Source organism: Lathyrus oleraceus, chromosome 3, assembly GCF_024323335.1.
Source record: "Lathyrus oleraceus cultivar Zhongwan6 chromosome 3, CAAS_Psat_ZW6_1.0, whole genome shotgun sequence".
NCBI lineage: Eukaryota > Viridiplantae > Streptophyta > Magnoliopsida > Fabales > Fabaceae > Lathyrus > Lathyrus oleraceus.
In genome coordinates, this window is record NC_066581.1 from 344,808,487 (window position 1) to 344,880,575 (window position 72,089).

The 72,089-nt window shown below is 36.0% G+C and overlaps 2 protein-coding genes across 2 annotated transcripts; both read left to right on the forward strand.

The window, feature by feature from the left end:
- The first annotated feature begins 39,462 nt into the window (after positions 1-39,462).
- LOC127131213 (uncharacterized) lies at positions 39,463-40,161 on the forward strand. Its single transcript, XM_051060146.1, has one exon. It carries the CDS (start codon positions 39,463-39,465, stop codon positions 40,159-40,161), a length of 699 nt encoding a protein of 232 aa, XP_050916103.1.
- An 8,400-nt stretch (positions 40,162-48,561) lies between these two features.
- Positions 48,562-50,137, forward strand: LOC127131214 (uncharacterized). The gene is made up of 4 exons (XM_051060147.1): positions 48,562-49,194; positions 49,289-49,453; positions 49,712-49,948; positions 50,039-50,137. The coding sequence occupies exons 1-4, from the start codon at positions 48,562-48,564 to the stop codon at positions 50,135-50,137; spliced, it is 1,134 nt and encodes a 377-aa protein (XP_050916104.1).
- Positions 50,138-72,089: the final 21,952 nt, after the last annotated feature.

The window sequence follows — 72,089 nt, forward strand, 5'->3', positions numbered from 1 at the left end:
CAAATGCACTTTGAAGCATAATTGAGTTGAAATGGTTGTGGATTTGGCAATGCACAAGCTTGTATAATGAGTTTCAACATGTTATGCATAATCATGCCTAAAACTTCTCCTCTTCGAAAATGCCATTTGCCAAATCCAAACATGAGCATGTGAGTAATGGTTGGAAAGGTTTTGATGTAAGGAAAAATTGTTATGTTGGGCAAAAATCCATTTGAAGTGTGGAAATTGGTGGAATTTGAGTTTAAAGTATAAGGTGCAAAACATGAAAAGGCAAAGTTTCCAAATTTGGCCAATGTTCAAGCCCCTCTGTTTTGATGATGAAAGCCCCAAATGAAAAAACATCCAACATCAAAGTTGTAGATATTTTCAAGAAAATCAAAATGGACTTAAATTTTGCATCATTTGGGTTTTTGATGAAAGATTTATGGGCACTTAAAGTTGGACTTTTTTGCCTTTCAATGCATTTGGTCCAAAGTGACATATATAGTTTTGCATTATCACATGTATTTCCTTTGAGATTTTGAAATTTTGTTAAACATAACATTTGAAGTAGAAATATTAATATTTCCAATTAATTTGATCCCACCTTAAAATCATGAAAAATGAATGAGTTATGTTCTTGGGATGTTGACCTAAAATTAGGGTTTCAGTCAAAATCACCTATAATGTCTTGGAATGGGAGATGACCTTACAAGATTCCAATCAATTTTTTATGAACATGAAAGTTGTTCATATTGTCCTTAAGAACATATTTTCTCTTGGGACCATCTCCATTTGACCAACACATAAAAAGTTAGGTCTCAGTGCATTTCAAAATAGTCAGATGAATTGACTGATCAACTTCTCAAGTCCATAACTCATATCTTGATGAATTGATGATTTAGGACACTCAAATAAGTCCAAATATGCATGAAATGATGAATTAAAGAACTTCCCTTTATTGCATTTGATCATGGGCTGAGGTTGCTTCAAGAGCAAGGCATTGTGGATGATCAGATGAACTAGGGTTTCCTTGGGGAACAAACCTCAAACCCTTTGACTTACTTTGATCAAAATGATGAATTGAGGTTCTAGGGAGGCATATTTGATGGATGAGAGCTTTGGGAACCATTACCATGCTTTCTTTCCTCTTCTCTTGGCCATATCTTTGCACTTATGATCTCCTAGAGGCTTTTGACCTTGTGATTGCTCAAGCTACAAACAAAAGATGTTAGTGAAATATTTTTGTGCTTTTGGTTAATAAACAAAAATGAGAAAAGCAATGATATACAATTCAAGCCTGCTTGGTGATCTCAAACCACTCACAAGAAGAGATCCCACCCAAAGGTAAGGAGCCAAGATGCTTATGATCCTTGAGGCTTTGCAAATGCAATGTTATGATGCCATGAGGGATCTTAGGATCAAAATTGGGGTCTTACAAAGCCCACTTAAGTGTATGTGACCCATATCTTATAATATGCCAAAATCACTTAAGCACATGGTACCTTATCATATTTCGTATTCTACTTAAGTACACCGTACATTACGATGTTCTACAATTCACTTAAGTGCACTGTACCTTACGATGTTCCTTAGTTACCCTATCTCTCATCAATCTATCCTTTTGTGTGTGACCCTGTAGGTTTTCGCGGCATTGGCAATTATATTAAATCACGTATTTAACATAATAAACAGTAAGAGGTATCTAGCAACACATCACTGCTATCCAAGACACGAAAATGTCATGTGATCTGACAAATCCTTTTGTGATAATACTTATGTGTATAATTACCCTTTTGACCTTATGTCTATATTGAACACAAGGCATAGACCGTGTCATCCTTGTCCAGTTCAATATTGGGCCCGTAGACATTTATCTTGTTACGCAGGATGGGAAAATTCTATCTAGGTCACTCATGTCCCTCATCATGCTTCGTGGAGTACCCATCAATTGTGTTTATGGTCATCTAGTTACGGACAATGTTTGATCAACAATAAGGCACTCGACTCTACATCTAGGGTACATAGTGGTTTCAGGTCAAAGGGTGGTATACACCATTATCACCATGAGAATAACTTATGACACTTAGCATAACATTCTATATAGTATTCTCATAGCGGGTCAATCCAATATAAATATTACTCTCAATATTCATACTTATGTTTAAGACTTGATAACTCCTTATCCATGATCCATGAGATGTGATCATCAGTCTATATACATAATAGTCTTAATGCTTTAATGTTATCCCACTTTACAATAAAGCTCGACTACAGATACTTTAAGAATAGTGTCCTTATGTTTAATGGAATCTCATGATTAAGTCACACTTGATACATTAAACAAACTAGTTATTCTAGGGACTTTATTAAACAAACATAATAAAGAAAAAGCCTTTTATTATTAATAAATAATTCTACACAAGTACCAAAAGTATTGGCCTTTAGGGCTTACACCAACAATCTCCCACTAGCACTAGAGCCAATTAGGCATACACCTAATGCCCATAGATCTAGTATGACTATCATGCTTCTGCTGCGCAAGAGGCTTTGTCAGTGGGTCAGCAATGTTGTCAAGTGTAAGTACTCTGCATATTTTCACATCTCCTCTATCTATTATCTCTCGAATGAGGTGATAACGCCTAAGTATTGTTTGGATTGTTGGTGAGATCTAGGCTCCTTAGCTTGTGCAATAGCATCATTGTTATCACAATAGAGACCAATGGGATCCACAATGCTAGGAACTATGCCAAGTTCACTAATGAACTTTTTGATCCAAACAACTTCCTTTGATGCACTTGAGGCAGCAATATACTCGACCTCAGTTGTAGAATCAACAACTGTATCTTGCTTTGAACTTTTCCAGCTCACAGGGCCACCGTTTAAGCAAAACACATAACCAGATTGTGATCTAAAGTCATCCTTATCTGTCTGGAAGCTAGCATCGGTGTATCCAATTACAGCAAGCTCTTCCTGACCTTCATATATCAAGAATGAGTCCTTAGTCCTTCTCAAATACTTAAGGATATTCTTGACAACTACCCATTGAGCATCACCGAGATCAGATTGGTACCTACTCGTTGCACTTAAAGTATACGAGACATCTGGTCGAGTACATGACATGGAATACATGATAGATCCTATTGCAGATGCATATGGAATCTTATTCATGCGATCCCTTTCTTCCTTAGTTGAAGGGGATTATGTTTTGATAGACACAAGCCATGTTGCATAGGTATGAATCCTTTCTTGGAATCATGCATATTAAAGCATCTCAGCACTTTGTCTATGTATGTACTCTGACTTAGGCCAAGCAGTTTTTATGATCTATCTCTATAGATCCTGATTCCTAATATATAAGCTGCTTCACCTAGGCCCTTCATAGAAAAACATTTCCCCAACCAAGACTTTACTTATTGCAGGGTAGGGACATCGTTTCCAATGAGTAATATGTCATCTACATATAATACCAGGAAAACGATCATGCTCCCACTAACCTTCTTGTAGACACAAGGCTCATCTTCATTTTTTATGAATCCATATTGTTTTACTGTTTCATTAAAACGAAGATTTCATCTTCTGGAAGCTTGCTTCAATCCATAGATTGATCTTTGTAACTTACATATACTTTGTGCTTCTTCTGGTATGTCAAATCCTTCAGGCTATGTCATGTACACATCCTCAAGAAGATTCCCATTAAGGAAAAACAGTTTTGACATCCATCTGCCATATTTCATAATCATGATATGCAGCGATAGCAAGTAAAACCCGAACAGATTGAAGCATTGCAACTGGTGAAAAGGTTTCATCATAGTCAACCCCATGAATTTGTTTATATCCTTTTGCAACCAGTCTTGCCTTATAGGTATGTACCTTACCATCAATGTCAGTCTTCTTTTTGAAGACCCACTTGCATCCTATAGGGTTAACTCCTACAGAAGGCTTTACCAAGGTCCAAACTTGGTTTGTGTACATGGAATCCATTTTAGATTTCATGGATTCTATCCACTTCTCAGACTCGGGACCAGTTATGGCCTCTTGGTAGGTCACAGGCTCATCTTGATCCATGAGTAATACATCACCTTGATCAGTTATGAGATATCCATATCTCTCAGGTAGGTGACGTATCCTGCTTGACCTACGCTGGTCTTGTTCTACTTGAGAAAGTTGCTCTTCCATAACTACTTGTGTTTCCTGCTCTAATTCCTCCATAGGTGTATCAATGCTTTGTGATTCTTGAATTTCTTCAAGCTCTACTTTCCTCCCACGGATTCCTTTGGAAATAAAATCCTTTTCTAGGAAAACTCTAGTTCGAGCGACAAACACCTTTCCCTCAGAAGGATTGTAGAAGTAATACCCTCTTGTTTATTTAGGATACCCCACAAATAAGCATTTGTCAGACTTAGGCTCAAGCTTAGTTGAAATATGTCGTTTCACATAAACTTCGCAACCCCAAATCTTCATGTAAGACATATGTGGTTTCTTACCACTCCATATCTCATATGGTGTCTTCTCAACCTTTTTGGATGGAACACGGTTAAGTGTGTAATCTGCTGTCAATAGTGCATGTCCCCAAAAGGAGTTTGGAAGATCGGCGTGACTCATCATGGATCGGACCATGTCTAACAAGGTTCGATTTCTTCTCTCAGATACACCGTTCCATTGGGGTGTTCCAGGAGGAGTAAGTTGGGATAGGATCCCACACTCTTTCAGATGGTCATCAAACTCTAGGCTTAAATACTCACCACCTCGATCTGATCGAAGAGTTTTAATATTCTTATCTAGTTGGTTTTGTACTTCATTCTTGAATTCCTTGAACTTTTCAAAGGACTCTGATTTGTCTTTCATTAAATACACATAACCATATCTACTGAAATCATCAGTAAATATGATGAAGTACTGAAAACCTCCTCTGGCTGGTATGTTCAGTGGTCCACATACATCAGTATGTATGAGTGCCAAAAAATCATTAGCGCTTTCACCTTTTCTTGTAAATGGATACTTTGTCATCTTTCCAATTAAACAAGATTTGCATGTCTCATATGATTCATAATCAAAAGATTCCAAGAGTCCATCTTTATGGAGTTTGGAAATGCGTTTCTCATTTATGTGGCCTAATCGACAATGCCAAAGGTAAGTTGGATTTAACTCATTAGGTTTCATCCTTTTAGTATTAATGTTATAAATAGGCATTTCAAGATCAAAGACATATAGTCCATTGTTCATTTGTGCGGTAGCATAAAATATATCATTCAAATAAATGGAGCAACAATTGTTCTTTATTATAAATGAAAAACCAAACTTGTCTAAACAAGAAACGAAAATAATATTCCTGCTAATTGCAGGTACATAATAACAATTCTCTAACTAAATTATTAAACCGCTAGGTAAAGTCAATACATAAGTTCCTACGGCTAAAGCAACAACCTTTGCTCCATTGCCAACTCGTAGGTCAACTTCACCTTTTGCCAAATCTCTACTCCTTTTTAGCCCCTGCACATTGGTACAAATGTGAGAACCGCATCCAGTATCTAATACCCATGATGCAGAAGTAGATAAATTAATTTCAATAACAAAAATACCTGAAGTTGAAGTCTCTACTCCATTTTTCTTATCTTCTAGGTACTTTGGGCAGTTTCTCTTCCAGTGTCCGGTCTTACCGCAATAGAAGCACATGTCTTCCTTTGCTATGCCTCCACTAGGCTTCAAAGCAGGAGCAGTGGGTTTGGGTTTGGCAACTTCCTTGCCTTTCCCTTTATCACCCTGCTTGGTGGGTCTTTTGTTCTATCTCTTTCCATTTCCGATCATCAGAATGGACTTCCCTTTTGACTTCAGATTCTGCTCAGCAGTTCTTAACATGGCTAGCAATTTAAGAAGCGATTTGTCCATATCATTCATATTGAAATTAAGGACAAATTGACTGAATCTATCTGGCAAGGATTGCAAGATCAAATCAGTCGCAAGTTCCTTTCCGAGGGGAAAACTCAACCTCTCAAGGTTCTCCACATACCCAATCATCTTGAGCACATGGGGACCTACAGGGGCTCCCTCAACTAACTTTCCTTGAAAAAGGACTTTTGAAACTTCAAACCTTTCATGCCTTGCTTGCTCTTGATAGAGCATCTTCAGGTGTTCGATCATATCGAACGCTACGATGTTCTCATGTTGCTTTTGCAACTCTGAGTTCATGGTAGCTAGCATGAGGCAAGCCGTTTCATTGGCATCATGGACATGCTTCTTATAAGCATCTCTTTCTGCCTTAGCTGCAGAACTAGGAGGTTCCTCTTCAGGAACAGGTTTCTCCAAGACATACATCTTTCTATCATGTTTGAGGACAATCCTCTGATTTTGGTGCCAATCCAGAAAATTTGTCCCAGACAATTTTTTCTTGTCAAGGATTGATCGCAAAATGTTGTTAGAGGTGTTTGTTGCCATGGTAATCTACATGAAAATAATGAAAATATAAGTATCAATAACATATTTAATTAGGCCTTTAATTAAATACGCTCCCACTATTTTACTCAAAACAAATGACCCTCACCATTTGATTCGGAAAATCTTGTTTGAAGATTTTCTAGTGGGTCGAGATCCACATTTCACTTTGTTTTAAGTCCGCGTAGGCGAATTACACAAAATTAGGTTATTTAGGTAGGAATTCCTTCCAATTGTATCTAATACAACTCTCGAATATTTTAGTTGGGTGAATAACTCCTTATTCCAATCCATCACATGGATCATTCCAACTATTGCTTCTAAACATATATAATCTTATTATAATTTGTTTAGTTAAGTTTGACCCATTGTTTTAGCAATTGGATATTACAATTATCCCATCACACCTTACTGATATAGAATATGCACCTCGCGTAGGCAAAACTTACATTATTCGATACTAGTCTTGATGAGTGCCAAAACTTGGAAAGCATAAATTTAATATTTAATTTGAGGGAATTTGCAATTATTCTGATCTCACTGGCTTATTTATCATATAAATCGTCTCTCACATGCATCAACATACATTCACATGTATCAACATACATAACGAAACAGTTATGGCCCCTAGCGCAATTGTTCTCCCAAGCCAATGAGAGAACCTAAGCTAACCTAATAACGATCTAAGCTTCTCCAAGCAAGATCTTTAAGGTTGCCCTCCTTTGATATTGTATTCTTCTCTTTCTTCATAACATTACATTACATAAAAGAAACTCATTTTACATACGAGGGAGTGAGATGAGAAAAGAAGTTACATTAAGAGATTAAAAGAGAGGCACGAAACGCAACTCGTATTTTAAAATCCCAAAACAAAATAAAGGAAAACTAAGGCCATGATCGATCACCACAAGACAATAATAATAAACACATTATTATTATTAATTTAAGTTATGTTAATTAATTAAAACCAAATTAAATTTTGGAGACCGATCACACTACGCAGAGTTAGCCCGGGGTTCCGCTGCCCGGTCAGCGGGGTTGCAGGGGAAGCGCCCCGAAGCAAAATTTTAATGAACAATTCATTTGAAATCGACGTCGTTTTTCGCATCAACACTTGATACTTTAAAGCACAACTCTTGCGCAGTCACAACCCTAATCGCATAACTCTTTGACAGCACAACCCTTGTGCCGTCATGAACCCTAACGCACCAATTTCAGACCGTCAAACACACCTCGATTGTTAATTCAATATGATTGATCAACACGTCATTGCTTCACCATACTAATGTCGAATCAAGAAGCAAATGACCATTGATCGCTCAAAGGAAAACAACCATTAAGTATTTGAATGAACGAAATAGAAACAATATATCATATATATTGTATTTTGCATCAGGATTACTTATATCATATATATGACTTGATCGATCTCAATTGCGTAACCTATGGATGATCGATGTATCGCTGCTTCACCATACTAACGTTGGATTCCGAAGCATAGTCAACATCAATCATCCAAATCGTACACACATGATGCCAAATTTAATTACTTGTTTATTCTTTAATTCATTATGTCTTTTAATCGTATTAATACAGAAAATACAGAAAATAAACAGCTATCAGATGCATGGTTTCGTAAGTGGCTCTAATACCACTAAAGAAGAAGAGCGATCCAAAATGCAATGAAATTTTTTTAAAAAAATCTCCTTTAGTGATCCTTACGAATCGGCATGATCAGTGATAGAATTGTTACCTCTTGTGGTGATTGAAACCTTTGATGTAGATCTACGAAGCGATCACGAACTTTGAATGGTGACAACGCCTCTACTCAGTCCCCACGAATGGATTCCTTCAATCTCAGTGCTAGCTGCTACGAATGAAGGCTTTGAGTGAGTGAGTGAGAGAAAAACGAAATTGCAACTCCACAAATGCTTTTGCACAAGGGTTCTATTTATAGAACCACTTGTGCGGGCTGCAAGCTAAAAAGCCCACTTAAGTGTATGTGGCTCATATCTTATAATATGCCAAAATCATTTAAGCGCGTGGTACCTTACCATATTTTGTATTCTACTTAAGTACACCGTACCTTACGAAGTTCTACAATTCACTTAAGTGCACCTTACCTTACGGTGTTCCTTAGTTACTCTATCTCTCATCAATCTGTCCTTTTGTGTGTGACCCTGTAGGTTTTCACAACATTGGTAATTATATTAAATCATGTATGTAACATAATAAATAGTGAGCGGTATCTAGCAACACATCACTGCTCCCCAAGACACGAAAATGTCATGTGATCTGACAAATCCTTTTGTGATAATACTTATGTGTACAATTATCCTTTTCCCCTTATGTCTATATTGAACACAAGGTATAGACCGTGTCGTCCTTGTCCAGTTCAATATTGAGCCCGTAGACATTTATCTTGTTACGCAGGATGGGCAAATTCCATCTAGGTCACTCATGTCCCTCAACATGCTTCGTGGAGTACCCATCAACTGTCTTTATGGTCATCTAGTTATGGACAATGTTTGATCAACAATAAGGCACTCGACTCTACATCTAGGGTACATAGTGGTTTCAGGTCAAAGGGTGGTATACACCATTATCACCATGAGAATAACTTATGACACTTAGCATAACATTCTATATAGTATTCTCATAGTGGGTCAATCCAGTATAAATATTACTCTCAATATCCATACTTATGTTTAAGACTTGATAACTCCTTATCCATGATCCATGAGATGTGATCATCAGTCTATATACATAATAGTCTTAATGCTTTAATGTTATCCCATTTCACAACAAAGCTCGACTATGGATACTTTAAGAATAGTGTTCTTATGTTTAATGGGATCTCATGATTAAGTCACACTTGATACATTAAACAGACTAGCTATTCTAGGGACTTTATTAAACAAACATAATAAAGAAAAAACCTTTTATTATTAATAAATAATTCGATACAAGTACCAAAAGTATTGACTTCTAGGGCACTGCTCACTATTTCGTTTAATTTTGTTAATTAATACTCCTCCGTTTCTTTTTAATTGTCTCTTTTTAACTTTTTCCGCATATCAATAAAGCTAATAATTTTTGCTACTTTTAAAGTAATTATTTTTTTTTTACCTATAACCCTCTTAATTATTTATTAACTTATTTGACTTTTTCTCTCTCTTCAATAAATAATTAGGGGTTTGGAGAACAATGGGCCTTGAGCCTTGGATGCGTCTCGCTTCATTCTTTTCACATCCCATATGATTTACAATTTTTAAGTTTGTATGTGGATTCAAATGTGGGCTTTGGGCCAAATATTTTCGGTATCTATTGAACCCTTGCTAGAATTGCACCCTTTCTATTTTGTCCTCTTAATTTAATTAATTAGATTTCTAGTTAGTTAATTTTGATAATAAAATTTAACTAACATTATTAATTATCGAATTGATTAATTAATTATACTAATTATTTTTAATTACCTTATTTAAGTAATCATAATTAATTAATAAATTGATTTACTTAATTATGCGTTTGTAATCATCTTGAAAGTTTATTTACAAGTGATAATATAATTGAATGGATTTTTAAATAAAAAAAACCATTTGTCCAATGCCAAGCACCTTTTTAAACCCGATTAATTTTGTATCAACGTGATCTAAAATATTCTCCCAATTAAGCATAATATTAAAAAATACTTTCTTAAAAATAAGGGGATCCTTAGAGTCTCGCATTCCTTGAATCCTCGAACAATCGCTCTCGAGGCACATGTCTTGGGATAGTCGTTTGTTAACTCTTTCGTTCCTAAGACACTTAACATAAAATCTTGGACAAAAGGATGAGCCTTGGAGTCTAGCACTCTAGTAGAACCTTTGAACAATCTCTTTGAATGTTCGTTGTCCATCAAACAAATTTCATAAATACTTTTAATGAAAAATGATCGTTGGAGTCTATCATGCCAGTAATCCCCGAATAATTGATCCTGAAACTCACATCTCATTCTCATCGAGCATTACTCATTCATTTAAAAAATACCTAACACATCAAACTTATTTTCTCGCTCCCGTGCGATCGAAAACCTTTCACAAGAGAGCATTTGCCTAATCCTTTATAATGTGTATACAAACTAGCGCTTAAGTCTCCTCCACGAGCATGCAAGTCAATGTTTAACCATTAGAATGCGATCTAAACACGTGTTCAATCCATAACAAACTTTACTCAATCAAACATTTTTTTCAAAAGAACAACGCTTAATCCTATCAAATGCGTATACAAACTAGTGCTTAAGCCTCCCCCGCGAGTATGAAAGCCAACGTTTATCCGTTAGAATGCGATCTAAACATGTATTCACCATAACACACTTTAATCAATCAATTTCTTTTTCAAAAGAACATTGTTTAGTCCTATCTAACGTGAATACAAACAAACACTTTGAGCCTCCAATTGCGAGCACAAGCAACGTTTAACCATTAGAGCGCGATCTAAACAGTCGTTCATTAAAACAAACCAACCAAACCGTAGCCTTCCCCCTGAACTATGAAGATTTGAGTTCTCCATCGCACCTGGGGATATGTAGGAGCGAGATTCAATGTCTCGTCAAGTACTATAACAAAAAACACCAAAAATATTCTTTTGTCTTGCGCCGAACTATGAAGCTTTAAGTTCTTCATTGTACCTGAGGATACGTAGGAGCAAGACTCGAAATCTTGTCAAGCACCATAATAAAAACATTTTCCAACCCCTTTATTTTTCCTTTTACACTTTTGATCATTTGAAGAAAACAAATAACATAAGGCAACATTCAATCGCAAATTTAACTAAAAGGTTCCCGTTGAATACAACATACGTGAGGGGTGCTAATACATTCCCCTTGCGTAATCAATTCCAAAACTTGAATATGGTTGCGACGACCGTTTTCTTTTTCTTTCAAGGGTTTTATCAATATTTTCCTTTTCTTGTATTTGAATAAATAAAGTTCAGTGGCGACTCTATTCGAATCATTTTTTCCACGACTTCGCGAAGGATCGTATTTTAAAATCCATCATAGATGATGCTTTTAAATCCATCCTAGATGATGCTTTTAAAATAAAGGGTCTTGGCCAATTGAAATATTTTCTTGGGTTGGAAGTTGCCCATTCCAAGAGAGGGATTACAATCTCTCAAAGAAAGTATTGCATCGACCTTTTAAAGGATTTTGATTAACTTAGTTTTAAGTCGACATCAACTCCACTTAACACCTCAATATAGTTACATAATGATGGATAAACACGTCTTAAATATGTTTCCTCGTATAGAAGATTGGTTGATAAGTTGTTATACCCAAACACCTCAAGGCCAGATATTACATTTGCCACCCAATAATTGAGTTAATTCATGCATTCACCAACCACAACACACTACAAAGCAATCTGCAGAGTTGTAAGGTACCTCAAATAAAACTTTGGCAATGATATTTTCTATGAGAGAACCTCTGAGTTATAAATTCTAGGTTACTCAGATGCAGACTGGACAGGCCGTATAGACCCAAGAGGTTCCATTTCTGGTTAGTGTTTATTCCTAGAAAAGTCTCTGATTTCTTGACTTGCAAAGTAATAACTTATCATATCTATATCATCCTCTGAAGCAGAGTACAAAGCATTACCATTTGTTGCATATGAGATACAATGGTTTTTGTATTTACTCAAAGACCTAAATGTATCTTGCACAAAGTTGATTATGTCATCCATATTAAATCCAACCCAATTTTCCAAAAGAGGACGAAGTATTTGAATATAGACGGCCACTTGATTCAAGAGAAAGTTCAAAAGGGAGTACTTAAACTTCTTCCCATCTCATCATTTGAACAACTCACAGATTTCCTTACAAAGAGGCCTTGGCTCCACCAAAGTTTCATTCATTAATTTTCAGACTTGGCATGATAAATATTTATCGTGCTGCAGTTTGAGGTAGGCTATAAAAAGGCTTATGATTTAATTTGAGCCATTGATAACTTGACTGAATTGTGTGACTCAAATCAAGTGAGTAGGCTGTGCTCATTGACAAGTATTGCACCCAAGTGTTGATCTTATAAGAATCACATGTTTTATTTCTTGCTCACACATCCCCTATGATGTGAATTCTTCTTTTCAAATCTTCTCTTTTCCTTCTCTCAAGTTTTTTATTCCATGATTATGAAAAGTATGACTTGCATACTATATAAGCAATCTTGTATATTCATCAAATTGATCAATTGAATATGCTTTAGCTTCATTATTTTTATACATTTTTCTACTATTCCTCTTTTACTCAATAGTTAGACTCGAAAGCAAAACAACGTCACAATCGTTTTCATTTTTGTTCTTTCACCTTCTTTTACTCTCTGGATGTCATAAAATTATATTCGAAAACATAATAATATAACAAAATAAATCAAGAAAATCACAACAAGATATTTTACAATAGTTAACTTAAAACAAAACAAAATATTTGATCAAACTGTGTCAAACAAGTCATCAATTACTCTCTAATGTCATACCAGAATCACAACAAATATAGTACTCAATCATTGTGCCACACTCAGATCTGTAAATTGGTTATCGCTCTTGCTTGAAATGCTCTTATGGATAGATTGAGACTTTTGTTCATGAAAGAACTGCTCCATTATGGAAAGGCTGAGACCATTTGTCAAAGCAGAAGTTGTTGCTAATGCAGCTCTTAAAATCCTAAGACCCTGCATTATCATGAAATCAAATATTGTGAGTTGTAAATCTAATACAAGTAATACGCGAAACGAAAGAGTGCGATGCCTTGGTAAAATGGAGGCTTTCTTATTTAAATGAGTTGTACATAATAATGATAGTAAAAATTGGAAAAGGCTTTTTTCTAGAAGGCTTTGAGAAGGGAAACATAATTAACCACGCTACATCTGTTAACAACTGTAGTACTCCCTCTCTCCCTCTACTCCACTTTCCAAATGTTAATACTATTTGTTTCTAAATGGAGGCCTTTCCAAACTTTTTTTTAATGATTTTTCTCAACTATATTCTGTTGAGTTTATAATTTAAAAATAGAAAATTATTTTATCTTTATCACACTATATCATTAATTTTGGAGTTATTATTATATAAAATTAACATACATTATATATATATATATATATATATATATATATATATATATATATATATATATATATATATATATATATATATATTTTGTTACCTATGAAATTTATGCTATCTTAACATAAGTTGGTTAGGGATATATATATATTTTGAGTTAGAAATTTTGAATAGTGGGATCAATATAAATATAACATTTCATTTTCAAAAATATAAATATACATTATAATTGTTTTCTGAGTTTTTTTGTTATGAAAATGTTAAATGATTTTCTCATTTTCAACATTAACAATGTTTGAGGATTAGAAGTTGAAGATTGCTCTATTGATTTTTTTTGAAATATTTTTCCAGTACTTATTACTAAAAATAACAAAAAAAAAACACAATTAAAATCATATCCAAAAAGTTCATACTAATACTAAAAATTGATACAAATACAACAATTTTAAATAAACACTACAAGACTTTAAAATTAAATTTTCTACCATTAACATAATCTCAAAAGTTAAATAAGATAATAATATATTTTTATTCTTATTACAATAATAAACATAAAATTATAAATTTATAAAGATTAAAATTAAAAAATTTTACCTTTTAAAAAAACAAGAATGGAGAAATAAGGGAGATGCACTTTGACTTTGGAGTGAGAGAAAGAGAAAAAGTGATTTGTTGATACTTGAAAAGAATCAAAAGAGAATTAATAGGAATATGAAAAGAAAAGTTGAATTTTTTTAATTTTATTTATTATATAAAATTAATCATTTTTTAAATAAAAAAATAAATAATTGGATATTTTAAATGCAATGGGATAATTGACGTGTGTGAGAAACTAAATTATTCAATATTATTTATTAAGTGTGAGCCATTATAAAATATTCTTTCTAACTTGTAATGCAATTAATATATTAATATATTGCTTATAATACTAAATATTGAATAAGTGATCATTGTGGTGGGGGTATGGGTCCACTCTTGTTGTCCATGTCCTTCCCTATAATATGTGGGATCTTACAACCTCAGTCAATAATTGTAATATCATTTTGCAACTTTTATTTTTCCCTTAATACAATGATTTTGGAATGTGAAACTTGAAAATTCAAGTAATTGATGGATCATTATATGGGAAACATTTATATTGGGTCAAACACTTATTTAAAGGTTACAAATTTACTCAAATAAATGAGAGAGACACCACATATTCACCCCAAATTTATAGGTGATAGGTGTATGAGTCCTGTTATTTATAAAGTGTCAAGCCTCCATTTTCTAAACAATGTGAAACTTAGAACTCACACTTGTTTCTCAATAATTTCTCCCTCAAACATAAGCTCTTTCATCCACATAATTGTACCGCTGTTGAGTGGCACCCTTATCTCGTCATGGACACTTCAACGGAACACACCGCTTGACCATCATGTCAAGAAGAATTTTGACATAAGTGTCATACCCTAATTTTCAAATCTAAGATGCCACCATCATTTGTATCATTTGCATGATATCTAGCATCTTTGCACTACTAACCTATTGAAAATACAAAAAGATTTTCTACTTTGTTTGTCTTAAGCTAGGGTTTTGCACCAAGAGCTTTCAAAGATTAATCAATCAAGACTTGACATGAGTTTTAACATTTCAAACTCCTCATCCTTCCCAAGTAATCAAGTGACTTCCATAAATAAGAATCAATTTCAAGATCATTCCATCTCAAATTTATCAAGGCCAAAGTTCATCTGATACCCTTAGTTAGGGTTTTGACCCAAAGTCAACTGGTTGACTTTTTTGTCAAGGCATGATCCAAAAGCTTGAAGTATGGTTCGAATACTTTAAATATATCATAAGTAATTCATTCACATCATCCAATATGACTAAGAGATCCCATTCATTAAAGATTGCAAGAATTGGATTCATCTGATACAAAGTCAACTGAGACAAAGTCAAATTTGACTTTCAATATTTTTGGTCAACCATGGACTTATCAACTAAAGTATAATTAAAATATGGTTGATGGATGCATTTGATCAAGAGTAAACAAGAAATTTGAGGTTACTTGCAAAAAGGACAAGATTTGGTTTTGTAAAATTTTCTAAGTTATGAAAAAATACATGTTCAAGTACCCATCTTTCCAAGGCTATAACTTGTGATCCAGGCCACCATTTTCTTTGCTCCAATGATCATATTAAAGGTATTACGTTATACTTAAACTTTGTCCTTGATGATTAATTCCCAAAAAATACAAGGATTTCAAGTTATGAAGCCATGAAGTTGGTACCATGAACTTAAAACACTTAGAAAATTTTTCAACCAAATCTGCCTTCAAAAAGTGGCTTACTTGATCATCACTTTTCAGCATGATACACATTGATTCAAGGAAAACTCCCAACATAAAAGTTGTAGATCATTGTCTTAGATTTCCAAAAAGTCCAGTAGCATGAAATTATCATATTTGAGCTAGGAGTTTCGAAGAGTTGAAGTTGGCTATCCAAATCTGAATTTTTGGGTCATTTTCATGACAAATTCATCATGTAACCTTGAGCCAAAGCTACAAGATCTTGCTTTACAGTCTATCTTGCTTCTAAATCTCACCTTAATCAGAAGATTACACAAATCTTTGATGCATTACACAAGGGATTGAGCCATTGACCAAGTCTTGATGCCAGATTTGGAAGGTTTTGCAAAAAGCTTCATATCCATTTTGATAAAGGCCAACTTTTCCAACCACTCTTGCATTGGGCTTCTAACTTGTTTCTTCTAATCACACTTAACCCCTAAACCAGAAGAAACATCCTAAAAGTACCTCTAAACTCGTCCTTTCACTCCACAATTTCATCATGATCCATTATGAGTTTTTGTGCAAAATGAAACCAAGTCACCAAACTAGCATTCCAATTGAACCAAGATTGATTTCTGCAAGTTACATGAACCATATGGAGCCTCTATAAATAGAGAGACAAGCCTCATAACTCAATACACCAAAATTGGCACAAAAACTCCATTGTAGCAAATTCTCCAAACCTCAAACTTTCAAATTCCATCGTGCTTGTGTTTTCTCCAAACCAACACTTCAAACAACTTCTAAACATCCATTAGAAGTTGTCCAAACACTTGAACAACTTCTGTAACAACCCTACCACCATCTTCCAAATCACATTTTCATAACTTGCAACTTGATTTAGAAAGGAAGAACCAAGCCCTCTCAGCTCAAGCCAGACATTCAAACACCTTCCTAGAGGTGTAAGGAAGTTGTTCAGATCATAAAATCACATCTAGAACACCCCTACTCCAAAGGACGATTTTTATTTTTGAGGTATGTATTCATTTCTGCAATTTATGATTTAAGGTACCATTTTGCATCATTCTTGTTACCATTACACTTGCCAAGATGTCAGGAACAAAACCCCTATGATCATTGGTCTTAATCGATGATGTTTGGAATTTAATTTTAAATTCAATTTTTAGGGTTCATATGCATTTTGTTTGATTTCTGGATATTTATGAAAAATAAATGAAATTAGTGAGTACCATTATATTCCTTGCGAAATTCTAAGCAATTTTGGTCTTTACAACTTTTGATTTCGTTAAGAATTGAGAGAGTTAGAGTTTTAACAATATGTGAAAATGGTGGAAACTATGGATTACGGAATGAATGAGGAAGATGAAGTTTTGAGCCATGTTTAAAATTTTAAAAGTCACTTTAATATATATTTTAATTGCACCCCAGTGGTAATACACTAACTTGTTGAGTTATTGGGTGTGGGTTCAAATCTGGATAGTGTAATGATTTTTTTTACTTGTTAAATGTTCAATTTTCTTCATAACTTTAAATATCCATAACTTCATATTCCCTTAACATTTTTGACCCATTCTTTTTGCCATGTGTTCATGAGAAAAACATGTGTTTTAAGTGTTTTAAGTGTTATTTATTTCACCACTTTTGATTGATAGAAAAACATGTGTTTTAAGTGTTTTTTTAAGGCTCCTAATTGATTCTTTTGTCTTATGTCTTATTTGTTCTTGATGTTGGAAGTTTGTATGATTAAAGCATACTCTTTTAAATGTTCATTGTTATCCTTAACATGTTTGAACTTGATTATCTTCATAAAATTTAATTGATTCACCTTAAAAACATGCTTGAATGAATGGTTAGGAGGTGATTAGGTTTCCACTTAAGTTTGGTCTTATCATGAACTTTGATTCAAATATAATGTTTATTTTGTTAAGACTTATAATGTGATGCATGTTTGACCCAAATTGATTCATGTTATGTTTACCATGTACCAATGAATGTTTTCACCATGTCAAATATGATTTTGTCTTCACCATCAAGATGTGGTGTCTTGTGATGTTATGTGCAACTTCGTCGTTGTCTTATTTATGTTTATCTCAATGCCTAAAAACCATGATTAATATTGTCATCCATACCTCACCCACCTTGTGATTGTCATTGTACTTAGCCATATTTTGTACCCTAATGTTAATGCATATTCAATCTTGTTATTATTTATATCCAAGGGAAAAGAATCATGACATTATTGTCATTTTGCATGTGTGTGTTCATCTATATTCTATACAACCTTTTATTCCCATTAATCCAAAAACTTCTAGATAAAATCTTAGGTTCCCCTCAATTTAAACTTTAGGATTCTATCTCTCTCTCCTTCTTATAACCACTTTCATAATAAACTTTGACTTAGGTCATTGTTTCTCCTTTTATTTCTTAATCAAATGCTTCAAAACACTTAAGCATATTCAAAGATCTTTTCATAAGACCTAAAAAACACAAACTTAACTCAAACCCTTTTGCCACTTTGGATTTTCCATGTTTAAAACCTTTTCATAAAAGGATTAGACATGAGTCATCCCTAGTTGAGATTTAAATCTCCTACCCCATAACATTGTTGAGATTGATATTGATTCTTTTCCATTTGGAAGAGATATGTGGCATACTTGTTGATTATATATCCAAGTGAGAGCCCTTCTTTCAATTTGATGCAAAGATCTATCTTCCACATGTTTGTGGTGGTTTAAATGTGAGTTTTCTCCTTAAGATGACAATTTGTCTATTTCTCATAAATCAACCCCAACAAATCCCTTCTTACTTTTGAACCCGAACTACGAGGTTTTGATCCTTCACGGGTACGTAGGCATAAGACTCAATATCTTTCCAAATCATCAAATAATAAAAAATGTTCTTTTTCTCATCTCCCCAATCAAATAACAAACAATTTTAAACCAAACACATATACCCAAAAGGTTCCTGTAGAGTACTACAGATGATTAGGATGCTAATACCTTCCCTTTTCATAACACCCCCCGTACCTTTAGAATCTCCCCCCATTTTGCTTAGCTTAAGTTTAATCTTCTAGATTTTCATATACATATTGGGTTTACTTTTTAATCTTTTCCCCTTCCCATTGGATAAATTAAAGTTCGATGGTGATATTTTGATTCATGAGTCAAGTCAAATCAATAGCTTGGTCTCCGATTCTTCACCGCGTCAGAAATGGCGACTTCACTGGGGTTATAATATTAAGTGGGTGATACCTAACTTGTTTATATGTGTTTATTATTATTTGTTGCTATGTTTTCTGGGGTTTCATTATGGAGATCTATAAGTGGTGACGAAATCCTAACCCGGATTACAGAATACAAATAAGATAAGATGATGGTATAATCAAAGTTACATGTCTGGAGTAATCCTAAGCATGATTAACATATGATATAACCCTGCTCAGTGGAGACCCCTTTGATGGTAATATTTCTTGTTACGAGTAAATCGTAATGGCATTATTATATTCGATCTGGGAGTTTAAGAAATTGAGGACCTTTAGAACCCTTTCAACCCCTATAAGCCTTTTTAGGATGTAGTGCGGAGATTATTCAGGTGTAAGATCTAAGTTAATTGTTACACAATGCTACACTCAGACGAGTTTCTCTTGAGAATGTTATTGGTCTGCGAGCAAATCGTTAAATCGATAATATCCGAAAGATGGATCTATGACTCTGGGGACCATATTAGAACCTTATTATACGGGTACAAAATAAATATATTAGTTCATACATTGTGGGATGGTTAGACCCTTGGGTCCATGCTTAATATCAAAACCCTAAACCTGTATTTGTGAAACATTCATTCATGCATTCATGCATCCATAAAAAAACCTGTTTGCATCAAAACCAAGAAACTCAATAGTTTTCTTTTGCAAATATCGATAGGAACTTGGAAGGAGGAATACTAAGAAATACACTTTCAAATGTCTTGACTTAACAAAGTTGAAGAAGCTTGGTTCTATGATAGTTAGTCTAGAGGATTTCAGAGCTTAGTATGGAAGACTTATGGGTATCTTGAAGACCAAGGTTGAAGATGGAGTTCTCAACACACTGGTACAATTTTATGATCCACTATACCATTGCTTCACATTTCCAGACTACAACTTATGCCTACTCTAGAAGAATACTCTTATTGGTTTGGTTTGCCGATCTCTAACAAATTACCATTCAGTGGTTCAGAGAAGACCCCTACATCAGCAGCTATTGCAGAAGCACTTCACTTAGAAACGTCTGTTGTGAAGGACAACTTCACTAAAAAAGGAGGGATTCTAGGTCTAACCTCTAGATTCCTGTTGGAGGAAGCCTTTATCTTTGCAGAAGCAGATAGTAGAGATGCATTTGAAGCCATTTTTTCTCTACTCATTTATGGAATTTTACTTTTCCCAAACATTGATGACTTTGTGGATGTTAATGTTATACGAATCTTCTTAATTGGTAACCCAATACCCACATTACTTGGAGATACCTACCATTCTATCCATCACAGGACTAAGAAAGGTGGTGGAACCATTCTTTGTTATAAGTGGTTTATTTCTCACTTGCCCAGATCTAGGCTCTTCAGGGAGAATCCACAGAAGCTCAGATGGTCTCAGAGGTTCATGTCCATTGATCAAGAGAGTATTCATTGGTATGACCCCTCCTATTATGTTGGAGTGATTATTGACAGTTATGGTGAATTTCCTAATGTACCTCTCCTTGGTGTACATGGGGGAATTAACTACAACCCTATCCTTGCCAAACGCCAGTTAGGATATCTTATGGTGGATAAACCCGATAACCTTCTATTGTCAGGTTTCTTTTACTTTAATGAAGAAGAAAGTTCTGGTCTGAAGGACAGAATCATACATGCTTGGCGCAACATTCACAGGAAAGGAAAAGACTGATTAGGAAGAAAGAATTATGTTGCTTTTGAGCCCTACACCCAATGGGGTTGTGCTAGAGCCAGTGAATTTAAGATGCCTTATGCTCTTGAGAAACCTTCATTCCCTTTTGCTATAACATCATCGTCCACCATTCCTATTGAGAGTAGGGAAGAGTTTCAAGAAGTTTTGGATAGGTTGAAATTGGAAAGAGACACTTGGGAAGGCTAGTACCATGTCTTGAATGATAAGAAGATGAAGATGGAGCAGCAGCTAAAGGAGAAGGATGATTTGATTGAGATCTTGGAACAACAAGCTGTGAAGAAACACGAGGAACAAGAAGGTTTACTTCTCTCTAAAGTCCAGCTATTTCATGAGTACTCCAGCATACCTCCCACCTCAGGTGCTTGGAAGGGAATCGTCGACAAGATTATGATCGAGAATGCTCAGCTAAAGAGGCAGAAAAGGAAGCATCAGCCAGCAGTAGGACCTTCTACATATGAGATTCCTTAGGCCTTATAGACTTAGCTATTTTCCTTTTATATTATTTAGGATCGTTGAAATTGTATTTCATCCATTGTAATCCCTCAATTGTTTAATATAAAAAGGTTTTTGTTCAGCTTATACCAAATTTTGTCTCTATAATATTTGCAATAAATTATTAAGTTTCTTAAAAATTAAAACTCATATTTTGCATATGCATATCATGCATCATTCAAGCACAAGTTCCTGCATTTCAAGAAACTTACATGTGTCTTCTCCCTCCAATAGTCAAACTGAATCACCGGTACAATACTCGATCCAGTCGCCGGAGAAGGATGAGTCAACTTTAACAAGAAAACCAAGAGCTCATGGAGGAAGTAATCACCTTGAAAGACTGTTTGGAAAGGCTTACTGCTATGATGGACACTTTGGTGGCTGCTCAGAATCAGTCATCGAACAATTCTCAAGATCCATTGCAACGAACAACAATCTCTGAGAACGTCTCGACGCCCATTCCAGTGGCGGACGTCAAGGATCAACAATATCACATGCCACCTGGTTTCCCTTGGGGAACGCCTCACGGTTATATGCTAACAAGATACCTCCCTCAAAACGTTGAAGCTCCAGTAGTGACTGTTGTGATGTCTGTACCTCCTCCCGTGGTGCATACAACTCCTTATAATGAAGAAAACATTTTTCACGCTGCTCCAAGCGAAGTTGTGCGAGTAGATGAAAGGTTAGAGGGATTTCAAGATCAGTTCTTAGAAATGCAAAGGGAAATCAACGCTCTTCGAGGTAAGGATCTTTTTGGCAAGACCGCTTCCGAACTCTGCTTGGTTCCTAATGTTCAAATTATGCCTAAATTCAAAGTACCAGACTTCGAGAAATAAAAAGGAAGTTCATGTCCTCAAAGTCATTTGGTTATGTATGCTAGGAAGATGTCCACTCATACTGACAACCATCAGCTTCTGATCCACTACTTTCAAGATGGTTTAACTGGTGCCGCTCTTAAGTGGTACATGGGCTTGGACGGTGCAAAGATTCGTACTTTTAACGACCTTGGTGAAGCTTTTGAATCATTATATATGATCAAGTTTTTTACTCACAGGTTGTGTCTAAAACAATAACCCTAGTCATTAGAATGGTAGAAAAAAGTTCAATATCAAGCGGCTATGATAATTTCACAAGATCATTAATGATCTGGAGAATATTAAGCTGAAGATTAATGATGAGGATAAGGTTCTACTCTTGTTAAACTCTTTTCCCATATCCTTTGAGCATTTCAAGGATTCCATTCTTTATGATAAAGAAGATAATATTACTTTGGATAAAGCCCAAACAATTGTGATATCCATTAAATTTTCAAAGGTTAAATATTTGAAGATTAACAATAATGGTGAAGGCTTGGATGTTTCAAGAGAAGGAAATTAGTGTAGAGAGATGTACAAACCCAAGAGGTTTGATAAGTTAAGATTAAAATGCTTTCTTTGTCCAAAAATCAGTCTTTTTAAGAAGGATTGCTCCAAAAGGGAAGAAAATGAAGATTTTGTTCAGACTTTAGTTGCTCCAAATGGGGATAATTATTAGAGTGTTGATGCATAAGTGGTGTCGAGTTTGAAGACTAAAAAGAGTTGGTCCATGTGCTCAAGTAAAGAACATTTTGAGACTTTGAAGCTGGAAGATGGTTGAGTTGTTTGACTTCTATGCAATATGAGGTATGTGTCATACCCCAATTTTGTTCAGGCATTTTAAATTTCCAGGAAACTAGTTTTATTTTGTGATGTCCGTAATCAAACTTCTGTTTTGCAGACAGACCGGTTGAATCGATTTTCTAACCGTGTTTGAGTCACTGAACAATGTTTTTAGGTTTAGGCCTGTAACTATCTATTTTATTGAACTACATTACACATAATTTTATTTGGTGTGCTCATTTTATTGCATCCGTGCGCGTTCTCATTTTGATCACTTTGAGCCTTTTCATTCGGGTATTTTTAACTGCAACATTTTAATTTGTGGTTGTCTGTTTTACTGAACTATATTTTGCGTAGATTGTTATAGTGCATTCATTTGTTTTTTTCGCGTATTCACGCGTTCGACATGTATTCATTTTAATTCCTTTTTATTTTGTTTTTTAATCAAATAATTAAGAAAAGTAAATAAAAATAGAAATAAACTAATTGAGAGTTTTATTTCTTTTTATTAGAAACATTATTTCATTAAATTTGACAAATTGTCACAAATTTAGGACCAATGGTATTGTGGGGACTAATTAAAATAAAAACCATAAGTGTGTTACTATATAAGCTTAAGTTTACCATTGAGAAAGGAGGATAGTCGCTACTCATCTAATAATAATCCTCTCTTTACCAATCCTCAAATAAAAAAAAGGAAAAAATAATTACAAAGAAAAAAAAAACATAAACAAATTTTGATCTTCTTCTTCATGATCAAAAGGCCTTTCACTCTCCATTTCTCCAACAATACAACCACACCCTTCTTCTTCTTTTTCTTCGCAACTTCAAACACCACCAAGCCGACCACAAAAAAATCCCTCCACCAACACAAAGCTCCTTCATAAAAACTCCAATTTCCTCCACTACAACAAACAACAACAACCACATGTGGACCTCACCCTCACCACAACACGACCTCCCTTCCCTGAACAACTACTTATCCCTCCTTTAAAACAACCTCTGGAGAACCAATCACAACTCCTTCTCTCTCTTTCTCATCACCTTTCCTTTTCTCTTCAACAATAACTTATAACTCCAATCAGAACACTCTCTCCTTTATTTTTGTCGTTGCAACAACCTCGACCAAACCACCACCCTACTCCTGTTTCGAACAACAACATCATTGTTTCACAGCCACTAAAACACTCACTAACCACCACAGCTCATGGCTTTTAATTCCCTCTTTACTTCTGCTCTGATTCTCAACCACCAAAACTCCACTTCGTCGCCCTCACCTTTAATCTTCGGCCGCACTTCTCACCACTGTAGTGACATTATCAACGTAACAACAACACTAGAAAACACCTCCGATTCACACACCACAAACTCCCGCTTCAACTAATATGAAACTCGTATATGACTCGTTTTTGTTCTAAGAGTTTTCCGCTGCTGTCGTGGGTAAGATGTTTAAAGACTTGTGGCTTAAATGTTTAATATATTTTGTATTATTGATATAGTGTTAGATGTTATTGGTTTTGCAATCTGAACTTTGATTGCATTCGCATATTTTTTGCTCTGACTTTGCTGGAATGTTGTTGGACTATTTCAATTATAGTTATGTAATTATGTAAATATTTTCGTTTTGTGTGTGTGTGTGTTGTTGTTTGTTGTTTTTGTTAAATTGAAATTAGATAGTTTTGTATATTCAACATGATTTATATGTTGTAGCGCTGCTGGATTTTTTATTATGATGTAAGGATGTAATATGTGATGCGTAAGCGTGTTGTTTGGTTGCGTTTGGCATTATTTTTCGCACATACCTTGTGTTACATTATAATTTGCGCATTAACTTTCGTGTAACCGCGTTACTTTTCGTTACGTTACGTTAACTTTCATTTTGTTACGTTAGCTCAATATGAACATTACATTTTGTATGCATGTTGATTTTCGAAATTTCATTGTGTTGTTTTTCGTGCATTACGTTTCGTGTATTCACTTTGTGTTTTTGTTGCCTAATGTTGCATTTGCTTCACGGTTCGTCATGCATACTTGCTTTTTGTGACAATTCATGTGTTACCATTTTGTTGTTTTATCCCAATTTGCGACCTCACGTTAAAGGATCACATTCTCTCAACCCTCTTCCCGCTTCGAAATCCTTAGTCAGACTGTCATTCACCAAAACTAAAATATGGCTATTGAAATACAAGCTTCCATCCATTTTAACCACAGAGATCTAAACCCCATATTTTTCATCATGAACCTCAAGAAGTTCCAACTCACACAATCGTATGCCTTTTCAAAATCGACTTTGAAAAACATACATTCCTTCTTGTTTCTAACAACTAGATTGATAATATCATTGGCAACAACTGCTCCATCTAACAGTTCCCTACCCGAGACAAAAGCAGTTTGAAATTTAGAGATTAAAGATCCCAACACCCTTTTGAGTCTAGACGCTAAAACTTTGCTAAAATTTTGTATAAATTCCCCACTAAGCATATAGGTCTATAATCATTCAAAACTAGAGGGTTAACACTCTTAGGAATGAGAGTCGAGAAAGTAGAGGTTATAAATTTAGACAATTTGGCCTTACCATGAAACTCCTTTACAAACTTGATAATATCACCCTTAAGAATATACCAACTATTTTTGATAAAAACAAAGTTGAAATTGTCGGGACCAACGTAACTCCAAATTGCCTCACTACTTTCGATTTTTGGGAAAGGTTCCTCCAAACTTCCTGACTCTGCCTGAGAAAGGAGCTTAAAATCTAAACCATCCAACTCACGCCTGCAATAATTTGCCTCAAAAAAACTCATCTTAAAAGAATCTCTTAACTTTTTCCTTCACCTCCCCCACTGACTCAACAATCCCTTCATTAGACGACAAATAACCTATAAACTTTTTGCCTCCAAAATACTATGATCTGATGTTTAGATCACCTTCCCTAAGCCACTTAATTCTAGCCTTTTGCCTCAATAAACTATCTTTGAGGTGTAAATTTCTCCACAACGCCTTAGTACCCTCGCCTCTCTTGGAGATGAAATCTTCAACATGATCATCCCAATAATCCTCATGCAAAGTATCCAAATTATTCACTTCTTCCACCTTTTTGTCGAGCTTCAAATTTGTCCACCAAAAAATATCCTTGTTCCACTTCTTTAGACTCTCTTTAAGAAGCTTCATTTTTTCTTTTAAGACGTAATCTCTCTATCCTACTATATTGAAGCTCTCCCACTCCTTCTTAACCAAATCCTTGAACTCTATATTTTCAAATTTAACAATCTTTGTGCGCATTATTTTCAAGTTCAGTGAATTGAATTCTTTTCAAATTTGAAAATCTTTGTGCGCATTCTTTTCAAGTTCAAATTTGACAATCTTTGTGCGCATTATTTAGGTGCATTTTGACAGATCTAATTCTTCATCGTCGTTGTTATTCTTGGAGAACAACAAATCTTTGTTGTTATCCAGATTTTATTATATACCTTTTGTGTGGCATTCTTTTCAAGTTTAATGGATTGCATGCATCTAATTTCTAATAAGTTAAATGTTCTAACCATGAGAAAATTTTATTTTTCTGCACTTGCAGTTCATCCTAGAGATTTGTTCGAAGATTTCATTATCTTGAGCAAATATATTCATGGCAAATGCTTTCATAAGAAAGAGAATAAGATATATAGTGGTGGATGTAGAGAGTTTCTTGTGGATTGATGTGTTAACAATATCTTAAGCGTTGTTACTTTATGAATTTAGGGTATAGATTCATCATTGTAGCTGAGTAAATAAACCCCTAAGATATTTTATAAAACCGAGGGGAAAGGTTTGTATTTTTTGAATTAAAAAATAAAATAAAATAAGGACTTTTTTAAAACTGAGGTAATATGTCTTGTTTTCTTTTCAAATTTCTACCATTCACCATTTTTTGTGTTGCAACTGCTTGCAATTTAGAGCATGTTTAAGAATAAATTTCTCAATGTTGTCAACCAAAAAAAGAAATAAATCATGGAGTATTTTATTTGATTGACAACATAGGAAGATTATTCCACAAATACAACAACACATCAACATCATTGTGAGAGATAGATTGCAAGGGAAGAAAAAATGTTTTGTTCAAGATAGAAGAAAAACATACAACAAAGAACATTAAAGATTTTTTGGGTCTTGTAATCCATCCCAAAGAATGATGCATACGTGTTTGGAGCAGCTACATATAAGTTAGGGTTAGGGTAAAATCTGATTAGTTAGTGTTTTTATAGTAAAATCTGATTATTTATTAATAATAAAATGCTTTTTCTTTATTATGTTTGTTTAATAAAGTCCCTAGAATAGATAGTCCATTTAATGTATAAAGTGTGACTTAATCATGAGATCCCATTAAGCATAAAGACACTATTCTTAAAGTATCCACAGTCGAGCTTTGTTGTGAAGTGGGATAACATTAAAGCATTAAGACTATTATATATATAGACTGATAATCACATCTCATGGATCATGGATAAGGAGTTATCAAGTCTTAAACATAGGTATGAATATTAGGAGTAATACTTATACTAGATTGACCCGCTATGAGAATACCATATAGAATGTTATACAAAGTGTCATAAGTTATTCTCATGGTGATAGTGGTGTATACCACCCTTCGACCTGAAACGACTATGGACCCTAGATGTAGAGTCGAGTGCTTTATTGTTGATCAAACATTGTCTGTAACTGGATGACCATAAAGACAGTTAATGGGTACTCCACGAAGCATGCTGAGGGACATGAGTGACCTAGATGGAATTTTCCCATCCTACATAACAGGATAAATGTCTACAAGCTCAATATTGAACTGGATAAGGATGACACGGTCTATGCCTTGTGTTCAATATAGACATAGGGGTAAAAGGGTAATTGTATACATAAGTATTATCACAAAAGGATTTGTCAGATCACATGACATTTTAGTGTCTTGGGCAATAGTGATGTGTTGCTAGACACCGCTCACTGTTTATCATGTTAAATACGTGATTTAATATAATTGCTAATGTCGCGAAAACCTACAGGGTCACCCACAAAAGGACGGATTGATGAGAGACAGGGTAACTAAGGAACACCGTAAGGTACGGTTCACTTAAGTGAATTGTAGAACATCGTAAGGTACAATGTACTTAAGTAGAATACGAAATATGGTAAGGTACCACACGCTTAAGTGATTTTGGCATATTATAAGATATGGGCCACATACACTTAAGTGGGCTTTTTAGCTTGCAGCCCACACAAGTGGTTCTATAAATAGAACCCTTGTGTAGAAGCATTTGTGCAGTTGTAATTTCGTTTCTCTCTCTCTCTCTCTCTCTCACTCACTCAAAGCTTTCATTCATAGCAGCTAGCACTGAGATTGAAGGAATCCGTTCGTGTGGACTAAGTAGAGGCGTTGTCACCATTCAACATTTGTGATCGCTCCGTAGATCTGCATCAAAGGTTTCAATCGCCACAAGAGGTAACGATTCTATCACTGATCATGCCCATTCGTAAGGATCACTAAAGGAGAAATTTTTAAATTCCGTTGCGTTTTGGATCGCTATTCTCCTCAAGTTCAATGGATTGCATGCATCCAATTTCTAATAAGTTAAATGTTCGAACCATGAGAAAACTTTATTTTTCTGCACTTGCAATTCATCCTAGAGATCTGTTTCAAGATTTCATTATCTTGAGCAAATATATTCATGGCAAATGCTTTCACAAAAAAGATAATAAGATATATAGTCGTGGATGTAGAGAGTTTCTAGTGGATTGATGTGTTAACAATATCTTAAGCGTTGTTACTTTATGAATTCAGGGCATAGATTCATCATTGTAGCTGAGTAAATAAACCCCTAAGATCTTTTATAAAACCAAGGGGAAAGGTTTGTCTTTTTTGAATTAAAAAATAAAATAAAATAAGGACTTTTTTAAAACTGAGGTAATATGTCTTGTTTTCTTTTTAAATTTCTACCATTCACCATTTTTTGTGTTGCAACTGCTTGCAATTTAGAGCATGTTTAAGAATAAATTTCTCAATGTTGTCAACCAAAGAAAGCAATAAATCATGGAGTGTTTTCTTTGATTGACAACATAGGAAGATTATTCCACAAATACAACAACACATCAACATCATTGTGAGAGATAGATTGCAAGGGAAGAAAAAAATGTTTTGTTCAAGATAGAAGAAAAACATACAACAGAGAACATTGAAGATTTTTTGGGTCTTGTAATCCATCCCAAAGAATGATGCATACGAGTTTGGAGTAGCTACATATAAGTTAGGGTGAGGGTAGAATCTGATTAGTGAGTGTTTTTATAGTAAAATCCGATTATCTTATCTCTCGATTATTATAGAAACTAAAGGAATAAAACAATAATTTAAAACAACAAAAAAGACAGCACTTTTAAATAAGTAAAAACATAAATTGAATTTCCTGTGATTCAAAGCATGTCCTGAATTATGTTTTCCCTCCGTTTATATAACCATTAAGGAAAACACTTTTCATGTCCATTTGAAATAATTTGAGATTTTTAGAACATGCATATGCTAGTAAAAGGCATATAGCCTCGAGGTGGGATACTGAAGCATAAGTTTAATCATAATTTATGTCCTCCTCTTGGTTATATCCTTGAGCCACTAGGAGAGACTTATTCCTAGTTATCACTCTATTTTCGTCTAGTTTATTTCTAAAAATCCACTTAGTGCCAATGATTTGATGATCTCGCGGAGGTGGGACAAGGTTTCACACACCATTTCTTTTAAATTGATTTAGCTCATCTTGTATGACCATAAGCCATTGCTCATCAATTAAGGCATCTTTTTCATTTTTAGGCTCAAATTGTGAAACGAATACAAAGTGATAACATAAATTACTTAGCTTAGAGTGTGTAGTCACGCCTTTGGTGATGTCTCTAAGAATGTTGTTGATCGGATGGTCCTTTGAAGACCTCCAGGACAAACGAAAATCATCCACTTTAGTTGGACTCTCATCCTTCTCCTTTTAGGATTATCATCTTCCTCCTTTTTAGGTTTCACCGGTTCAGCCTAATCAATTCCTTTTTCGGTATTATTGAGTATGTTTTCTGAAGATACACCTGCATCATGAAAATAAATACCTTTCCCAACATTTTTAGGATAAGATTCATCAAAAGTGACATGCACATACTCTTCAAGAGTAAGTAATATGTTATTGTACACTCTATAAGTTTTGCTTGACTAAGAATATCCAAGAAAGATACCTTCATCAACTTTTGCATCAAACTTTTCAAGGTCATCCTTATCATTATTTAAGACAAAACATTTGCATACGAAAACATGAAGATATGATAAATTTGAATTTCTACCTTTTAAAAGTTCATAAGGTGTTTTGCTCAAAATAGGACGAATAAGTATCCTATTTAAAACATAACAGGCCATACTAATAACATAAGCCTAAAAATATTTAGATAGACTACTCTCATTGATCATAGTTGTTGCCAACTCCTCTAAAATTATGTTTTTGCGCTCCACAACACCATTTTGCTATGGAGTTCTTGGAGCTAAAAAGTTATGTTCAATGTCATGTTTATCATAATAGTCCTCAAAGAGGTGGTTTTCAAATTCACCTCCATGATCACTTTGAATATCAATTATGTTTGAACTTAGTTTGTTTTGGGATAACTTTTCAAAAGATGTGAAAGCTGGAAAAGTCTCATCTTTACTATGCAAAAAGATAGTCCAACAAAATCTAGAGTAATAGTCTACTATATCAAAACCATAGTAATTACCACCTAACCTTTTTGTCCTAGAAGGCCCAAAAAGATCCATATAGATAAGCTTAAGAGGTCTAAAAGTTGAAACAATATTTTTGGATTTAAAAGAGTCCCTTGTTTGCTTTCCCATTTTGGCAAGCATCACAAAGGTGGTCTTTTGAAAGTTTAATTTTCAGTAGACCGATAACTAGATCTTTTGAAACCACTTTATTAAGTAGATCAACATTAATATGTTCTAAGTTTCTATGCCAAGAGTATTCATTCATGGTCACTAAACACTTATTACTTGCTAATGATACTTCATTCAAGTTAAGCATATAGATGTTATTAACCCTCAAGCCCTTAAACGAATAATCTTTCTTTTCATTGTGTTCAATTATGCAACAACTATTTATGAAATTTATTTTATAGTTTTTGTTGCATGATTAACTAATGCTAAGCAGATTATGTTTAAGACCTTCAACAAGTATTACGTCAGAGATAGTAGTAGAAAAGGGATTACCTACACTACCTTTACCAAGTACTTCACCCTTGTTGTTTTCTTTGTAGGTCACAAAACCCTTCTTCTTTGGCATGAAGTCAATGAATAATGAAATGTCACTCGTCATATGCCTTGAGCAACCACTATCAAAAAACCACATTCTTTCCATGGAGCCAAAACATTCAACTTACAAGATCAAACAAGAGTGATACGTACCCAATTTTCATTGGATCCTTGAGAGTTAATGGAAATAATGTTGCATTTGGGCAACCATTGAAATATACCTTTAGGAACCAAATATCTCTTAAATTTGCATTTAGAAATGGTATGGCCTTTCTTACAACAATAATGACAAGTCAAATGATGATGTGAATGACTTTCGCTATTAGATTCCCTTACCACAAAATTGTACTTTTTGTACAACACATTTAAAGATCTCTTGAATTTTGTAGGATTAATAGTGAAGGTGACCTTTGGTTCTAAGGCTTTGTTCAATTTGGCTTTTAGAGTAATAACCTCTTTTTGCTAAATATGACAAGTCTCAAAACCAAACCAAGAAGATTTCTCTTCCTCAACATCAACTTTTGAAGCATCTAACATGGTTTGCTTAAGAGCTTCCATTTTTTTTTTCTGTTTCTCAAACTTTGGCTTCTAAGTATGAAAAATTCTTTTATTTTAAGCCAACCTTTTAAAAGCATCTACGACTTCACCATATAGATTTTCAAAAACAGTTTGTAATTCAGAATAAGACATTTTATCAATAGGTTCATATTTAGAATGACTTACATTCTTCTTCTTATGATGATGGGCCATGAGGCAAAAATTTGTCGCTTCATCACTTTCACTTAAGCTACCTTCACTTGAGGATTCACTATCACTTTCCCAATCTATGTATGCTTGCCTAGGCTTTCTAGGATTCTTGTATTGACCTTTCCTTTATCCTTATTATGTAATGGACAATCCGACTTATAATGAACGAATTTTACGCAATTGAAGCATGAACCCTTTAGTTTTCCTTTCTTATTCTCATATTGCTTTAAGAAATTTTCTTATCTTCTAAAGTTGATGAGATTCTTGTCAGAGTGCTTCACTCTATTTCTCTTAATGAACTTATGGTACCATTTAACAAACATATCCATTTACTCATCATTCGAACATTCATCATCACCCGTTCCACTATTATCTTTCTCTTTAGTAGATGACTTAGAACTAGAAGCCATTAGAGAAATTGACTTCTTGTCCCCCTCATTTTCCTTGTTCTTTTCTTTCTTAACCTTATTCTCATACTTCTTTAAGAAAACGAGCTCTTGTTCATGTTCTTCAAGCTTACCAGACAAAGTAGTAGTGTCTAATGTGAATGGGTTGTTAGCTTCCTTGATGGTGGTGACCTTAGGTTTCCATTCTCTATTAAGACATCTCAAAATTTTGTTAGTAGAAATTTCATTGGAAACCGGCTTACCAAGGGCATTCAAACAATTTATAAGATGACTGAACCTCTTTTGCATATTAGAAATGGTTTTACCATGCTTCATATGAAAGAGTTCAAACACTTGGTTTAAAGTATTTATTCTAGCTTGTTTGTCCTCGTTTATACCCTCATGGGCAAATAGTAATAAGTCCCACATAGCTTTAGCGGTTTCACAATGAAAAACACGGTAATATCATGAACTCCTAAAGCGGAGATTAGAATATTCCTTGCTTTCCAATCACAAGACCACTTCTTCTCATCATCTACATTCCATTGTACTTTCGATTTAGGTACAACAACGCCATCTGCATTGATCATGGTAATTTCAAATGAACCATTTTGTATGGAGTTCCATACATTCCTATAAATATAATTGATATGGATATGCATACAATCCTTCCAATAACCATAGTTTTCACTATTCAGAACAAGCGTTTTATTATATGACCCTTTAGGTTAGGAAGGCATAATCTAATAAGCAAATTTGAGGTACAAGATAAACTGGTGTTTGTGATACCACTTGTTAAACCAAAGAAACGATCTAGAGGGAAGGGGGGAATAGATCACAATAAAATTTTCTTTGATTAAAAATTTTGCTTTAAAAATATACTATGGCAAGCGAAAGCAATTTCAGATCGACACTCGTTTATCCCAAAAAATTATCAATAAATCGGATATACATTTAAACTGCAACGAAACATATACTATTGATGACAAAGTAAATTAATATGTTTTACAAAATAATAATTTAAACAATATCACACTTTTTAGTGAATTTCAAATGAATTTTGGAAACAAAAATTGACACAAACAATTTATCAAGCACTTGGTGTGCAATAAACACCAAACTAATTTTTCTTTGTGTTAAAGATATGAAAAACAATTGCAATTGTTTAGATTGCAATTATCTTTACAAAATAGTTTGAATTACATCAACACAACCAGAAAATTCAGTTTATCAAATTGCACACTAAGAGTATTAACAATATATATATATATATATATATATATATATATATATATATATATATATATATATATATATATATATATATATATATATATATATATATATATATATATATAGAGAGAGAGAGAGAGAGAGAGAGAGAGAGAGAGAGAGAGAGAGAGAGAGAGAGAGAGAGAGATAACACCAAGATTTGTTTAGCTAGTTCCCCAATTGTCCTCACTATGGGTACGTCTGCCCCCAATTCCAAATAGAATTGAGATATGTAATTAACCTTTGCAAGAGTTGTATACAAGAGAAAAAGTAGCAATCTAACCCCCCAAACCTTATATTTGATGCTGATCATAAATTCTTCTCTCCCTTTGATCTTAAGAAAGATCAAGTCACACAAGACTTCCAATCTGACCCTCTGGTTATCGCTATTCCTTTGACATAAAATCTTTTCTTCAAAGCTTTCACTCGGCTGAATCCTCGTTGAAAAATATTGTCCCAAGCCTTTCAGATGATCCTCCTGTTACCACTACTCCTTTGACAGAACCCTCGTTCTTCAAAGCTTTCACTCGGCTAAATCCAAATGCAATCCAATACAAGCGATAAACATATACGTACAAAAGAAATCACTTATTGTGCTCTTTCCAAAATTACTTAAAACAACACAATGAACTTAAATTAATATAATAAAACTTGTTAATAACCAAATAAATTCAAGTGCTAAAGGCTTGAATCTCTTATAAATAGTAAGTTATCAATATTTCTCGAGTCTCATAAGTGGCGAAAAGGTAAAAGTTATTCTTGGATCCCTTATATATCCCTGGACCAATAGCCACACAATCCATAATAACAAGCATCGACTCATAACAAGCCACCAAAAGTCATGATCTCACATCAACCTGTTCAAACACTCAAGTACCCTAAGAGAAAAAGTGAATCATCATTCTCGAACCTGGTGCCAGGCGTCAAGCTCAACTTGAGAAACATTGAAACTTACAAGAAAAACATTTAATGCGCATATTCTCATTACTATTGTTGTCTGCTCAAAGATTTTCTAATCCATTCGACTAGAGAATGGGCTAAAATCCTAGTCATGAAACCCTGCATATGATGTGAGAGCAACAATCACAAAATATGTGAGACCTCACACTACAACAAAAAACACATTTAACCTCGGACGCGAAGTTGATTTAACCACACAAAAGTGAGTTAATGAAGAGTGTCATGATAACTTGCCAAATAACCCCTCACCTTTAGAATAATCGAGGGGATACTTGAAATGGTCATTAGTTCAATCCCCAACAATAGCTTTTTTATATTTTCAAAACTTATGCCACATACCTCTCGGTTTATGACCGAACCCGAGGGAAAAGATAAATTATGTTTTAAAAAAAACTCATTATATTGTGTACACAGAATATTAATAAATTAATTTGTTTACAAACAATATTGTTTACACAAAATATTGTATTGTTTACACAAAATATTAAAGTTAAAATATATAACAAATTTTGAATTCGACTCATCGTCATCACTGTTAGTGAAAACCAAATGATGGATTCTGGGGAAGATCAAATGATGGATCCTTGTTTCATTGAATTTTGGGGAATATCAAATTTTGAATATTTAAAACATTTGTTTATGATATAAAACAAAACAAAAAATTAGATAAATAAAATAAATATTCAGTTAGAAAATTATTTAAGAACACAAACCTTGAACCCAAATAATATTCTGCTCTTGAAATCCACCATAGAGATCTTTTTCAAGATTCTTTAAGTTTCAAAGTTTTCATGTCAAATATTTAATTATCATTTTTTTTTATGGGTAATACTAACTTGTGCCCCAAGGGCACAAGTTAAGAGATAAATATAGAAATAAATTCTTGGAAATTGTATATTGAATTAATTAAAAACTTATAATTAATAATTTTATTTATTTTTTCAATACAGATTTTCTATTTGTGGGTTTCTTAACATGTGCCCTTGGGGCACAAGTTAGCATTACCCTTTTTTTATATTCAGAATACTTTTATAATGTCTTTTAGATTTCATGCGGATAACTAATGACATTGTCTTGAGTGTTGATACTCATTAAATCGAAGATAAATATTTGTTTAAGAACGATGAAGATACTCAATAAACACGCTTATGTTTTCCATCATTATGACTCAATACCGAGGTAAGTGTGTTTCTTTTTTAATTAAAAATATAATAAAATATGTTTCTTGTCAAGCGCCACATACCTATCAGTTTCTGTTAAAAACGAGGGAAATAAACTTATTTTTTAAAATTATATTGTTTACACAAAATATTAAATTATATTATTTAAGCAAATTCAAATTTTGACAAATCTGATTCATCATCATCGTTGTTATTCTTTGAGAACAACAAATCTTTAATGTTATCCAGATTTTATTATATACCTTTTGTATGCGTTCTTTTCAAGTTTAATGGATTGCATGCATTCAATTTATGATAAGATATTTGTTCCAACTGTGGAAAATTTTACTTTATTCGCTTGCAATCCATCCTAGAGATCTGTTCCAAGATTTCATTATCTTTAGTAAATGTTTTCATGCCAAATGCTTTCACAAGAAATAAAATAAAATATATAGTCGTGGATGTAGAGAGTTTCCCTTGGACTTATGTGTTGGCAATATCTTGAGCATTATTACTTTATGAATGTAGGGCATAAATTCATTGTTGTAGCTGAGTAACTAAACCCCATATGTTCGTTTATAAAACCGAGAGGAAAGGTTTTTCTTTTTTAATTAAAAAATAAAATAAAATAAGAACTTTTTAAAATTGAAGTAATATGTTACTTACCAAAAATTGTGATTGATAAAAAATTGAAAGTAATATGTCTTATTTCCTTTTCAAATTTTTACCATTCACCATTTTTTATGTTGCAATTGCTTGAAATTTAGAGCATATTTAAGAATAAATTTCTCAATATTGTCAACCGAAGAAAGCAATAAATTATGAAGTGTTTTTTTATTGGCAACATAGGAAGATTTTTTCTATCTTGCAATCCACCCAAAAAAATGATGTATACGTGTTTGGAGCTGTTGGTGTAAGCCCTAGAGACCAATACTTTTGGTACTTGTATCGAATTATTTATTAATAATAAAAGGCTTTTTCTTTATTACGTTTGTTTAATAAAGTCCCTAGAATAGCTAGTCCGTTTAATGTATCAAGTGTGACTTGATCATGAGATCACATTAAACATAAGGACATTATTCTTAAAGTATCCGTAGTCGAGCTTTATTGTGAAGTGGGATAACATTAAAGCATTAGGACTATTATGTATATAGACTGATGATCACATCTCATGGATCATGGATAAGGAGTTATCAAGTCTTAAACATAGGTATGAATGTTAAGAGTAATATTTATACTGGATTGACCTGCTATGAGAATACGATATAGAAAGTTATGCAAAGTGTCATAAGTTATTCTCATGGTGATAATGGTGTATACCACCTTTCGACCTGAAACCACTATGGACCCTAGATGTAGAGTCGAGTGCTTTATTGCTGATCAAACATTGTTCGTAACTGGATAACCATAAAGACAATTGATGGGTACTCCACAAAGCATGCTGAGAGACATGAGTGACCTAGATGGAATTTTTCCATCCTGCGTAACAGGATAAATGTCTATGGGCCTAATATTGAACTGGACAAGGATGACACGGTTTATACCTTGTGTTCAATATAAACATGAGGGCAAAAAGGTAATTATACACATAAGTATTATCACAGAAGGATTTGTCAGATCACATGACATTTTCGTGTCTTGGATAGCAGTGATGTGTTGCTAGATACCGCTCACTGTTTATTATGTTAAATACGTGATTTAATATAATTGTCAATGCCGCAAAAACCTACAGGGTCACACATAAAGGACAGATTGATGAGAGATAGAGTAACTAAGGAACACCGTAAGGTACGGTGCACTTAAGTGAATTGTAGAACATCGTAAGGTACAGTGTACTTAAGTAGAATACGAAATATGGTAAGGTACCACACGCTTAAGTGAATTTGGCATATTATAAGATATGAGCCAAATACACTTAAGTGGGCTTTTTAGCTCGAAGCCCACACAAGTGGTTCTATAAATAGAACCCTTGTGCAGAAGCATTTATTGCGGTTGCATTTTCTTTTTCTCTTTCTCTCTCTCTCACTCAAAGCCTTCATTCATAGCAGCTAGCACTGAGATTGAAGGAATCCGTTCGTGTGGACTGAGTAGAGGCATTATCGTCGTTCAACGTTCGTGATCGCTCCGTAGATCTGCATCAAAGGTTTCAATCGTTACAAGAGGTAAATATTCTATCACTGATCATGCACATTCGTAAGGATCACTAAAGGAGAAAATTTTAATTTCCGTTGCGTTTTGGATCGCCGTTCTCCTTCAGGAGCGGCTATATATATTAGTTTTAACGTAAAATATGATTAATGAGTGTTTTTATAATAAAATCTGATTATCCAATCCCTCAGTCATTACATAAATTAAAGAAATAAAAAAATAATTTACAAATAAAAAATAAAATAAGAAGAAAGACACCACTTTTAAAGAAATAAAAACATAAATTGAATTTGCCTAGATTTAAAGCATGTCCTGAATTATTTTCCCCTCGGTTATATTCAGAAACCGATGGAATACATGTTACTTATTTAAAAATATAAATAAAACATTGCGCACCTTAACATTATACCTCAGTTTTTTTGTTGAGTGAGGTGAAATTTTTGTCATTAAATATATTATTTATAGTAGTATCAACTGGGGGTGGCAAACAGGTCTGCTTGCCCCGTTTAGACCCTCCTAGTAAAAGCCCACAAAAAAAGGGTTAGGACGGGGCGATCATAGTTGAGGATGCAGACCTAAAACTTAAGCCCGCCCCACCAAAAAGTGAGGACGGAACAGGGAAAGCTCACGAGCACTGCACTTTTTAAGCCTAAAAATGCAAAATTTTATGTAAATTCTCGTGCCTGCAAAAGTCCACGAAAAAAAACAGGGCGGGACGAGCAAACACATTAGAGCGTGAGAGTCTAAACCTTGACCCACCCCGCGCTAAAGTGCGGGCAAAACATGCATGCTTAACGAGTCGAACCCGTTTTACCATCCCTAGTATCAGCCAAGAATGAAACACAAGATCATAACCTCTAATCTACCTCTCACTACTGAATCTAATCAAATTGTGATCCGCATAATGCGTTGGGTTAAACATAAGTGGTTTTAACTGTTCAACCTATATAAACATCACATGCACCTCTTTTAGATACACATTCCATTTACAAGTCTCGAATTGCTTCTAAGATAATTCATTGACTAGTTGTTGGAATAGTAACATTATAGGTCCACTCCGTTTCGTCGCACCAGAAGCATGCAACATCTCATATAAAATTCATCTTTTATTCCTAATTCCAGCACGATATAAATGATTACGAATTTTCAAACATAAAGAAAACAGTTTCAATAATTATGTGAACATTTATAAGTCAATTTATTTACTTTTAAAGGACTTGTCAGCCAAAATAAATAAATAAGTCCCTAAAGATTTATGTAAAAATAAATCAAAATTAAGAGAATAAAAAAATCAATATGATTTTAATTCTAACCATCGTTTACAAATAATTTAAATTTTTTAATTAATCTATAATGACAATATAATTTTTTTACAATGTTAGTTTAATCATAATTACTAATTTATTTGAAAGATTTAAATTTTATTTTGAAACTTAAAAAAATAATATAAAAGAAGGGGTGTGATGCATTAATATTGTAAATTTTTTTACTGTATAGTGCTTAACAATTCATCTCTAATTTTAAATTAAAAGAACCATAATATATGGATACAATTTTTCTTTTTGGGCCTGGTAGTGTTTTACCTTTAAAAAAAATCATATAATAGGCAGCATAGGAGGAGGGAGCAAATAAGCGTATAATGGCGGCGGCACAAGAAATATGTTTATGTTTACCGGAGGAATTATTGGAGTGCACCTTCAAATACCTCGACGGCGACAACCGCAGTTTCATGTCACTCTCCCTTGTGTCCAAACAGTTTCTGTACATCACCAACCGTATACGATTCTCGGTCACAATCACCGATGAAACCATTCCTTTCCTTCCTCGCCTCTTCCACCGCTTCCCTAACCTCACCTCGCTCAACCTCACTATCGTACCCAAAACTGTAGAAGAAGTGAACGCTCTTCTAACCCTAATCTCCACTTTCCCTTTAGACATCAAATCGATCCGTCTACGCCCCAAACGCATACTCAGACCCATTCAGATTCCTGCAAATGGCTTGATAGCTTTGTCCAAAACTATGAAAAATATGACATCCCTCAGTTTTTACCAAATGGGTCAATTCGACAAGAAGAATTTATTCTTGATCGCTGATTGTTTTCCTTTACTCCAAGAACTCAATCTCTGTAATCCCTGGCTTACTAGTGACACAGATTTTATGGTAGATCATAAGGATCCATTATTAGCACTTCCCAATCTCCGCAAGATTAACCTATATGGTAATTACATCGGTGACCCAGACCAATTTGCTAACTTTCTCCGCCATAACTGCACGCAACTTCAAGAGATCATGCTGAGTTTGGGAAATTTGGGAAATATGACTGTACTAGTCCTCTAATATATTTATAGTTTTTTTTTTTTTACAGAAATAATATATTTATAGTTGAATTACAGTTTTCTTATCAATTTGGTTGTTCTTGCAAAGTTTTTGTTTTGTATGTATATATATTCTCCTATATACTTTCACTACATAAATTCTGATATAAACATCAATAGAGGATTTTAATTTTCAATGTGGATTTTCCATGTGTTAGGCCAAGACTCTTTCATGATTGTGCCAGTGTGGATTTTAATTTGATTGTCCTGTCAAAGTTTGAAGTTACTTCATTTTGGATTGGAACATGCCAATTTATCTTTCCATCTCTGGATTTGTTTCTATTTGCAATATCATTCCATCTCTAGAATTGTTTATAGTTGTAGACACCTACTGAAATATGACAATGGCTCTTTCAACTTCCACACAAACCTTCTCCCATGCACTGCCTTTGAGTACTTGCTTCATAATAGCCTGTCATGGTTGCAGACAGCGTGTGCCAATACATAGGCTGTCACCTACTTCCATCAAAGCCACAGAAGCAGCAGTCACGCTAATGGTGGACTCGATACACATGTATCTCTTGCGTGTGCCAATACATAGCGTTCGTTAAGAGACAACTTTAATACTTCAATATCTCAGCTACACATATATCTCTTGCGGCCAACCGAAGACTGTTGGATAGAAATAGAAGGATTGATGGAAATTTCTACCCAATATATGCACTAAGTCTAGCCTTCTCACACCTAATGTAATAAGGAGTAATGTATAAACAGAGGGAATGAATTGAGAGAAACAAGTTACTTTGTAACAATAGCTGCAACATCATTCAAAGTCCAATGTACATGAAAGAATGGCAGTAGCAGAAGAAGTATATTCATATTTTCCGGAGGAATTGTGGGAGTGCATCTTCAAATCCCTCAAGGGCCACAACTGCACTTTTAAGTCACTCTCCCTAGTTTCCAAACAATTTAGGTACATCACCATCATTATATGATTCTGGTTGTGTAACTCGAATTGGGTGATTGTATGACTAGAATCCCATGATTTAAATCATGATTTGAACCAAACATGGCAAATTCAATTTTTTATCATCTTGATTCAAATTAATTTTTCATTTGATTCAAATAAATAGTTTTTGGATCTGACTCGAATAAATAATAAACAAGAGGTAGAGAAATGGTACCTAGAGAAAATGGAAGTATGAGAAGAAAGCTACGGTGAAGAGTCAGTCACTCTAAAGTGAGAAAGTTCAAGGAATTAAGATGTAAATTACATAAAATTCTCTAATCATGTTTTTTATTTAATTAGAGTGTCTCATTTTTATCTGGCTCCACATCTTTGTTTTTCTCATTCTTAAGCATTGGTGCAGCAATTGATTCACAAATAAACGTCAGCAACACACAATCTTTTTTTGTTAGAGAGAAAGATTAAAATGAGTACAAGATGTTCTCAACCCTTACATCCAGATGGAACAATCCATAAAGAGCAAAAACTAGCAAAAATTAAAAAGTCAAACTAGAAATTAAGTAGCTAAGCAGTATAACAACCTAGAGGTCCAATCCTCCCACTTACAGGCTACAGAGCCCTTTGATCTAACAACAAACTAATCTCATGCCTAACACTTAAAAAAATGACAATATCTTCTATTTCATTATGACCTCATCGAAAAAAGGATGTCAATTCTACTGAGCCATATAGACTAAAAGACAGACATCTAGATTAAAATTGTAAATTACACTTTACCTTATCTTTCAGAAAAGCCCAAAATTTTTTAAGATTAATCCTCACAAAATCTATCTCAAATGTTTTGGGAAGACCAAGCCAGGTGAAAATGGTCTTCCAAATACTCATTGCAATAGGACAAGACAAGAACAAATAAAGAATGAGTTCTTCTGATCCAAAACACAATTGGCACACATCATCGTTTCTACCAAACAAGTCCTCTTTTGGCCAAAACATCTTTAGTTGGAAGCATATTCATGAAAAGTTTTCAACCGAAAAAATCAATTTTACTAGGAATTTTGGACTTAAACAATAATTGCAATTCTCCTAGCAAACTCTCCTCTATCACTTCAACCAAATTACAAAGATTCTCTCAGTGAAGCTAAATTTGATAGAGAAGCCCATTTCCTTACAGGAAAATAAAAAGTTAATGAAAATAGAAAAGACATTAGGAATTTATACAGGTTCAGTCAAGAAGATTTAATCATGTTTCTGGGATTTGATCTCGAGAGTATTTAATAATGCTTAAGAGCTTTTAGTAGGTTAAACTCTCGAAGCCCCTTATACAAGCACTACTACTAAAACACCTATCACAACGGTTGGAAAATGGATACCATCACGTCGGATCAACCGTTGTGAGGTAGGATGTGATTGTACGTATGAATGATGCTTTCCACCACGGACGTGCGACCGTGATTGTATCTACGTAGTGCGCTACCTACTACAACGGTTACATTAAAAAACCATTGTGATATCCTTTAATGCAACATATTTTACAGTGGTTACTTTAAAAAACCATTGTGATATCCTTTAATGCAACATATTTAACAACGGTTGTGCTAGACAACCGTTGTGATATATAGACCTGAGTTTATTATAAATTATATGGAACACTTATCTCGTCAATGCTCACTAAACATATAACCTTTCAATCTGCACTAAAACATTATAATATGAAAAATTAAGTTATATTATAGAACAAATTAACGTTTAATGCTTGAGAAGAGATCTTAAACTCCTTATCCGCATTTCGTTCTTTAACAGTCAGAACTTGATTTAGTGATTGTAGTTCTCCAACCCCCTGCCTTCACCTCTAATTCTTTTTGCAACATATTATCTACTTTACAGACAATATTAGAGGTGGAGAGAGAAGCGGTTGAAGACCTACAATCATTAAACCAAGTTCTAACTATCAAAAAACAACATGCAGTTAACGGTTTGAAGATTTCTTGTCAAAAATTGAACATGTACTTATTTTCTAATACAACTTTATATATTGTATCATAATTTGCTAATGCAGTTTGAAAAGTTATATATTCGGTAAGAGATTGGAAAAATACTCAAACCACATAATATATAATAAATTCATCTTTTAAACAAACATTAACAACAACATTCATCAACAATAAATTATAAACAAGAAATACAACATATCAAGTCATAAAATACTTCAAAAACATACCATACATGTCCCATAATGGCGTGTCCATAATAAAATAAGGATGAAGCTAAATTTAGAGTAGTAAACTTAACATCCATACCTACAAGTTTGCAACGCTAACTTTAGCTCAGTCCTTTTTATTGAAATAAACATCTCTACCTGCAAGTCAAAACAAAAAGAAAGTTCATACATCATGAAACAAGTTATTGAAACATATTTAAAAATAAAACTATAGAGAAAACAAACCTGTAAATACGCATTGATTAAGATTTTATGTTATGTTATGGTTTAAACCACTGCATTACTCCATGTTCAAATTTCAACTAGTGTGCTTACATGTATTTCAAGACACCCTCTGTTCAAAACCAACGTTGAATGGTAACTGTTTCCTACTTCTTCACGAAACCTCGATGGTGACCGCTCCAACGTGTTGTCGACGCTGCCTATCAAGGACTAAAGACTTATAAATTTACTAAATCTTTTACATGACATGGCTTAATCGAGTGGTCCTCTTGAAGGAATAAAGATATATGTTGACTGTCCTTCTCGAGATTCTGGACATGTTTCTAGGTCTGGGTCTTGGGGATTTATCCATGAGAGTCCTTCAAACCACGTATACCTGTGTCGACGACCCGGTCGATACTTCATCGTTGGTCTGTCGACGCTTTATCATTAATGCTCTTTTTAAAGACATTTCATTAATGCTCTTTTTAACTCAATTTTACATTCTCTGTTGACTTTCTAGTAGCTGAAAATTCGAATGTAACAAAAATGTAAGCTAGTTAGTGTAATGGTAAAAAAGTTTATTTTTGACTCAAATGTGAATGGTTCGATCCTTGTTGCCTACACTTTCATTATTTAGATGTATTATTTTACTCACAAAAAAAGAAGTTAAAATGTGATATTATTTATCTACCTTCCTTTTTATTGGGGCAATTTTTAAAATTGGCACAAGATGTTATGAAGGTGAAGGTTGAACTCGATAATGAGTTCAACATAAGGATCTGGGAGTTGCCTCCATAATTCATGGGATTGACATCCAGAGAGATAGAAAGCAATCGAGATTTTATGCTCAAGAGACATACCTGAAGAAGATTTTCGACAAATTTATTATGTCAAATTCAAAGCTTGTTGTAGCACCGACTAATCATCAGATTAAGATGAGTACGACTCAAAGTCCTGGTACTGAAGTCGGCATAACCTATATGAAAAGCATGTCATTTCAAGTACAATAGGTTCTTTGATGTATGTTACGGTTTGTACAAGATCAAACATAGCATATGCAGTGAGCCTTGTAAGCAGGTACATGGTCAATCCTAGAAATGTGTATCGACAAGCATTGAAGTGGGATTCAACCTCAACATAATTGCTAGTCGTAAACACAATTCAACTGCTAGCCGAAACATTTCGAATGCCAATCAAAAACTCAATTTTAAATAGAAAGCTTTGAAATACAAACAACATTTTCTTGGAGAACTTTCGGTAATCAATGCCATTACTAAAGAATATCTATTGGTTCCTCATTCATTTTCTTCATTAATCATATCCATGGAAGGGTAAAAGGTTTAGTGTACCTATAACTATTGGACCCATATACTCGACCCACTCTATATGCAGCTACCCACCATTACATATGATCTAACAAACCCTTGCATTCCATGTCAGGAAACATTAGGTGGTTATAACCGTCTTCCATATATAATGTATCCACCACTACCCCACAGGTACGTTGGCTTGTTGGAGTGCTAACAACAGACCTTGGTTTCACGATCTCAGATCCACCATTTCTAGTTCTTTGAACGGAACAACATTCTTAATGTTTCTCCCAAACCTTATGAATTTAAGGACATACTTCGAATCTCAATAACAACAGTTTATGTTTTTATTTCTTTAAAAGTGGTGTCTTTGTTTTCATTTTATTTTATATTTTTAACTTAATGATCTATTCTTTCGATTATATTTATAACTAATGGGTTAGATAATCAGATTTTACGATAAAATCACTCGTTAATCAGATGTTACCCTAAACCTAACTTATATGTAGCGGTTCCAAACTTATACGCATCATACTTTGAGATGGATTGAAAGATAGAAAAAATCTTCAATGTTCTTGTATCTTGAACAAAATATTTTTTCTACTCTTGCAATCCATCATAACATAATGATGTTGATGTTGTTGTATTTTTGGAATAACCTCCATATGTTGTCAATAAAAAAAAAATCCTTAATTTATTGATTTTCCCGGTTGACAACATTGAGAAATTTATTCCTAAACATGTTGTAAATTACAAGCACATGCATCTTGTTCTCTTTCTTGTGAAAGAATTTTCCATTAATATATTTGCTCAAGATAAGGAAATCTTTGAACAGATATTTGTGATGAATTGCAAGTGAAGAAAAAAAATTCTCTTGATACGAACATATAACTTATCAAAAATTTGATGCAAGAAATTCATTGAACTTGAAAAGAATGCACATAAAGGGTATACAACAAAATCTTGATAACAACAAAGATTTGTTGTTCTCCAAGAATAACAACGACGATGAAGAATTAGATCTGTCAAGGTCGCACACCCCCACCACCCTTATTTATCTATTCAATTAAAATACTCTTTACTATAATTATTAAGATTCTAAATAATTTCTACCGACTCTAGTAAGTCACAACTTATTCAATACACCACTATTTATAGGAAATACACCCTTACCCTATTAAAAATCACAAAGAATTCACAAATAACTTTTAATGAAAATTGGGGTATTACATATTGTAGTATAGGAGTTGATGCATTGCACACATATCTGCATTGCGATTGAGTAATTATTGAGAATGATTCATTTGTTTAATTATTGTTATGAAATATGCTATCATTCACTATTTTATGCATCAGTAACATTTTTGAATGTATTCTCACCTCCTAATTGTTTTGTTTGTGGTGTTATGTATATTTATGGTACTTATACTCAGGTAGAGGAACATTAGCTACTGTTGAGATGAGGATGCCATAGAGACCTTCTTTATTATTTTACTATTTTCATATTATTTTAGTTGTCGCTCTGATATGTAGCACTGTGAGAGGTTACTTTGTTACTTTTGTGCTCTGTGGGTTTTGATTAATTTTATGAAGTATTTTATGTTTGATACAAATAAATGGTTTCGATATTTTTTTTTTGAGTTCCGCTGTTCATTTATATTATAATTTTGAGATAGATGTATGTTGAGAATGTGTAACACCGATGTTGAGAAAGATTATATGTTGTATTTTAATAAATAAAAAGGGTATCAGGTTTTAGGGTGTTACAATTATAACTTTTACGTAACCGATTACAACATGCTTCTGTAACGTTCCTGAAACTGCTGATGTTGTTGTCGTCCCTCAGCTTGTTGATGCTGAATTCCCCTTCCGTGATCATGACCAATATTATGTTATCTTCATCAAAATCTTCTCTTGCAACCCTGTCTTCATTCACTTGAGGTTCCTTCTTGTTCGTATTGCCCTATCTTGCAAAATGATTGAACTGTTGACAAATAAAGCATTGCACCTTGCTTTTGTCAATCCTCTTCCTTTCACCTCTAATGTTACCTTGACCACCATTTTTGTTGCAGTTTCTCTCACCCCTTTCACAAGTCGAATTCTTGAAATTTGGGAATCTCTTCCACCAAAATTATGAAAAATCCATTTACTCTTCATGGACCATTTTTCTTTCGATCTCTTGTCCTTCTCATTGAGACGAGCTTGCAAAGCGATCTCCGCCTTTGCCTTATCACTACTTCTTTCCCCCATCCTTTGCTGATGAGCCTCAAGAGAGCTTTGTAGCTCCTCTTTTCTCATTGTTGCAAGATCATTTTATTCCTCAATCACTACAACTATGTTATCAAATTTTACCGTCAAAGAACGCAAGATTTTCGCGACAACATACTGCTCCCTAACAGTTTCTCCACACACCTTTACTCGATTTACCAAATGAGCAATTCTCGTCGTGAAATCGTGGATTGTCTCTTTTTCTTCCATTTGAATTAGTTCAAGTTGACGTTTGTAAGTTTGTAACCTCGCCACCTTCATCTTGTCAGCCCCTACACATTCCATTTCCAATATTTCTCATGCTTTCTTTGACGATTCACAATCACCATTTTTTCAAAGTTGTCACCATCCACACATTGATGGATCAAAAATAACGTTTTGTAATCTTTCTTCTTTTCTTCCTTACGTATAGCTCGCTGTGCATCCGTTGCACCCTCGACAAGAGGACTCACCCCGTACTTGATCACTTCAAGAATATCTTGGTATTCAAACAACACCTTAATTTACTTGCATTATTTATCGTAATTCTTCGCATCAAGGATGCGTAGGTTTGTAGGAATTCTTTTATTGGAGACATAATTCATGTTACACACTAGGTGTTCGGTGGATCGAATCAGACTCTTGATACCAAAAGTTAAAATTTGGAATCACCCGATTGGTGAAAATATATGGTTTGAATGGAGAGAGAGAGTATTATTGAGGGTGAGAATATTAATTTCATTAACAATTAATGATGATACAAGTTACAAAGTGGATTTAGACACAAGTAACAACCCAACATAAATCGGAAAATTGAATTTGCATGTCCGTAATCGATTATACAAAATATGAAATCGATTACAACTACTAAAAACTCTAAAAACACTAATAATGATGAGCGATTACTACGAATCCGTAACCGATTGCACCTACAATAAAGTCACTTATTTTTCAATTTATTTGATTTTTTAAGATAATTGTAATCAATTCCCCGTCCGTGGTAATCGTTAGAACACTTAATTATGAAATTTCTCTTAACAAACAAAACTAAAAAAAAAAATTGTATAAACTAAAATCAATATTTATTTTAACTATAGTGATAAACAAAACTCATTTATCCCTTACAAAATAATTTTCTAAAAGAAATATATTATTTTGTCTCAAATCGAAATCGTTATCCAAAATAAAAGTGTAATCTAAAAAGTTCATTTATTTATAGTTGCGAAGGAATTGTGATGTCTCTAGATAATTACAAATTTATTTGTTTTAGTTTTTAATTGAATAAACATAGAAAGAAGCCATGCCGTTTCATTTCTCTCCTTTTTCCAACGTCGCATAGAAACCATAACACTTTCTAGAATTCTTCTTCTTCTTCCATTTTCACTCCTTATTTAAAAAGGGCGCTTTAACTTATTTTAGGCAGATTGCAGCTGGTGTGTTGTGAGATTTCCCAGAGATTAAGTTTTCATAGCTACCATGGCTGCCAATGCCTTAGACGAGCAAGGTTACCAAGTTCCCCTGACAGTTTTGGTTGATAAAGAAAGAAACAGAGTTGTGTATGCTGAGTCAGGTAATGATTTTGTTGATGTTCTCTTAAGCTTTTTAACATTGCCTTTAGGGACTATTGCTAGACTCGTGGCTGTGGAGTCCAATATTGAAGCCGTCGAATTTGGAAGTTTGAGCAAACTGTATCAAAGTGTGTCAGAACTTGATGAAAAATGTCTATGGAATCAAACCTGCAAACAAATGCTGCTTAAGCCCAGGAACTCAATGGAGGCTTATTGTAAGAAGATGAAACTGAACATTGACGAAACAGCAAGATTGATGTTCTTTTATTGCAAGGACGATAATTGCACAGGAAAAAATGGATTACATGCGAGTACCCTGAGGGATCAAAGATGCATTTGTGGAAAGATGTTGAATGTAGAAGTCACATTAGATTCCCCTGCAGAGAATGGTTTTGTTAAGGAAACTTGTACTTTTATTATTTCTGATGATCTTTGTGTAATGCCTAATATTCTTGGAACAAGTTTAAATATCTTCCAAAAGCTTGGAATCAATGACATTGATGTTATTGATAAACAAACCGTTCATTTCAGCAAGAGCGAGGCATGTTATCTAACTTTTGTCTGTTATTTTTTCTATTTATTATTAGGAGTATATTTATTACACGCATTAATTCTTTAACCATTTGTTTGAATAGGTAATTGATCTTCTCAAACTCTCTTTGACATCAAAGACTCCTCTGTCCGATGTCATCTTTAAAAAGGATAAGTTTGTTGGTAATTTAGATCCAAGGAACCGATTGGAATTTTGGACTGGAGAGGTAGATGAACAGCGTAATGAATCTAATAAGATGTCTGTGAAGGTAGTAAGAAGAAAATCAAATGAACAAATTTTGTTTGTGGAAGGAGATGAAGATTTTGCTGACTTTGTTTTTAGTTTTCTCACCTTTCCGATGGGAGGAGTGGTATCCATGTTTAAGGGACTCTCTTTTTTAAACTGCCTCGATAATTTATATAACAGTATGACTGAGTTATGTCCAGTCAGGTGTTTAAGCTCACAATATGTGAAAAACAAATTAATTAATTCTGTAATTGGCATGCAATTTGAACTCATGAATCAGATATTACCCATTGATGTGGAGTCATCTGCCTATTCCATTTCTAATAAAGATGTGAAACTTGTTAACCCCAAATCCCCTAGTTCAGGAGGATTTGTAAATGGACCAATGTCGTTCATGGTGACAGACGACTTAGTTGTGAGCCCAATGTCATCGATTTCTGGTCTTGAGTATTTAAAAAGAATGAAGGTTCCTCTGAATGACGTGGAAGAAAGGGTTATCAGTATTGGTTTGAAAGAGGTAAAAAGAATGTGTGAGATTTCATTTAGCACTTTATTTTACTTAATGTTTCTTGTGTAAGATTCATGACAAATCACAGTCTGATTGCAGGGTCTCAGCATACTAAAAGCTTCATTGACCTCAACATCTTCCTTCACAAATGGTCTCAGCTTCTTCGTTACACAGCAGTTCTCACTTGAAAAATTTTAATAGTCACATTACATATCCCTTTGAAGCTCCGGAGTATAAGCTATAAATGTTGGAGTACCACTGTTGTAACTTGAGATTAGAGAGTAGTTGATGGACTCTATTTTATCAAATATTTTCTTGTCTTTCTTACTTGAGTCAAGTCCATTGGATCTTAAACGTGGAAATAAATGGTGGGTGGTCCATCAGATCTGATACCAGCAGTCTAAAAAATGTGGTTGAGTTTAATTTAACCCTACAAAACCATTTGATAGATTGAGGGATGCCTCCACTTATAAACTCATGTTCAGGCCATATATTATCCGATGTGGGACTCTTAACAATATATGTAAAAAATAAAAAAAATAACACTTAAAAAGAAACAGAGGGAACACTTCGTTACATCTACATGGTCATGTCAACCTTCCATTCACTATAATTGACCTCCAAAGCTTCTATGATAAATATCAATACCTATTAATCTCTTTTACCACTTAAACAGACTAGATGAAAAAAAGGTTTGTTGATTTATCTGTTTGTCTACTTGAAAGCATCCTAGTCTCGGTGCTTCTAGATTGAGATATTTAGCTTTTGAAATTTGTAAAAAGTAGAATATATAATGTATTTTAAAGATTAAGATTAGGGGATGTGTTATCAAATTCATCCCAGTGTTTATACAATCTGAGTTTGATCATTCAAAGCAACCTTGAGAAGTGATTTGTGAAATGCTATTTGTTTAAAGGTATTTTTGATAAATAATCGCTAGTCTTTAAATATATTACTTATAGGATCAACTAGTAAATCATAAAATATATTGTGCATAACCGTAATAATAGAAATAAACCTTAACTTTATAAGGAAATAAATACATAAATTCTAGTTAAAGAAAAGGGATTTCGACGGTGTCGAGATCCTTGTAAAATGCAAGGTAGTCGGACAACTAAATTGTTGCAAAAGGAAAGTGAAAAGTAAGAAAATACTTGCTTAAATATGTAAAAATTGGTGTGCAGAATCATACATGTTTGCTCGCTCACTCACTCGTTTCTCACTCTTTTTTAGGTACTTTGAGTTTTTTTTAGAGTTTTTTATCTTGAATACTAACACTAGAATCCCTATATACACTAATACATAAATAATTGCATACATCAGCTCCATTCCAAGCGATCAACACGTATCTCGTTGCATGATTTCTAACCTCCTAGCTTGCTTCCACGTGTCTTCAATGCATGGATAAGATAAAAAAACAGTTACTCAATCTAATCTCGTCGTTTCGCTCCAAATTTTACTGTCCACCACCAGTCTTCATCGAATCCCTGAGAATGTCATGTCTCATACTTTGAAAAAATATGTTAAGTTCCCATTTTCAGGTTTAACGTAGCTCTTTTGACACCATATACTAAAGACCTTTCTTGTCAAAACGCTATCAAACATCATTATTTCAATAAGTATTTTATGAATTCTTTTTCCTCGTGTCGAGTTCATGATGTCGAAAATTCCATGCCAACAAATTGCCCCCCAAAGTGTAACTTTTGAGCAATTAAGAGATAAGGGCGTTTTTGAAACTTCTCACAATTGTGCCAAGTAATGCATTTACATCATCGTCATCATGGCAACTTTAGAAAAACATCTTTTCAAGACCTGCAACCACCAAACCTCATCATGGCTCAACTTTCCCAGGAAAACGTGGGACACCAGGAACAAAACTTTTCATTCCGCCTTTGAGCAAAAAACACGTGTCCTCAAATTGGCGCCATTTGTCCAAAAGGAAGAAACGAAGAATTTTTTTCCATCACTATAAATACCACTTCTAGTTGTCATTCTTTTTTCTTCTTCTTTCCACCTTCTGATTTCTCAAAGAAAAAACCCTTTTTCAACTGCATCTTCTTCAATGCTACGCTTACTCTCTGCAACCATGGCTCCTCCATCAAAATCAAAGAGTTCATTACCCATTGCTGCTAAAGTTAAAGTCCCAATTGCTGTTGGGAACCAAGTTTATGTCCCAGAACCACTATTAGAGGAAGAGAATGTTAGAATATGGAAATCCCAGGTACTCATCGCTTTCTCTGTTTCTGATAAAACTCATGCATTTCTAGGTCCACTCCCTGACCCTAATGCTAAGGCTGAGAAATTGACGGAACTTTTTCCTTTTTATCATCATATACCAAATCCATAGTATATTCTAAACAACTCATTTACCTGAATTATATGAGCGCTTCTTTTCGCGTCTTTCGATTTACACCCTCTACTAAGAACAAAGAGGATTATATTGATTGGTTAGACAAAGTAGAGTCAAATAAAGCGACAATCTGGAAGGTGTAAGGCCTTTATGATTTTATCCAGTTGTCTAGGGTTGGCCTTTCGTATTGTAAAAAACATGCTTGTCGCAACGTTGTACTTTTGGGAAGGTACGACAAACACTTTTCAACTACATTGTGAAATTATCACACCCACTTTGTTTGACGTGTCAGCCATTAGTGGCATTTTTAACACCTTAAACCCCACATGTAATTTTAACGCATAATTCAATTGAAAATACAACTACAAGGGTGTCACACACATTAAAAATCAATCCTGTTCTATAACACGAGTTACAAAACTTATAACACAACACTTGTCATCGCATATTCACATTCACTTAGGGTATCATTGCAACAAAATCAATCAAACAATTTATAATTGCAATTTCAGGTATAAAATCTCATAACTTCAAACTTCATAATGCAATAACAAATATCATGATGTTCATATCATCACCATTTAAACCTCGTTGAAAACATAATGCCAAAAGGAATTAAAACAGAACATTCTTAGTCCGATGTTACATTGACCAAAGCAAGACCCTAATAAAAGAAACAAAAACTACGGGAAGCCACTCTGAGAGCTACCTTCCACTTACTACAATAAAACTACTCATAAGCATCTCCACGATGTCCATGTAAAGGCAATATTCAAACAAAAGGGGTGAGAATACACTTCAATAATCAATGGTGAAAAATAATTAGAAGTAAGTTATTGTATAACATCAACATACACAATGCTTAATCAAAACCAATACACCAAGTATTCCCATCCAATAACACATCATTAACAATCAACACAATGCAACACTTACGCAATGCACTCAACACCGACTCGACATGCATGTGGTACCAAATATGAACACTTAGGTTCATCTCACTCCATGATCCCACCCATAGGATCGATTCACCCTTGGAACCGAAGCACACCAAAATCTCTACCATCACCCTAGGTAACGCTTTACTAATCCCCCATAACAATTCATCACCATAGGATCGAGGCTCACCAAAATTGGACTGAAGTCCATACACCATGATGCATGAATCTCAATTAACATGCATTAACACATCAAAGTTCACCACAAAGGATTCCCTTACACATATCTCATCATTCATGTATCACATCATTCTTCAGGGAATCATCAATTCATTTTATAGTGTTATTAACATCAATAAACAATCGCAACTCATCACACATTATTACATGGCATTCATTCATATCACTTTACCCGATAATAACAACACATCATCACAATCATTGTAATGATTCACTAATTAACCAAACAAATCATCATAAACCACTATATGGTTGATAATCAACTATTATGAGTGTAACTTAGCCTTAGGAAGCCTATAAGCCCTTTTAAATACGTTAGAAAAGGTTTCGTGCGGAAAAAGTATATTTTTTAAGCGAAAAAGTAGTCTATGTGTCAACATATACGATCCATAGGTTGACACATAGAAGATTTTTTTCCTATGTGCCGACACATACGATTTACAGGTCGGCACATATGCTGTGTTTTTAAAGCATGTACGTTCAGACTCATGTGCCACTTGCATGTGTCTTTTCATGACCTTCATAAGTCGATACATGACATTTATAGGTCGAGACATGACCTTCATAGGTCGATACATCCTGCAAAAAAATTCAAAAATCAGCTTTTTGACCATCTAAACACTCCCAAAAGCACTAAAAACTCGTACCACGAAAACCCATCAATTAAACCTCTTTTTTATATGGTTATAGCTTCCTACTTCTTCGAGGAAAATCTATGTTAGTTATTTTAGTATTAAGAATGCATAATATTAGAGGTTTCATGTGAAAAATATGTATTTTGTTTCTTCTATTTGTAATTGAATAAATAGTTATATTTTTGGTGTTGTTTGAAAGTAATTTATAAGTTTATTGTCAGTTTTTTTCCCTAAACTAATATGTATATGTTTATAAATGGAGTATTTTTACCATATAAGTTGGATTTATAAGGTTAAATTCAACCACAATTTTAAGATTGTATCAAAGCCTTGTTTAAGTTCCATTATCCTGTTGAATAGAAGTGTTTAATTATTTTGTTCAAATTTTCTCTCATTTTGTCTTATCATCTAATTAGGTGTTATTTTTCCAAATCTTATGTTATCTTTATTTTAGTGAGCTCTGTTAAATATATCTTGTGTTTTATTTTACACTACTGGGATATTTATCTTAGTTTTTATAAATATATATAATATTTTTATACTCTTTTTAGAAAAATTATATATTTTCTAGTAGTAATTAAGATGTAAATTACATAAAATTCTCTAATCATGTTTTTTATTTAATTAGAGTGTCACATTTTTATATGGCTCCACATCTTTGTTTTTCTCATTCTTAAGCATTGGTGCAGCAATTGATTCACAAATAAACGTCAGCAACAGACAATCTTTTTTTGTTAGAGAGAAAGATTAAAATGAGTACAAGATGTACTCAACCCTTACATCCAGATGGAACAATCCATAAAGAGCAAAAACTAGCAAAAATTAAAAAGTCAAACTAGAAATTAAGTAGCTAAGCAGTATAACAACCCAGAGGTCCAATCCTCCCACTTACAGGCTACAAAGCCCTTTGATCTAACAACAAACTAATCTCATGCCTAACACTTAAAAAAAATGACAATATCTTCTATTTCATTATGACCTCCACGAAAAAAGGATGTCAATTCTACTGAGCCATATAGACTAAAAGACAACATCTAGATGAAAATTGTAAATTACACTTTACCTTACCTTTCAGAAGAGCCCAAAAACTTTTAAGATTAATCCTTACAAAATCTATCTCAAATGTTTTGGGAAGACCAAGTCAGGTGAAAATGGTCTCCCAAATACTCACTGCAATAGGACAAGACAAGAACAAATTGTAGCGGGAAATTCACGATCATCAAGCTATTGACAAGCTAGAGATCAAATAACAAGAGTCGCCACCACGCTTTTATTGTTTCCAAAGGAAAAGGGAAAAAGTACGAACAAAACCCAAAAAGTAAGAAGTTTTCAAATAAAAACTAATAAAAGTCAGAGATCACATGTAAGGGGGTTGGTTATACAGATGGAAGGTGTTAGCACTCAAAGTGTCTTAGGTACTCCTAGGGAGTCCTTTTTGTGTGTATATGTATTTTGTACAAAGTCATGTTTACAAACAAATAGAATGAAGGGATGAGAAAAGAAGTCATTAATTATATTTTTGTGTTTGACAAAACCTTCGGTTCACAAGCAAAGTATACACAAACAAAATATATCACACAATATGGTCCAAATGGACAAAGGGAAAATGACATTAACTGTAAACAATTAGAATGATATGAACAATGACAAATGAAATAGAGTGCTAAAAGTAAATTGCATTAAAGTAAAAACTTGAAATTAAAAGTTAGTAGTTAATTGGTTAGGAGTTAATATTGTTTTGTTTTTGCTTTTTTATTTCAATACATTCTTTGGGGAACACTCAACCCACTTATCACAAGCATGAATCCTTGAACCAAAACATCTTCCAAAGGAAGGAAAGAAGGCCAAGTTTCCACACAATACCATGAAAGAGGGGAGACTTACAATCTCATTAACTAGAATGCTTATGCCTTTTATGTCATAAATTTAGCGCTATGTTAAGCAATCGTAATTGGACTTATGTAGAAGTCACAACTATTTGAGGTTGGGCAATAGAATTTTGGTGTTAATGCATGTTAGAGACATAATATAATAGACTATGCTCATGAGACATACCACACACAAAAGAAAATATGCAAAAGGTGTGGCATAATCTCATCCATACTCATGTCAATTTTCCAATCAACTAGCATTAGGACTTTGAGATATCATAGGCCAAATGGAGTGAATGAATGAAGAAGAGGAATGGGATGAAGTGGGAGGGGAATGAATGAAATCACAAATTGGTCAAAGGAGGACTTTTGCTAAATTAATATCATTCATTCATTTTGGGAGATGGAATGTACATTCCATCAATCCCCTAAATCCAATGATATTAATTTGACAAAGTCAAATCAACCTTGACCAAGACCCAACAACAAGAATCAAACATAAACAAGTCATCACAATTGGTCAACAAATTTATTTGACATTTATTCAAATTAAAATACTAAAATAGTGTATTTAAATTAAATATGGTTTGTCCAATTCCTAAAATCTCATCAAAACACCAAAGAAATGGCCATGAGATTTATCATATGTCAAACAAGGTCAAAGGACCTTGGAGAAAAAATTTCATAATTTTTGGACATTTAAAAATATTTTTAAACAATTAAAAACAAGTGCAAAATCAATTCATTCATGAAAAATATTAATAATGATCCAAAAAATAATTTTAATTCAGAATATGAAAGAGAAAAATATTTGATTTTTTTTTTGGTGAAAGTTCCATATTTTTTGGATCATTATTGAATTTAATATGAATTATTGAAAATAATGCAATTAAAATAAAATTTCAGAAAATCAAAAATACGTGGACCATCTGATCTCCCTCATTAATTGAGGTGGCAGATCAGATGGTCCCTAGCGCGCGTTCCATGTGGTCATTAGTCAACTGCGCTGCACATGTGGTAATTAAAACCAACGCATAAGATTAAAACAAAATGAATGGATCATGTGGTTCGGAGACTTGCCAACGCATCGCCGGAGCCAGAGCTCCGATCATCTTCTCCGGTGGACCTCATCAGACTGGTGTCACATCCGCGAAAAAACAATCGGCGGGCTAAACAAAAACACAACACAGAGCCGCCACTGCGCATTATTTATCCCAAGATAGGGAAAGGAAACGCTCAGAGAAACCTGGAAAGGAAATGGTCTTGCGACCAAAGAGAACGGGTAAGGGAGTCGGTTACGCAAGGGGAAGGTATTAGCACCCCTCACGTCCGTCGTACTCGACGGGATCCACGTTCTAAGAAAAGAAAAGGTTGCTAAAACATCACACACACACACACACAGGGAACGCAGGTGGGGTTAAAAGAAGGGAGCTCGATAGGACGTCGCATCCTATGCCTACGTATCTCGTCTGGAACGAGAATCAGAGCTGCCGTAGTTCGGCTCACGCACGCCAAACAACACACATACACCCACAGGCAAACCTGGAACCCGACAACCACTCGATGGAATTACGCCAGCTTCCGAACCAAACAAACGCAATCAGGATACGTACAGCCGATCGCTGGGCTTACGTCCATATCCTGACACACAAGCAGATAACAAGCAAACACACACAAAAAGAAAAAAAAGTGCCCGGAGAGGTCTCGCACGACCTCCTGCCTACATACCTCGTCTGGAACGAGGATCAGGGCGATGTAGTTCCCCCTCAAGGGAAAGAAATTCTAGCCAGAAACCAAGGGGAGACACACTACCAGGGAGTTGGACTCGAGCCTAGTGTTGTCATGCATCATTACCCTATGTTCAGGTTTCTACCTACTTGCACAACTGCAAGCTAATCCTATCCAGGAAGAAAGCAAGCATACAAGCATACAGATCAAAACAAGCATTTCAAGCAAATATTCACATAGCACACACTATAACCAGTCAAGTGAGGCTCAAACAATGGGTTTGACTGCTGAAGCAAGTCATCTGTACATGGGTAGTATTCGCTCTTAACCTTGCCATTACGAGGCTAAGGTGAAGCAGATGAAAGGTGAGTGAAGATTAGACTTCACAACTCTTATCCCTGACCAGGGAGAGCTTCAGACAAAGGAGCGTGGGTCCAGAATGGAGGGACCCTTCTACGCTCAAAGACTCTGACTCGATTGTGCAACAGCACAAGATCTTGGGTTTGTGTCCCAATGCATCAACACACAGCCGTGCGAGCAGAGGGACGACTCAACAGAATAGTGGGGGATAGATTGCATATCCCTTTGATCCACCAATTGCCTCATAGAGGTCTTTACCTGCTTGGCACAAATGTAAACAACCACAAACATCGCCTCTTAAGGAGGACTTCAGACAGTTGCCTGGCCAAGTAACAGGCCAGGTCTTCCAGACTACATGAAGAATAGAAGTCCTACCTCAAGTGGTTTAAAAACCAAGCAGCAGCAAGCAAGTTCTTAAAGAACTGTAAGCAACTTAATGTACCTGAAATCAATCAAGTATCATCAGTACTCAGACAGACAAACAGTAAACAGCAAATGTTAATCTATACGGACAACACAAGTTAATGCACACAAGTGCAAGCTATAAGCTCAAGCTCAAGCTTCACAACCTACAAAACAAAGTCAAATTAGTTCTCAAACATCAAACAAATCTCAATTCAAATTGCCTTGAAGCAATCTCCTTAAGCATTGTGCATTTCATCCTGAAAATCCACACCAAATGTGAGAAACTAGACCACTAGGCCAAGCCTAGGGTCCAAAAGGGAGAAAAAAATCTAAACAGAAAGCAAAACCAATCCAAAATCAAATTAAGGCAAATCAAAAGCAAATGCAATTGGTCCCATGCTCATATCATTTACCAATATCATTTCATGCACAATTTGGTACAAACTAGGTCAAATACAACACCAAAAGTCCAAACAGAATGACTTCAATAAAAAGCATACCAAAACAACTCCAAAAATCCTCTAATAATTCACACCTAAACAGGACACATTCAAGGTATAGAATGTCAATTTTCAGCTCAATTGGACAAAAGGAACTAGGTCAATAAAAATCAAGAAAACCAGACACAATTATTCAAGCCAATTCATAGCATCAACACAAGCATTCACTTCAAAAATTCATAAAATAGTGAGAACAATTAAGAAATGAATGGTACCAAAACTATGATGTCCTACAATGTGTCTACAATCAGCACACCAAATATCACATTCATCCAAAACCATATGAGAATTTCACAAAAGATATACAAACATGTGTCACACAATGTTGCACAATGAACACACAGTGGAGAAAATTATCAATCAAATGGAAAATGCCATAGAAAAATCCAGAAAAATTCACATGTTATCTTGACATATCAATGATCATACATGCAAAATTTCAATCCAATCCAACAATCATAGGTCATGCAAATAAATTCATGAAGTTGACCTAGCTAGGTGTGGCACAAATTGTCACACCTAGATTCAAAAAATCATATCTCAAATACCAGGTATCCAAAAATCATAAACTTTACATGGAAATCACCATCAACATGTCCAGAATGAGCACAAAAATTTTCAATCATTTCTTTACAAGTATGAGCATTTCATGTTAAAAATGGTGAAGTGTACAAAATTATGACACATTCTACAAACCCTAGGCTCATTATTTTTCTACTCATGCAAAAAAAAATCCATTAAATTCTACACATTCTCATGAGAAAAATGCAAAAAATTGCACTCAATTTGGATGATTTTTGAATCCCATAGGAATTTTTGAAGTTCAATGAATCAAATGAAATAATGAAAAGAAAAAGAAATAGAATAATTAATTAATTAAATAGGCAGTGGCATTTTTGAAAATATGTGGAACTTTGCCAAAACGGCGCCGTTTCAGGCGCGGAAATGAAATAATCTCATTGGCTGGAAGCGGCGGTAAACAACAATTTGAAAAAGCCAGGCAAATGAATGGATCAACACGTGTTATCTTCGTCTTCTTCACCAAAACAAATACCAAAAAATGCAGAAAATTGAAGAACATCGAATCTTCATCAAAATCAACAAATGGATAACCATTGGAAAGGTCTGAGCATGAGGATTTCAAATATGTAACCAATTCATCCTAATTCTAACTGTATCATCGGGATCGATCAAAAATGTAAACACACATCAAACTTCCAATCATGATTACACATTCAATAGTTCACCAAATCAAAAACCAAACCTAGCATGATCATCTACATGGAAAGCACTATAGAACGCATATCACAATTCACAAAATGATGAGATTCGAAATCACACCTTAAATTGGAGACAGTGTTGAATCTTGAGGTTTCTGCGCGTGATTCCTTGAAACAGGTGGAGATTGAAGCTCAGCAAGGTAGTTGGAATGATCAGGTAAGCTCAAGGTTGCTTCTATTGGAAGAAAATGCAATTTGCCATTGATGCACCAAGAATGAACAGTTGAGATTCGTGATGGTTATGGAGATGCTTTCTCAAAACAGTTGAAGATCCATGTTCATAGAGCACACAGCAAAAAGAATCACTCGAATTGATGAAGAATTGAAGGAGTTTTGATGAATATTGTTCTTGAATGTTCTTGATGAATTTGGAGAATTGGAGGGAAAAACAGTTGGAATTTCTTGTGATTTGTGATTCTGATCCAAAGTTAGTTATGATTAATGTTATATACTTCCACTTAATCCATCTCTTAATCACAAATTAACCAAAATGATGTAATTATCTTAATGTGCAATTTACAAAGCAAGGGCAAAAATGTCTTTTCACCCTGGGGCCCATGACAGCTGTATGACAGCTCACACACTCTCCAAATTCCATTTGTGATGTGTTGCAACTTGTCTCATGGCAATTGGTTTTGTATTTTTCAATTTCACTATGATATGCCACAAAATGCATTTTAAGTGCAAGTTTAAAAATGGCCTAACCAAATATTGGACCTTGGAAGTTTATGACAATTCAAACCATTTCTAATTTGCGTTTGTGAGGTGTTGCAAAAATCCCCATGCCAAAATTCCCATTATTTCTCAACTTGGACCATTTTGCCCTTGGATTTTTAACTGTACACTTGAAAATTGACTTTTTGCATTGACCATTTTTGGTGAATTCCAATTATGCACCATGAAAGTACATGTCAAATGGAGTTTTCACATAAAAAGATCACTCAATTTGGACACTCCATGTGGAAGTTATGCCACTTTGATTATGGGTCATTTTTGAAATTGAATGGACTATAACTTGTCAACCATGCATGGGAATTTCAAGTTCTTGGACTTTTTGGAAAGGTGAGACCAAGATCTACAACTTTCATGTTGAACAAATTTTCATTTGAAGCTTCCTTGGACATGTAATTTTGTGGTCAAAAACTTTCCATTTTGGGAAACTTCCATTACAAGTCACTTTCTATTTTTGGCAGTTTCTTGTCTGACTTGATTTTCTTCATTCTTGAGCTTTGCAATGTCAAATAACACTTGTTCCAACATGAATGAAGTATATCCAACTCAATTCCACCTCCAAATCCATAAAATCAAGCACAGTTGACCACAGTTGACTTTTCAACTAGTAGATGAATCTGGCAATGCACTGATCAATCTGAGCCCCAATTCTCTGATGAAATGGCTCAAGGATGAAACCCTAGCCTCAATTAGCTAAATAAAACCACATGATGATCCCCATATCCATTATAGACCCCATCTCCTTGCTATGCCCTGATTGGCCCAATGCACCTGATTAGGGTTGACCAGTGGTCAAAACCCTAATCTCAAGGAATATGCTTCAACACTTGATGATGACAAACCATGATGATGATGATGATGAATCATTTCAAACAAGATAAGGACCAATCTCCTTGAGAATCACAAAACCCTAATTTGGACCTCCACATCCTCAGATGATTAATGACCAGTCCAATGAAACCCCAGCATGCACATGACCTCTTCATCTTCTGATCAAGACTTGGGAAGATGGCTTGCACAATGTAACCACATGATATGCAATATGCAATGCCTAATGACCTAAAAATATTATGCAATATGTTAAGCTAGTCCCAAGAGAGGAGGGCAAATTTTGAGGTGTTACAGCTGCCCCTATTCAATCCACTGTGAACCTGTCGATATGAATAGCCTCGACTTTCAGATGATCAGGATGAAGAGTGATTGAATATCAAGAACAGACGAACAATTTGCACTCTGATGAGAAAATAATTAACAACGCCTGTCAGAATCGGCGAAGAAATAACCTCTGAACAAGAAATCCGTCTGGTACGAAGAAAGCCGGCCTGAATACCGAAACAGTCGACCCGGATACCAAAATAAATGGCAACACAGGGATAACCATGGCCTGATCACCACATCCGCTGGGGATTATCATTTCTTTTTCTTTTCTTGAACCCCGAAATTTTCTTTCCTTGGTCTGAAAACCACTTCGGTCCGAATACCGCCTCGGTCTGAATACCGGAAACTTGGCCTGATCGCCACTTCGGTCTGAATACCGCCTCGGTCTGAATACCGGAAACTTGGCCTGATCGCCACTTCGGTCTGATCACCAGAAAACTGGCCTGAATACCATAAGTACATCGACCTGATCGTCGGAAACTTCTTCGATCTGAAGATCGGAAATTGGCCTGAATGCCGCTTCGGTCTGGATACCGCCTCGGTCTGAATACCGGAAATTGGCCTGAATACCATAAGTACATCGACCTGATCGTCGGAAACTTCTTCGATCTGAAGATCGGAAATTGGCCTGAATGCCGCTTCGGTCTGGATACCGCCTCGGTCTGAATACCGGAAATTGGCCTGAATACCATAAGTACATCGACCTGATCGTCGGAAACTTCTTCGATCTGAAAATCGGCAACTTGGCCTGAACGCCACATCGGTCTGCTTACCGCCTCGGTCTGAATACCGGAAACTTTGATTATCGTTCCCGTCTCCGCTCGACAGAAACTTTGATGCAACATCACCTCCCAAACGGTAACCACAGCTTGAGACTAGCTTGTGCCTGCAATATGATGCATGACTGATTTTTCTGCGTAATGCTCCATAAGTATGGAAATGCTACGCGATTATTTATTTTTCTATGCAATATGCCATGTTTATTTACATGATGCATGTATAAAAAAGCATCCCCCTCAAGGGACTCTTCTGGGGAACACGAGACACTCTGCTGAGGATCTCATCATTGCTCCGATCTCCACCCTGCTGGGGAATAACACTGCTGCTGGGAAAATGCAACCCTTGCTGAGGAAGAACCTCCTTTGCATCCAATCCGCTCGAGAAACTGTTGGGGATAGCACCACCAACGCTCTATGGGGATACAACAGTCTTTGACTTGCTAGGGATATCAATCCCGACTCTGCTTCGGAAAACCCTCACAGATACCTGACGACTTCACTGGGGAAATACTCACAGATAGCTCTGCCGGGAAACAGCAACCTCCAGGACTGTCGACTGGGGAAGCATCAATCTAACACCTGCTGGGGATAACCATCTTGACTCTGCTAGGGAATACATGCCACTCCGCTGGGGACAACCCATGCAATCCATAGGTAGAATCGACTCAGCTGGGGATGCAAAAATCCGTCCGCTACGGGAACTTGTCCAATCCACTGGTAGGATGAACACTGCTGGAGATATATTTCACTGAAACCCGCTCCACTCGGGGATAGCAACCTTCGGACCTGGCTGCTGGAAAACACCGTTTACCTGCCGGGGATAACCATCCTGACTCGGCTGGGGAAGTTACAGACCTCGGATCTGCAGGGGAGTTAGTCCTCACAACTCTGCTTGGGGACCTAGCTGGGAAATGAGAAAAGTTGGTACAGAACACCCGTCGACTCGTCGAACCATGGTATCTACCTCTCAATCTCGTATCAGCTTTCCACTTTTGAGAATTCCCAGACTCGTCTGGACCTTTTCTGCTCCATCATCTTGTATTCCCAATCGCCCCGCGCTCGACGAGAAACGTACTCCTGGGATTTATACAATATTTTCAATTTTCCGACTTTGAAGAGTCTTCTTGATTAATTCCAAAGGTCGTCGGACGTCTCGACGTCTCCCCTCGTCCCTTCATCCTCATTCGTTTCTGGTCAGACTCTGCGGGGAATTTCTACAGACTTTCAAATCTTCCGATTTTTTAGAGTCTTCTTGATTATCATCAAGGATCATCGTACGTCTCAACGTCTTCGTCATTCTTTCATACATTCGTCCCTGAGCGAACTCTCTAGGGATCTGTTACAAAGCTTCCACATCACAACCTGCAAGTGAGTGAAAATACCTAACAGTACCTGCAAAACAGACCGTCAGATAAAACTATGCCCCGAGCGTGTCAAGATTTCAACACTTGGGTCACTCAACCTTCCGAATAAGATTTCAAGCTTTCAATCTTATAAACATGCATTGGAAGGGACCTGTATGTCTTAAAATGCAAGATTCTTTATCAAAAATAATCAGATGTTTTTGCAATCAAAGCGGTAATGAAAAACAAAAACAAAATTATTTGACTGAATATGCATTTTATTGATTGGAAAAGTGTGGCTCAAATTGAGCGATACAAAGGGAGCAATTCCTGAAAAGAGGTAATTGCACAAAAGGAAAAATTTATCCTAATGGCAATGTGAAACCCGTGATCTCATCGAGTTCCAACTCGGTTACACCCCATATGTCCTCAAACTCTCCATGTTTTCTGCCTTCTGAACAAGACGCTTCCAATTGATCCCTACCGGGTATTATCCATGATGCTTTATCCAAAGCGCAAATGATCATGCTAGACGCAGTTGTTCGTTTCAATCCCTCTTTTGCCTGGACCGCCCTTTCGGGTTTTCAGTCCACCGGGATACCCTTTTTTGCCCAAGTCGCCTTTTCAGGTTTTCGACTTGCCGGGTGTACAGCTTTTTCATTTTATCCCTAATTTTTGCCCAAACCTTTCTTTCTGTTTTTTGGTTCGCCGGGATGCCCATTTTTGCCTGGACTATTTTGTTCTTTTCGTCCAGCGGGTCAATTCATACGAAGTATTTTTTAACTGCGTCCGCATTCACAGGGGATGGAAAATCCTCGCCATCCATGGTCGTTAACAACAAGGCTCCGCCAGAGAAAACCTTCTTGACCACGAATGGACCTTCATAATTCGGTGTCCATTTGCCCCTTCGATCGTTTTGAGGAGGAAGGATCCTTTTCAGCACCATATCACCTACGTGATACACCCGAGGTCGCACCTTCTTGTCAAAAGCACGCTTCATCCTCTGCTGGTATAACTGCCCATGACAAATGGCTGCTAGCCTCTTTTCCTCAATCAGGCTCAACTCTTCGTACCGGGTCCTTACCCATTCAGCCTCTTGCAACTTCACGTCCATCAGGACTCTCAAAGAGGGAATCTGAACCTCAACAGGTAATACAGCCTCCATTCCATATACCAATGAGAAAGGAGTTGCCCCAGTAGACGTACGCACCGACGTTCGATACCCATGCAATGCAAACGTCAACATCTCATGCCAATCCTTGTAAGTTACCACCATTTTCTGCACAATCTTCTTTATATTCTTATTGGCTGCCTCAACTGCCCCATTCATCTTCGGACGATAGGGAGAAGAATTGTGATGTTCAATCTTGAATTCCCGGCACAATTCTGCCATCATCTTATTATTCAAATTAGAACCATTATCAGTAATGATTCTCTCGGGAACCCCATACCGGCAAATGATGTCTCTCTTGAGAAATCTGGCAACAACCTGCTTCGTCACATTCGTATAAGAGGCTGCTTCAACCCACTTGGTGAAGTAATCAATAGCCACTAATATGAACCTGTGCCCATTCGAAGCCGTAGGCTCAATCTTTCCGATCATATCAATGCCCCACATAGCAAACGGCCACGAAGACGACATTAAACTCAACGAATTTGGAGGCACGTGCACCTTATCAGCATAAATCTGGCATTTATGACACTTCCGTACGAAATTAAAACATTGGGCCTCCATTGTCATCCAGTAATAACCTGCCCTCAACAACTTCTTTACCATCGCATTCCCACTGGCATGGGTACCGAACGATCCCTCGTGAACCTCTTTCATCAATTGGCTTGCTTCTCTGTCATCAACACATCTGAGCAAGACCCAACCAAAATTCCTCTTATACAAAACCCCATCCTTATTCAGATAAAACACCATGGCTAACCTCCGCAGAGTCTTTCGATCCTTTTTCGACGCTCCCTCAGGATACTCTTGCGTCTCAAGATAGCGCTTGATGTCGTAATACCATGGCTTATCACCATCAGATGCCGTATCAACAGCAAACACATAAGCCGGCCTATCCAGACGTCCAATCTCCACATTGGGGAACTGATTCCACCACTGCACCTTAATCAAGGCGGTCAGAGTAGCCAAAGCATCTGCTAAAGGATTCTCCTCTCTGGGCACATGATGCAACTTCACCTTGGTGAAAAACGTCAACAATCTCCTCGTATAATCTCGATACGGAACCAAATGAGATTGATGCGTATACCATTTTCCGTTAACCTGATTTATCACCAGAGCTGAATCTCCATATATAACAAGGTTCTTGATCCTCAAATCAATCGCCTCTTCAATCCCCAATATGCAAGCTTCGTATTCAGCTACGTTGTTGGTACATTCAAACGTTAGCCGGGCAGCAAAAGGAATATGGGATCCTTTCGGCGTAACCAAAACAGCACCAACACCGCTTCCATTCACGTTAACGGCCCCATCAAACATCAGAATCCATTCAGATTCAGGGTCAGGCCCCTCCTCCGGGATTGGTTCCTCGCAATCTTTCGATTTGAGAAACATAATGTCCTCATCAGGGAATTCAAACTTCATCGGTTGATAATCATCAATGGGTTGCTGAGCGAGGTAATCAGACAATACACTCCCTTTAATCGGCTTCTGAGAGGTATACTGAATATCATATTCCGTCAAAATCATTTGCCACCTCGCAACCCGTCCGGTCAATGCTGGCTTCTCGAAAATGTACTTGATCGGGTCCATCTTGGAAATCAATAAAGTGGTATGAACCAGCATATACTGCCTTAGTCGGCGAGCAGCCCAGACCAAAGCACAACAAGTTTTCTCGAGCAGTGAATATCTTGTTTCACAGTCGGTAAACTTTTTGCTAAGGTAGTATATGGCATGCTCTTTTCGACCAGACTCGTCATGCTGCCCCAATACACACCCCATAGACCCCTCGAGGACTGTCAGGTACAGAATTAACGGTCTTCCCTCCACAGGAGGCATCAGAATCAGAGGCTCCTGCAAATACTCTTTTATTCTTTCAAATGCCGCTTGGCAATCATCATTCCACCTGACCGTTTGATCTTTTCTCAACAATTTGAATATCGGTTCACACGTGGCCGTTAGATGAGATATGAACCGTGAAATGTAGTTCAATCTACCTAAGAAACCACGAACCTCTTTCTCCGTCCTCGGTTCAGGCATTTCTTTTATTGCTTTTACTTTTGCAGGATCAACCTCGATTCCTTTCTCACTTACAATGAACCCCAGCAATTTACCGGACCGCACTCCGAACGTGCACTTGTTCGGATTCAACCTCAGTCTGAACTGTCTCAATCGGTCGAACAACTTGGCCAAATCTACCAAATGCCCCTCTTCTGTTTGGGACTTTGCTATCATGTCATCAACATAGCATTCAATTTCATGATGAATCATATCATGAAACAAAGTCACCATGGCTCTCTGATAAGTAGCACCGGCGTTCTTGAGACCGAATGGCATCACCTTGTAACAAAAGGTGCCCCACGGTGTAATGAACGTTGTTTTCTCCATATCATCTGGCGACATTTTGATTTGATTATAGCCAGAAAAGCCATCCATGAAAGAAAACACAGAGAATTGAGCTGTATTATCGACCAACACATCAATGTGAGGTAGCGGAAAATCATCCTTCGGACTAGCTCTGTTCAGATCTCGATAGTCCACACACATTCTCACCTTACCATCCTTCTTCGGGACTGGCACAATGTTTGCAACCCATGGCGGATAATTGGTGACAGCAAGGAAACCAGCATCCCACTGCTTCTGCACTTCCTCTTTAATTTTCATCGCCATATCAGGTCGAGTTCTGCGCAACTTCTGCTTCACTGGAGGACAATCTGATCTCAACGGTAGCTTGTGCACAACAATATCGGTATCCAACCCTGGCATATCTTGATAAGACCAGGCAAAGATGTCGACATACTCTTTCAACAATACTACCAATCTGCTATTTACACTTTCCTCCAAAGCAGCCCCGATTTTTACCTCTTTCTTAACCTCGTCGGTACCCAGATTCACCACCTCAATCTGTTCTTCATGCGGCTGAATCACCTTCTCCTCTTGTTTCAACAACCTGGCTAATTCCCCGGGCAGTTCACAATCTTCTTCGTCTTCTTCTTCAGCAAGATAGATTGGATTGTCAAAGTCATATGAGGGTGTAACAGGATTGTTATCAATGAGATCCGGAGAAGAATCGCATCTGCATGAATGTTGATTCATGCATTGCTTTAGAACCGGTGTGAGAAAAATTGAAAAAGAAAAACATTGCCATTTTTATTTGTTTTTATTTTTAAACTGCAAAAATAAATGAAAAACAGGGAACACCGCTTTTAATTGAAAAACATCCTTTATTTATGATGCGAATTTGCAAATTTATGAACATGAGGTGGCCCTTACAATGAACCATTACGTGTCGGGCAACACGCATGGCTTTCATGCATGTAAGACTAAAACAAGAAAAATATTACTCTTCCAGCAGAGTGACCCGGATGATCTCTTCAGCCTTCCAGTTCTGGATTCCCATCCCTGGTGCACACGGCTTTATCCATTGGTCCATGTCGCAGTCACTATCAGTATCTTCACCCATCATGCAGATGTGATCCGGATCCAGCATTCCGGCGCTTGTGAAGGTTACTGACGTACGACGTCCTCTGCCTTGCCCAGACGAGCCTCCGCCAGACTGATACCCAACTCCAAATCGGTCTTTCTTCGCGGGGATGTCCATCATTCTGCCCCAACCAGGAGCCTCTCCACTCTTCACCACCTCAGCGGCCTGCTTATATGAAGAAATGGACGGTTTCTCCTCCTCCTGTTTAGCAAACAGAGCATTCTCCACCTTGATGGTTTCAAATGCCTGACTGGGCGTTTCCCATATCTCACCATCCATCTCAACATATTTGAATGACGAAAGGTGGCTGACAAAGATGTCCTCCTCTCCGCACACAGTGACAACCTGGCCCTCCCAGATGTACTTCAGCTTTTGGTGCAAAGTCGAAGTCACTGCCCCAGCAGCATGAATCCATGGCCTACCCAACAAGCAACTGTATGCCGGCTGAATATCCATGACATAGAAAGTTGACTTAAACACCTCTGGGCCAATCTTCACTGGCAGCTCTACCTCTCCAAACACGGCCCGCTTTGACCCATCAAAAGCCCGTACTATCAAATCAGTAGGGGTCAGAATCAGCCCATCACAATTAAGCTTCGCCAGAGCTTTCTTCGGCAACACATTTAAGGAGGAGCCGGTATCAACCAGCACATGCGAAAGCACGACCCCTTTGCACTCCATAGCAATGTGTAGCGCCCTGTTATGATTCCTTCCATCCACTGTCAGGTCCATGTCCGTAAAGCCCAGCCCATGGCTGGCATGCACATTGGACACGACCGTCTCCAGCTGATTAATAGTGATCTCCTGAGGAACATAAGCCTTCTTCAGGATTTTCAACAAAGCCTCTCTATGCCCTTCGGAGCTTAACAGCAATGACAGAATGGATATTTTGGACGGAGTCTGCTGCAAATGGTCAACCAGCTTGTACTCGGACTTCTTGATGATTCTTAAGAATTCCTCTGCATCATCATCAAGTTTATCTTCCGACCCCGCAGGCGCCGGTGTCATCACAGGAGTACTATTATCAACCACTGCCTTTCCTTTTGCCCTGGCTAAAGCCTCGGCCTTTTCTTTTTTCTCTTTTTCTTCTTCTCCCCTCCTCAACGTATCAGGAGCAAATAACCTTCCACTGCGAGTGAAACCGCTGGGACCGACATTATCCACCTTTGAAATAGTGGTTTCACTTGCAGATTGCTCTTCTACCTTCTCCCCCTTACAGTACACTTCCCCACCATAATGCCACGGCACGACATCATCTTTGTCGTATGGAATCGGTCCAGGTACCGTGATGGTAACTGGAGCCGCTTCAACAAGGTTTGACAAATCCACCGGATCAAAGTATATAGTTATGGTGGAGACTTCCTCTTTTTCCTTATCAACTCTCTCAATCAAGATACTCCCCTCGTCCATCAGATCCTGGACATTCTTCCTCAGAAGCTCACACCCATTGACAGAGACAATGCACTCAGCACACTCATGGCCACAGCCCGGATAAACCCCACTTTTCAACAACAAACCCTTGACCTCCTCCAACGGAGTCTTCAACTGGTCAATAGTAGACAACCCAAACCTACTCCCTGCAGAAATGGCATTCACTCCCCCTTGACCATGCGCGGGCATGGGATTGGCATTAATATTGGGAGATGGTGCAAAGTTGATCGCTTTCGAATCCACCAGGTCTTGGACTACGTGCTTAAAAGCTTTGCAGTCCTCTACGTTGTGTCCGGGAGCACCCGAATGGAATTCGCATTTTGCGTTCTCATTATAACTAGCTGGCCTTTGATCAGGTCTCAAAGGTGCCAGCGTTCTCAACTGTACCAGCCCTAGGTCTTGCAATTTCTTCAGCAAAAAAGAATAAGTCACCGGAGGCCTGTCAAACTGCCTATCATTCATCCGGCCCCTGACCTGGTACCCGACCCTCTGTGGCCTCTGTTGAAAAGGTTGTCTTTGTTGTTGTTGTTGCTGCTGTTGCGATTGTGCAGGCTGAGACTCAGCAGGAATGGTTACCGCAGCATTGTGCTGGAAGTAACGGTCCCTACTGGGCCCTCGTTGAGCATAAACAACACTAGTATCGCCTTCTTTCTTCCTCTGCCCACCATTACCAAAGGGCTTCTTCGACCCAGACGACGAAGCAGAAGTAGTACCCTGAATCTTACCAAGCTTCAACCAGCTCTCTATTCGCTCTCCAGCCACCACGATGTCAGAGAAATTAGTCACCGGACAACCAACCATTCTTTCAGCAAACGGCCCCTGCAGGGTTCCCATGAACAAATCTGACATCTCCCTATCAACAAGAGGAGGTTGTACTCTAGCAGCCAATTCTCTCCACCGCTGAGCATACTCCTTAAACCCTTCATTGTTCTTCTGAGACATACCCTGCAGCTGGGTACGGCTCGGAGCCATGTCAGCATGAAACTGATATTGCTTGAAGAACGCGTCCCCAAGATCCTGCCAGTTCTTAATGTCCGAGGATTTCAACTTGGTATACCATTCCAGGGAACCTCCGGACAGGCTGTCTTGGAAAAAGTACATCCACAGTTTCTGATCCATTGTATATGCAGAAATTTTGCGGACAAAGGCCTGAAGATGCGTCTCCGGGCAAGAACTCCCATTATATCTATCAAATGTTGGCGCCTTAAACTTCTGTGGGATCACAATCCCCTCAACAAGCCCCATATTAGACATATTGACCACCCCAGGAGTGGCATAGCTCTCCAATACCTTAATCTTTTCAGCCAACAGCTGAATCTCCTTGTTCTGAGGCGGAGCACTGTAGGGAACGAACGGTTCATTCTGCATTGAAAACTGGTCAGCCTCCCTGTCTTCCTCCCTATCTTCATCAAACCCATAGAACGGAGGCAACATATCGTCCTTCAAATTCTGCCCCGGTTGGCCACCAACACCAGTATTATTCACCACACCAATAGTTGTCCTCTTTCCGCCGTCACGAGACCCCAGCCCCTGGTTGGAGACTCCATCCATGTTAACCCCGCTGTTTGCTGCAGAAGCCCGCTCGAGCTTCTCAACTTTGTCTGCCAGAGCTTTCTGACCAACTGCAAAGCCTTGCATGATGTTGATCAACTCATTCATTTTATCCTTCAACTCGAGGATATCTGTGTTGGGAAGGTCCATGAGCCTGGGAGTATTGCGCCTGGTGTAGTATCTGTGAGGTCGGGTTG

Bases quoted from the DNA above. Each gene is read 5' to 3' on its own strand.
- LOC127131213 (XM_051060146.1), top strand. From the start codon at position 39,463: ATGGCGGCGGCACAAGAAATATGTTTATGTTTACCGGAGGAATTATTG.
- LOC127131214 (XM_051060147.1), top strand. From the start codon at position 48,562: ATGGCTGCCAATGCCTTAGACGAGCAAGGTTACCAAGTTCCCCTGACA. The intron at 49,454-49,711 runs GTAGTAAGAAGA...CTCATGAATCAG, and splicing joins CTAATAAGATGTCTGTGAAG to ATATTACCCATTGATGTGGA. The intron at 49,949-50,038 runs GTAAAAAGAATG...GTCTGATTGCAG, and splicing joins TCAGTATTGGTTTGAAAGAG to GGTCTCAGCATACTAAAAGC.